At 38.7% G+C, this 72089-nt stretch overlaps 1 protein-coding gene across 8 annotated transcripts; it reads left to right on the top strand.

The window, feature by feature from the left end:
- The first annotated feature begins 48666 nt into the window (after window positions 1-48666).
- On the top strand, window positions 48667-53841 carry LOC107823800 (homeobox protein ATH1). 8 transcript variants are annotated; one of them, XM_075246531.1, is made up of 6 exons: window positions 48667-49471; window positions 49727-49805; window positions 51309-52635; window positions 52752-53107; window positions 53283-53343; window positions 53485-53841. In XM_075246531.1, exons 3-6 carry the CDS (start codon window positions 51526-51528, stop codon window positions 53647-53649), a joined length of 1692 nt encoding a protein of 563 aa, XP_075102632.1. In that variant the 5' UTR covers window positions 48667-49471; window positions 49727-49805; window positions 51309-51525; the 3' UTR covers window positions 53650-53841. The 8 variants fall into 8 exon arrangements, with proteins under 8 accessions (XP_075102632.1, XP_075102633.1, XP_016505998.2 ...); XM_075246532.1 differs by having other exon boundaries at window positions 48678-49471; window positions 49724-49805; XM_075246537.1 differs by having other exon boundaries at window positions 48717-49471; window positions 51369-52635.
- The last annotated feature ends 18248 nt before the right edge of the window (window positions 53842-72089 follow it).

Here is a 72089-nt window from a genome sequence, read left to right as displayed (position 1 = left end):
ATTACAAAGAGATCACGAGATAATATCCTTGCAGCCCAAGGAGATTGGAGTAGGATACCACATTGGTTCCAAACTAATATAAAATTCTTGGTGTCATTTACCTTACTTCTTTCATAATTTATTATAAGTAATTACTTTTTGTTGAGATTAATATTTGATTGAATCGAAGTACTAACAGTATTGTGCAGGCTGTCTTCGTATTACTCTACTAGGTATGAGGAGTCGTCGACTAGAAATTTAAAAAGGCTACAATTCACCCCTCCCCCTCTTGTACTTTCAATTGGTATCAGAGCGGGTCTCACATTTTTAATTTTGCTTAACAACAAGTGAGAAAAGATCATGTCAGCCCACACAATTATCGGGGACTTACTCCAAGAGGGGACTTCTGCATTAAGACCATCATACTTCAATGAACAGTATTACACTCACTAGAAAGTTGGAATGGAAGCTTTTATCAAATCTTATGATATCAAAGTATGGCGAGTCATTAAGAAGGGTGACTTTCCTCTCCTACAGTCCAAATCAGAAAAGAAACCAGATGGATAGGTATCTACTGAAATCCTTGATATTGATGATTATACTGATGAGCATATGGAGATCGTGCAGATAAATTCAAAGGCAAAAACTCTGTTATACAATGCTATAATCGGAGAAGAATTTGAGAAAATATCAAGTTGTGATACAACCAAAGAAATGTGGGATAAACTTGAAGTTACCTATTGTCACGACCCAAAATCTCACTCTTCGTGATGGCGCCTATCTCAATACAAAGGCAAGCCGACAATCTCAATAGACCACCATATCTTTTAAGTTTGAAAACATAATATCTAAATTTAGCGGAAGAAAAACTCACAAATACATATATAAACACTCCCAAAACCCGGTGTCACTGAGTACAAGAGCATCTAATATAGATACAAGTCTGGAAAATACGGTCCATAATAGTCTGAGACCAAATGCAGTAATTAAGGAGATAGGGAAGGAGAGGCAAGGTCTGCAAAACACGGTAGCTATCTCTGAATCTCCGGAATATCAACTGTGCGAAAGAAATCAACACCCGCTATAGCCGGGAACACCTAAATCTGCACACGAAGTACAGGGTATAGTATGAGTACAACCAACTCAGTAATTAACAATAATAAATAAAGAACTGAAGATAGTGATGAGCTACATAGTTATAGTTCACTTTCAGTAATTCCAGCAAAGAATAGACATGCTTTCAAATCCGGCAGTTTAAGTCAAATCAATTTTATATAGTTCAAGTTCATGTAATCCAGATATAAAATCTTTTAGAGAATTTCATCGCAATAACAGATAGCAACTAAGTGCAACAACAAATGAAAAGCAAGTACAGCCTCTCAGGGCAACAATCACTCAACTTGTCACAACAGCTCAACCACTCGGCTCTCAGCCCTCAGCACTCACACTCAATGGGTACCCGCGCTCACTGAGGGTGTACAGACTTCGGAGGGGCTCCTACAGCCCAAGCGCTATAATTCGCACGGACAACTCACGTGCTGCATGGATAACTCACGTGTTATAGTATCAATATCTGGATCCGCACGGACAACTCACGTGCTGCACAGACAACTCACGTGCTATAGTATAATATCTCACAATCAGGCCTTCAGTCTCGCTCAGTCATAAATCTCCCCAGTCTCTCGAGCTCTCAACAATCATAAAAGCAGCCCAAACAACAATGATATGATGCATCAATAATGAACAATAGAGACTGGGATAAAATAATCAAGTAAACTGTGACTGAGTACAAAACAACAATTAAGCAGATAGTTCAACATGTACACGACCTCTGTGGGTCCCAACAATACCAACATATAGCCTAAACATGGTTTCTAACATGACTTACAGTTAAATTTTCACAACACATAGAGAGCACATAGCTAACAACAAGTTATTCAACTTTACAGTTTCCACGGGACGGACCAAGTCACAATCCCTTCGGTGCACGCTCACACGCCCGTCACCAAGCATGTGCATCACCTCCAAAGTAATCACATGATACCAAAATCCGGGGTTTTATACCCTCAAGACCAAATTTATAACTGTTACTTACCTCAAACCGTGGCATTCTTATTCCGCTAAGCCTTTTCCTCATGAATTGGCCTCCAAACGCCTCGAATCTAGCCACAAATAATTTGATTCGGTCAATAAAATTTATTGGAATTAATTCCATAAGAAAATATAAATTTTCCATAAAAATTCGAAATTAAGCTCAAATATCGCTCGTGGGACCCACGTCTCGGAACCCGACAAAAGTTATAAAATTCGAACACCCATTCCGATACGAGTTTAACCATACCAATTTTATCAAATTCCGATAATAACTCGACCTCCAAATCTTAAATTTTTATTTTTGGAAGATTTTGCAAAGATTTTGATTTCTTCTATTTAAATTCGAAATAAATGATGAATATAACCATAGAATCATGAAGTATAATAACTTTTGGATATAGAATACTTACCCCAATCCATATGGTGAAAATCGCCTCAAAAATCGCTTCAATCCGAGCTCCATAGCTCCAAATATGTTAAAAATGACTGAAACCTCGAAATATAGCTACTGCCCAGGTATTTACTCTTCGCGATCGCGAAGCACAAACTTTTTCAGCCCCAAAATTGCTTTTCACTATTGTGGAAAACCAACCGCGATCGCAAAGAACAAACTCTCCAATTCTTCGAGATAGCCTCTAGTATAATAGTCATAAACATTTTGTACAAACCTCCAAATTGTAAATGGTTTAACTTTCTAAAAACTATACACCAAGGACTATAACTTTCATTTGTTGCTCATCTCCCAATTCCTTATAAATTGCTAGATATAAGTTTCGAAAGTCAGCCCTGTGCAACAGAGATTTCCAAACTTTTGCCAGATAGCCTATAGTGTATCTACTATAACTTTTTGTACACAGCTCTAAATGACAAATGATTTACCTTTCTGAAGACTATACATTAAGCGCTACAACTTTTATTTTTGGTTCATCTCCAAATTCCTTATAGATTGCGAGGTATAAGCTTCCAACATCGGGTCAGTACAACAGAGATTTTGCTCTACGCGATCGCGAAAGAGCTTCTGCGATCGCGATTCACAAGGCCCCAAACTGTTGTTTGCTCTTTGCGAAAAAGACCAAATGTTCGCGATCGCGATGCACACCTCTGTAGGCAAAAACCAACAATTTAAAATGGCCTAGAAATGATCCGAAACTCAGCCGAACCCCTCGAGACCTCAACCAAATATACCAATAAGTCCTAAAATATCATACGAACTTAGTCGAAGCCTCGAATCACATCAAACAACGCTAAAACCACGAATCGCACCTCAATTCAAGCCTAATGAACTTTGAACTTTTAAATTCTATATCTTGTGCCGAAATACATCAAATCAATTTGGAATGACTTCAAATTTTGTACACAAGTCATAAATTACATAACGAAGCTATTCCAATTTTCAGAATCGGATTCCGACCTTGATATTAAAAAGTCAACCCCCGGTCAAACTTTTTAAAATTCAACTTTCGGCATTTCAAGCCTAATTCTACTACGGTCCTCCAAATAATTTTTCGGACACGATCCTAAGTCAAAAATCACCATGCGGAGCTATTGGAATTATCAAAATTTAATTCCGAGGTAATTTACAGATAAGTCAATATCTGGTCAACTATTTCAACTTAAGCTTCCAATATGAAAATTCATTCTTCCAAGCTAACTCCGAAATACCTTAAAACCAAATCGACAATTCTTCCAAGTCAAATACCTTGAAAGGAGCGTAAATGCTCAAAACGACCGGTCGGGTCGTTACACCTATGAAGGTACCGATAAAGTAAAAGAGACAAGGATAAACTTTCTGATTCGTGATTATGAGTTATTTCAAATGAAGGATGATGAATCCATTGAAGACATGTTTGGATGATTTAGTAAAATAGTTGGAGATCTAAAATCCTTTGGAAGACCATATTCAAGTGGTGAACAAGTCAGAAAAACTCTAAGAAGTTTACCCACTTTATGAAAACCAAAAGTTGTTACTCTTTAATACGGAGATCTCGACAAACTATCATATGATGAACTTCGTGGAGACCTTATAGCCTTTGAGCAAACCCATCTCAAAACTAATGAACATGTATATAAGAAAACGAGTGTTGCTTCTAAATCATCTATTGCTGAGTCTGAAAGTGAAGATGAAGAAAAGGGAGACAAACATCAAGATAATATTGTATTATTTTCTAGAATTGTCTCTAACACGACGCGAAGAGACAAGAATAATAGAAGAGGCAAATCAAGTTCTAGAAAAGGCAATAAAATAAGTGAGCAGAAAAAAAATAATAATAGAAAATGCTACGAATGCAGAAATTATGGTCACATCCAAGTCAACTGTCCAGAACTAAAAAAGAAACTATCCAAGGGAAATCGGAAGAGAAAATCTTCCAGCATATGGAGTGATGAATATGTGCCAGATAAATATCATAATGGAGCTGCCAATCTTTGTTTCATGGCACGAAGTGAAACAAGTGAGAAAAAAAATCTTTTGGTGCCTAGAGTGATGAAGATATATCAGACAACGATCATGAAGAATCTTCAAACAACTGCTTCATGTCCCCAAGTGAAACAAGTGAGGTAAGATATCCTGACTATAATAAATGTAATAAACTTCAAAATATCGTAGAACATGCTTTAAAAGATATGAGAAAAATATTTGATGAGCTCAAGAAGATTAAATGAGAGAAGAAGAGTTGGGTGACCCAACTTGAAGAATATAATAAGTTAAAAAAGAAAAAGGAAGAGTGGGATATTCTACTTGAAGAATATCAGGTTGAAAATGACTTACTTCAAGAAGAAAATGCTGAACATTGCAAACAAATGAATAGTTTGCACAAATCTTCCCGTCATCAGTTTTATCAACAGAACAAGCTAACTCATTTTCTTAATAACTCAAAGTTGACTGACAAGGAATCTACTAGTAGATGCCCTACTTCAAACAAGTCGAATCATAAAAGCTTCAAGTCGACTAAGGTACCTACTAGTAAATACTCTACTTCTTTTGTTACATGTCACTACTGTGGTAATTTTGGACACAAGAAATTTGCATATAATTATACCAAAAGTCATGTTAGATCAAAATTTATTTGGAGACCTAAACAGTTACATGTATCTCTAATTATACAAGCTACTAACCATGAAGGACCCAAAAAGGTTTGGGTACCAAAAATAAACTAATTTATTTTGCAGGTTTCCTAAGTCCAGCCATAAAAAGGATCAATGATGTTTGCATATTGGTTGGTCGAGGCACATGCTTAAAGATGCTTCAAAGTACATATACATTCAATAGAGGATGAAGGAACTACCACATATGATGATAAAGCTAAAGTGATTGATATCACTAAGATTTATTCAAGTTCTTCTCGCTGCACTAAGTGATGCATATCTAGTTAATTGGTTTTAATTAAGTATAGTCTGGTATTTATATATTAGTCAACTATATATTATTTTATTCGACTAGATGCATCACATTATTATTCTGTTTAATATTATTTTTGACTTAGTTATTTGAATAGCCCGAGTACATGTTTTGCATTAACCATGTTATTTGCATAAGATATTAGGACAAGCAAGCATGTAATTTTATTGATATCGTACAAACTTGATTCATGCTTAAATATGTCTTAGATTATTCTTGGAAGTGAATTATATGTGTGATATTTTCTTTCCTGGTAATAATATTAATTCTTCATTCAAGCCAAGAAAGTTATTCAACCTTGAGGTCACGTCTGCACATAAAAATTTTCGGACAATACCCAAAAGGTTGAAGACAAAAGGGAATGTATGAATGTAGATGAAGAGCTTCTCTGGACAGAAAGAAATAAAGTGGTATTGGTGCATTCATACAAGCTAACTACTAAGTCATTGCACAATGTATGATGCTTTCTAACAATGAAATACTAGATGACCACAAGAGAAAGAAGAATATCTGGGAATATTTTACCAAGTCAAACAAGCTGCAATTATGCATATTCAGCAATGGGCTTGATAGAAATGGTAAGGCTATGAGATGTAAGGGTAAAACTGTAGCCCAAAGTTTCACAACAAGAAGGTTTGCTTCCTCATAAGTTTTTCTGATAAAGTATTATTTTTCATATGTATCATACAGTGCTTTTAAACTGTTTCAAAATATATGGGGGTTTCTTTAAATAATGGATATTTTGTTTTCTCCAAGAGTTGAGAATATTCTAACTTTTGTTTTATGACCAAAGCTTGATAATTTTTCAAAAATATTTTTTAAAAAGGGGCATGATCATGAGTTTATATTTGTAAGGGTTTATATTGATAACATATGATTGTACTAATCAAAATTTATATCAAGATTTGATAGAGTTTTCAAGGTGAGTGAATTTGAGAGTACAAGGGAGAATTAACTTTCCTCTTCAAATCTCAAAATAATGTAAAGCAAGAAATAAAGTTCATTTATATGGCAGAGCATTCAAAAGAAATTGGTATCATAATGATATCCTCGTCTATCCTTTTTTGATAAAAATGATCCATTATCATCTTAAAACCTTTTGTGTTTATCATTTGTATGATTTTAAGTCTATGATAGCATGTCCGCGGTTAGATTTTATTAGAATTATTTTCAATAGATTCAAAATTGCGTCGTACTGCTTTATTAGGAGTTTAATAATTCTCTTTAATTATTTAAAATTATTTTTGGTTGACCTAAAATGAACTACAATTTATCATGCTTCGTGTGGTCAGCCATGATTTGGTTACTCAAAAAAATTTCCAACTGAATCAAACCTTTGGTATTAATTGCTTAGTGTTTATTATACTTGTCATTGATTTTACTTTAAACAGGATGAATTAATGAATTGTACATTTATCCAATTGAGAGATTCTTGGTATATAGATTTTTTGTTTAAATTAATTAAGGGTATGCTTTATTATTGGTTCTATTAAGTTATATCTTATTCCACCCATTTGATGATGACAAAAGAGAGAGAGAGAAAATAATGTGTACAAAGGCTCAAAATATTAGGTAGAAAGCATGTAGACAGGGGGAGCATAACTGAGGAATGCATAAAGTGAGGGGGGTTCACACTTGATGTACTACATGCATATCGAGAAGATGACTTCAGGAAAGTAACCAGTTTATATAGTTTATCCCATTACTGTCTTTAATTAAGTCTTTGATTAAATTTTCTTATTTCGTACTCAATGTTTGCCATCATCAAAAAGGGGGAGATTGTTAACTTCAAGGTTTCACGTATTAATTTTGATGATAACAAACCAACATAATTATTTAAAAAAGAATATTTACTTGTGGTAATCTTATTTTTGCACAGATTTATTCAAGAAAGAAGATGCTAGTAAAGATCCAAGAAAATATGGAAAAGAGAATATCATGTGATGAATTTATCAAGGTAGATTATTTTTAGAGATTTAATCTCCAAGCGTCATAGAAGGAATAATATTTGAAAGTCAAATTTTAAATATTGAATGGCTTACTACAATATCAGAAGAAGAATCTACAAATATTATGGAAGGAAAGCTTTTCAATATCTTAAAAGGAAAGTTGATAAAATTATGGAGAAGATATTATTTTGTGGAAGGAAGATACTATATGGAAGAGATACTACAAGGCCAAGGAAAAATATATTTTTTATGGAAAGAAAATATACTATGGGTATAGTATAATCTATATTATGGAAAGAGATTATTTTTCAAGATCAAAAAAGGAGTCAAAGATATATTGAGATCTATTAAAAAGGAAATACTTTATTGAAAGACGATAGCATGATTAATTTTAAGGAGCAAATCTTTTACACTGGTCAATGAATCAATTAAGGAAGAGATTTGAAAAATCCATTTGTACTTACTCACTAAAGGAAAGAGATTATACATCAAGCTCACTGGAATACTTTGGAAGAAATAAATAAGTTGTCTAGGTTCAAGAAGATTTGGGCACGAAAATGTGGTTTATTCAACCTGTATTTTGGGAAGTACTATTCTTATGGAAATTCAAATATTACCACAAATGGAAAGAAGCATCCATATTCTCCGATGAAAGAGAAGTTAGACGTAGGGAAACATGAGGCAAAGGAATTGAGTTATTGGAATTAATCAAGGATGATTAATTACTACAATCACAGAAAAGTAAATCATGGGGATCTTGATTGAATCATCATGACTATTCTCACGTACATATCCATAAAGATTATATGGTGCACCGAAATGGAAGAGTATTTTATACTCACAATTAGTACAACTAATGTACAATAACTTGAGTTAATGTTTTGCGTTAATATTTGGTGAGCGAATAAAAATAAATCTTTGCGTTAATGTTTGATTGAATCAAAGTACTAATGAAATCGAGTAAAAACCAACCTTTTTCCTGGTGTTATTTACCTTACTGCTTTCATATTTTATTATAAGCAATTAATGTTTGTTGAGAATAGTATTTGATTGAATCGAACTACTAACAGTATTGTGCAGGTTGTCTTCGTATTAGTCGACTAGGTATGAGGAGTAGTTGACTAGAAATTTAAAAATGCTACAATTCCTCCCCTCCCCACTCCCCCCTTGTACTTTTATAAAGGTGGTGGTGGGTCAGGGAAATCGGTAAGTCCACCGTTGGAAGCAATTACCCTATCAGAATAGTGTTAGGGTTTAATTTAGGAGAGAGGAAAGAGGGGAGAGTGAAGGTGATTTACTTCCGGATAATTTGCACCATATTGCTGCAAAATTGTTCTCCCTTTCTTTCTCCTTTGTTCCCGTTCACATAAGATAATTTTAGGATGGTCATAAAATTTTTACTTTATTACATAGAAGTTATTAAATTTTTTCTTATGAGGAAAAAATCACTCAACTTTCCCTAAAAATAGTTTAAGTCAGTGAATAATTTTTTGTAATAAAAAAGTCAGGATAATTTTGTATAAATGTCATCTGAAAAAATTTATATTGACTGTCACTATGACTTTTTTGTTTCCTCCCTTTCTAGAGATTCCCAATGATCAATCCTCGTAGTTCTTTTCCCGAGAATAAGAAATGGTGCATCAATTTTCAATGGAGTTATGTGTTAGTAAAAGAATCTTTACATCGAAACTCCATGTCACGAATCAAAATTTTTCACCTATGGGACGGTGATGGCGCATAACATTTTACTTGTCAGGCAAGCCAACGTTAGAGAATCATTAAACCAATTCCTTATTTCCATTCAGTAAATAACAATAATTAACTAAAATAAAATATAATAAATGCGGAATATCATAAAACTGTATTAATTACTACTACCCGGATCTGGAGTTACAATTCACGAGCATTCTAAAATTTACTGCAAGTAATAGTCTGAAAGTAATACAACTGTCTGAATGAAAGAAAACAGTAGGACATAGAAGATAGACGGGGACTTCAAGGTCTGTGAACGCCGACAGATCTACCTTGAGTCTCCGGACAGCGGACTGGTAGCAAATCTCGATCAGCCTGAGCCGGTATCAAAATCTGCACAGAAAGTGCAGAGTACAGCATCAGTACAACAAACTCCATGTACTGGTAAGTGTCGAGCCTAACCTCGATGAAGTAGTGACGAGGCTAAGGCAAGGCACCTACAAATCAACCTGTACAATTTAATAGTGTATATGCAAATAACAGAAATAAAGAACTAAACAGGAAATGTCGGGAGAGAAAACATACTGAGGGGAATACAAGATAAAGTACTGCAACAAAATGATCACCGGAGCAGTCAATATACCATGAATCAACAAGAATAGTGCATACAGTAAGAAAATGTGCACGTCATCACCCTTCATGCTTTTACTCTCACTCTCACCATAAAATTAATAGAAACAGCACGGCATCACCCTTCGTGCTTTTACTCTCATATCATGGCACGGCATCACCCTTCGTGCATTAATGCTCACAATATGGCACGGCATCACCCTTCGTGCATTAACACTCACAATATGACACGACATCATCCTTCGTGCATTAACACTCACAATATGGCACGGCATCACCCTTCGTGTGTTAACACTCCCCCTTACCATAATGCAATGCATAAATAACAATAGGGAGATAGAATAATCAGTACAAATCTTACTTCAATATTTGGTTTCATAATATCAATCTCAACTTTAAAATAAAAACTCAATTATCACTAGAAAATCCATAAATATGATAAGAACGATAAATTGAACAATACTAGCATAACACATAGCAATTTGACATAGGAAAAGACAATATAAGAAAAACAGAGAAATATGGAAAAACAGATAAATTTGGCGGTGCATAAGTACTCGTCACCTCACATATACACCGCTCACATGGATTTCATTTAGCAAGTAATCTAAGGTTTCTAATTCCCTCAAGTCGGGGTTAGACACAATACTTACCTCGCTCTGAAGGCCACTTAATTTTCAATCACAGCTTTTCCTTTGGAATTCACCTCCAAACCACTCGTATCTATTCAAAAATGACTCAATAATATCAAATATTGCTAAAGAAATTAATTATATTTCATAATTTAAATTTCATAAATTTTTCTCCAAAAAGTCAAAAAATAGACCCCAGGCCCGCTTGGTCAAAACCCGAGGTTCGGACCAAAATCCTTTTACCCATTCATCCCCGAGCCCGAATATATAATTGATTTTGGAATCCGACCCCAAATTGAGGTCTAAATCCCCAAATTTTTGAAATTCCTAGTTTCTACCCTAACCCTTAATTCTACCATGAAACTCTAGATTTTTAGTTAAAAATTCAAGAAATGTAATGGGTAATTGAAAGAAAATGATTTAGAATCACTTACCAACAATTTGGGGAAGAAATGACTCTTGAAAAATCGCCTCTCACCGTTTGGTTTTTGAGAAAAATGAGTTTTTGGCTAAAATCCCATTTTTGGATTCTGTTAAGTGCTAGGCGACAGTGTTCATCGCGTTCGCGAGAGCATTGTCGCATTCGCGAAGGGTACTGGCTGCCAAGCCTTCGCGTTCGCGATGATCACTCCCCCTGGTCTTCGCGTTCGCGAGACATTGCTCGCGTTAGCGATGAAGAAAAGGCTCACTCCCCCTCCCCAGTACCTAACACTACGCGTTCGCGATGGGCTTGTCGCGCTCGTGAAGGGTAACGCCCCCATCGCTTCGGGTTCGCGACCAAGCCTTCGCGTTCGCGAGAGTACCTCCGCGAACGCGAAGAAGGACATGCCAGAACACAAACTCTGCAGAAAAACCAGATTTCCAAAGTCTAAAATATCCTGTGGCCTATCCGAAACTCACTCGAGCCCTCGGGGCTCTAAACCAAACATGCACACAAGTCTAAGAACATCATACGAACTTGATCGCGCGATCAAATCGCCAAAATAACACCTAGAACTTCGAATTTAGCACCAAATCGAATAAAATTCTCAAGAACACTTTAAAGTTTTTATTTTCTCATCTGGACGTCCAAATCACGTCAAACAACCTCCGTTTCTCACCAAATTTTACAGACAAGTCTTAAATATCGTAATGAACCTGTACCGGGCTTCGGAACCAAAATACGGACCCGGTACTAACAATGCAAAACATCAATCAATTCTTAAAAACAATAAATTTGTAGACTTTTAATTTTCATAAATAATTCATAACTTGAGCTAGGGACCTCCGAATTCGATTCCGGGCATACGCCCAGATCCCATAATTTGATACGGACCCACCGGAAGCGTCAAAATATGGATCCGGGCCCGTTTACCAAAAATATTGACTGAAGTCAACTAAAATTAACTTTTAAGGCAAAATTTTTTATTTTCATTAGTTTTCAACATAAAAGCTTTCAGGAAACCTGCCGGACTGCACACGCAAATCGAGGAGGGTAAAAAAGAGATTTTTAAGGCTTAAGAGCGCAGATTTGAGTTCTAAATTATAAGATGACCTTTTGGGTCATCACAATCTCCACCTTTAAAATAACCGTTCGTCCTCGAACGAACATAGAAAAGTACATGGGCTGGTGAAAAGGTGGGGATATCTACTCCGCATATCGGACTCGGACTCCTAAGTAGCTGCCTCAATAGGCTGACCACTCCACTGCACTCGAACTGAAGGGTAACACTTTGACCTCAACTGACGAACCTACCGGTCTAGAATGGCCACTGGCTCTTCCTCATAAGTCAAATCCTTGTCCAACTGGACAGAGCTGAAATCTAACACGTGGGACGGGTCACCATGATATTTTCGGAGCATAGACACATGGAATACCAGATGAACTAAAAATAACCTAGGAGGCAACGCAAGTCTATAAGCTACCTCCCCCACTCTCTAGAGGATCTCAAATGGCCCGATATACCTAGGGCTTAACTTGCCCTTCTTCCCAAATCTCATAACACCCTTCATGGGCGATACCTGAAGCAATATTCTTTCTCCAACCATGAATGCAATATCATGAACTTTACGGTCGGCATAACTCTTTTGCCTGGACTAAGCTGTACGAAGTCGATCCTGTATAATCTTGACCTTGTCCAAGACCTCCTGAACTAAATCTGTACACAATAACCGAGCCTCCCCCGGCTCGAACCACCTAACTGGCGACCTACACCGTCTACCATATAATGCCTCATAGGGAGCCATCTGAATGCTCGACTGGTAGCTGTTATTGTAGGAAAACTCCGCTAACGGCAAAAACTGATCCCAAGAACCTCCAAAGTCAATAACACAGGCGCGGAGCATATCCTCCAAGATATGAATAGTACGCTCGGACTGCCCGTCCGTCTGAGGAAGAAATATTGTGCTCAACTCAACCCGCATACCCAACTCACGTTGAACTGCCTTTCAAAAGTGCGAGGTAAATTGCGTACCTCGATCAGAAATGATAGACACGAGCACACCGTGAAGACGAACGATCTCGAATATAAATCTCTGTCAACCGCTCTGAGGAATAGGCCTACAGGAATGAAATGCGCTGACTTAGTCATCCTGTCCACAATGACCCAAACTGCATCGAACTTCTTCTAAGTCCGTGGGAGTCCAACAACAAAGTCCATAGTGATACGCTCCCACTTCCACATAGGAATATCTAACCTCTGAAGTAAACCACCAGGTCTCTGATGCTCACACTTTACCTGCTGGCAATTTAGGTACCGAGCTACATAGGCAACTATGTCCTTCTTCATTCGCTTCCACCAATAATGCTGCCTCAAGTCCTGATACATCTTGGCGGCGCCCGGATGAATAGAATACCGGGAACTATGGGACTCCTCAAGGATCAACTCACGAAGTCCATCCACATTAGGCACACAAATACAACCCTGCATCCTCAAAACTCCGTCATCTCCAACAGTAGCCTGCTTGGCACCACCGTGCCGCACTGTGTCTCTAAGGACAAGTAAATGAGGATCGTCATCGTACCGATCTCTGATGCGCTCATATAAAGAAGACCGAGTAACTGTACAAGCTAGAACATGGCTGGGCTCAGAAACATCTAACCTCACAAACTGGTTGGCCAAGGCCTGAACATCCAATGCAAGGGGTCTCTCCCCAACTGGAATATATGCAAGTCTACCCATACTGACTGACTTTCTACTCAAAGCATCGGTCACTACATTGGCCTTCCCGGGATGATACAATATGGTGATATCATAGTCTTTCAATAGCTCCAGCCACCTCCTCTGCCTCAAATTGAGTTCCTTCTGTTGAACAAATACTGCAAGCTCCGATGATTAGTAAATACCTCACATGGCATGCCGTAAAGATAGTGCCTGCAAATCTTCAGCGCGTGAACAATGGTTGCCAGCTCTAGATCATAAACAGGGTAATTCTTCTCGTGAACCTTCAGCTGCCACGAAGCATATGCAATAACCTTGCCACCCTGCATCAATACCGCACCCAGACCAATACGAGATGCGTCACAATATACTGTATAAGATCCTGAACCTATGGGTAACATCAATATCGGTGTCGTAGTCAAAGCAGTCTTGAGCTTCTGAAAGCTCACTTCACACTCGTCTGACTACCTGAACGGGGCACCCTTCTGGGTCAATCTGGTCAACGGGGCTGCTATGGATGAAAACCCCTCCACAAATCGATGGTAATAGCCCACCGAACCCAAGAAACTACGGATATCTGCAGTTGATGTAGGTCTAGGCCAGTCCTGAACTACCTTAATCTTCTTAGGATCTACCTGAATATCCTCTGCTAATACAACGTGGCCTAAGAAAGCAATTGAACTCAACCAAAACTCGCATTTTGAGAACTTAGCATATAATTGGCTGTCTTTCAGAGTCTGAAGAATGATCCGAAGGTGCTGCTCATGCTCCTCTCGACTGTGGGAGTAAATCAAGATATCATCAATAAACACAATCATAAAGGAATCCAAGTAGGGTTTGAACACCCGGTTCATCAAATCCATGAATGTTGTTGGGGAATTTGTCAGCCCAAATGACATCACTAGAAACTCATAATGCCCATACCGAGTCCAAAAAGTTATCTTAGGAACATCGAATGCCCTAATCCTCAACTGCTGCTAGCCAGATCTCAAATCAATCTTTGAAAACACCCTGGCACCCTGAAGTTGATCAAATAAATCATCAATCCTCGGGAATGGATATTTGTTCTTGGTGGTGACTTTGTTGAACTGCCGATAATCTATACACATCCTCATCGATCCATCTTTCTTCTTCACAAACAACACAGGTGCACCCTAGGGCGAGACACTAGGTCTAATAAAGCCCTTATCCAGCAAATCTTGCAACTGCTCCTTCAATTCTTTCAACTCTGGCGGGGCCATGCGATATGTTGGAATGGAAATAGGCTGAGTGCCCGGAGCCAAATCAATGCAGAAATCAATATCCCTGTCCGGTGGCATCCCTGGCAAGTCTGCAGGAAATACCTCTGGAAACTCACGAACAATCGGCACCGAATCTATGGAAGGAACCTCCACACTAGAATGACGGGCATAAGCCAAATAAGCTAGACACTCCTTCTCGACCATGTGCCGAGCCTTCACATAAGAGATAACCCTGCTGGCAGAATGGCCAAGATTCCCTTTCCACTCTATTCGAGGCAACCCCTTCAAGGCTAAGGTCACCGTCTTGGCGTGGCAATCTAATATAGCATGATAAGGTGATAGCCAATCCATACCCAGTATGACATCAAAATCAACCATGTAGAGAAGTAGAAGATCTACACGAGTCTCAAGACTCCCAATGGTGACCACACACGAACGATAAACACGATCTACAATAATAGCATCTCCCACTGGTATGGACACATACACAGGAGCACTCAAAGAATCACGGGGCATACCCAAATAGGAAGCAAAATAGGATGACACATAGGAGTAAGTATACCCCGGATTAAATAGAATTGAAGCATCTCTACTGCAAACTGAAATAGTACCTGTGATAACAGCATCAGATGACTCAGCCTCAGGCTAGCTGGGAAAGCATAACACCGGGGCTGGGCCCCACCACCCCGAACTACGTCCCTGGGATGACCACTAGCTGGCTGGTCTCCACCTCTAACGGCCTGACCTCCACCTCTAACTGTCTGGCCCCTACCTCTGGCTGGCTGAGCAGGTGGTACAACAATTGGTGTCGGAACCATGGCACGAGAACTCTGATGCTGTGAGCTGCCCGTTATCCGAGGGCAAAATCTAGCAATGTGCCTCGGATCACCACAAGTATAACATAACCTCGGCTGCTGTGACTGCTGACCCTGAAACTGACCCTGTCGACCTGAATAACCACCCTGATAACTCTGGAGTGGAGGTGCACTAATAGGAGCTGGTGGTGCACTGTAGGCTAGCTGGTCGGAATAATGCATCTGAGGCCCACGACCACCTGAGGCACCATGGGATGCCTAGAGCGCTGAATGAAACGTCCTGGGAGGATGGCCTCTACCAAAAGTACTCCTGCCTCTAGATGAGGCACCGCTGAACTCACCGGAATGACGAGGTCTCTTGTCAGACCCCTGAACTCCCTGAGTAAGAACCAGTTCGACTCGTCTGGCGACATTAGCAGCTATCTGAAAAGAAATTTCACTCCCAGTCTCCTTAGCCATCTGCAATCTGATAGGCTGAGCAAGTCCATCAATAAACCTCCTCACCCTCTCTCTCTCGGTGGGAAGCAGAAGAATAGCATGACGGGCCAAATCCATAAAACGGGTCTCATACTGAGTAACAGTCATACTGCCCTGCTGGAGACGCTCAAACTGATGGCGACGCTCCTCTCTCAATGTGATAGGCAGAAACTTCTCTATGAAGAGCTGAGAGAACTGGTCCCAAGTAAGAGCATGCGACCCAGCTGGTCTGGTCAACAAGAAATCTCTCCACCATTTCTTGGCGGAACCAGTCATCGGAAATGCAGCAAAATCGACCCCATTGGTCTCCACTATACCCATGTTCCGTAGAACCTCGTGTCAGCTGTCAAGATACTCCTGGGGGTCCTCTGAAGGAGCACCACTGAAGTGAACAGGAAAGAGCTTGGTAAACCTGTGCAATCTTCATAAAGCCTCAGAAGACATAGCTGGCCCATTTCCGACCTGTGCCGCAACAACCAACTGAACTAATCCGACTGGCTGAGCTGCTGGAGCCTGATACTGGGGAGCTATCTGTTTCCGAGCGGGAGTGGTAGGAGTCTGGGCTCCTCCTCCAGCCTGAGATACTACTGGTGCCATGGGAAATGCGCTAGTCTGGGCCACACAATCCGTAAGGCCCACCAAACGGACCAAAGCATCTGGAAGTACTGGGGTAGCAATGAACTCCTCCGTAACCTGAGCTGGTCCGGCAGGAACAGTTTGGGCTGGAACCTCCTCGTCAAGCTCTATCTGAGGCTCTACTGCTAGGGCTGCTGCTCGGGCCCCAGGCTGAGCCCTGCCCCTGCCTCGGCCTCTGGTACGGTCTCGACCTCTACCCCACGTAGGAGCTGTCACTGGTGGCTCTGGCTGCTGCTCAGTTGAGGAAGCAGTACATGTTCTTGCCATCTGCGAGAGAATAAGAGTAGAAGAGTTCAATCAGCATTGAGAAAGCAAAATCGCACGACAGAGAAGAAAAGAAGTGAAACTTGTTCCTAAACTTCATAGCCTCTGGAAGATAAGCACAAACGTCTCCATACCGATCCTCCAGACTCTACTAAGCTTGCTCGTGAATTGTGAGACCTAAGCAACCTAGTGCTCTGATACCAACTGACGGGACCGTGATGGCACCTAACATTTCACTTGCTAGGCAAGCCAACATTAGAGAATCATTAAACCAATTCCTTATTTCTATTCAGTAAATAATAATAATTAACTAAAATTAAATATAATTAGTATGGAATATCATAAAACTGTATTAATTACTACCACCCGGATCTGGAGTCATAATTCACGAGCATTCTAGAATTTACTACAAGTAATAGTCTGAAAGAAATACAACTATCTGAATGAAAGAAAATAGTAGGACATAGAAGATAGACGGGGACTTCAAGGTCTGTGAACGCCGACAGATCTACCTTGAGTCTCCGAACAGCGGACTAGTAGCAAATCTCGATCAGCTTGAGCCGGTATCAAAATCTGTACAGAAAGTGCAGAGTGCAACATCAGTACAACCGACCCCATATACTGGTAAGTGTCGAGCCTAACCTCGATGAAATAGTGACGAGGCTAAGGCAAGGCACCTACAAATCAACCTGTACAATTTAACAGTGTATATGCAAATAACATAAATGAAGAAATAAATAGGAAATATCGGGAGGGGAAACAAACTGAGGGGAATACAAGATAAAGTACTACAACAGAATGATTACCGGAGCAGTCAATATACCATGAATCAACAGGAATAGTGAATACAATAAGGAAAAATGCACGGCATCACCCTTCATGCTTTTACTCTCAATCTCACCATAAAATTAATAGAAACGGCATGGCATCACCCTTCGTGCTTTTACTCTCATATCATGGCACAGCATCACCCTTCGTGCATTAACGCTCACAATCTGGCACAACATCACCCTTCGTGCATTAACACTCACAATATGGCACGGCATCACCCTTCGTGCATTAACACTCTCCCATACCATAATGCAATGCACAAATAACAACAGGGAGATAGAATAACAAGTACAAACCTTACTTCAATATTTAGTTCCATAATATCAATCTCAACTTTGAAATAAAAACTCAATTATCACTAAAAAATCCGTAAACATGATAAGAACGATAAATTGAACAATACTAGCATAACACGTAGCAATTTGACATAGGAAAAGACAATATAAGAAAAACAAAGAAACATGGAAAAATAGATAAATTTGGCGGCGCATAAGTACTCGTCACCTCACATATACGCTGCTCACATGGATTTCACTTAGCAAGTAATCTAAGGTTCCTAATTCCCTCAAGTCAGGGTTAGACACAACACTTACCTCGCTCTGAAGGCCACTTAATTCTCAATCACAACTTTTCCTTTGGAATTCACCTCCAAACCACTCGTATCTATTCAAAAATGACTCAATAATATCAAATATTACTAAAGGAATTAATTATATTTCATAATTTAAATTTCACGAATGTTCCTCTAAAAAGTCAAAATCGATCCCGGGCCCGCTTGGTCAAAACCCGAGGTTCAGACCAAAATCCTTTTACCCATTCATCCCCGAGCCCGAATATATAATTGGTTTTGGAATCTGACCCCAAATTGAGGTCTAAATCCCCAAATTTCCGAAATTCCTAGTTTCTACCCTAACCCTTAATTCTACCGTAAAACTCTAGATTTTTGGTTGAAAATTCAAGAAATGTAATGGGTAATTGAAAGAAACTGGTTTAGAATCACTTACCAACAATTTGGGGAAGAAATGACTCTTGAAAAATCGCCTCTCACCGTTTGATTTTTGAGAAAAATGAGTTTTTGGCTAAAATCCCGTTTTTGGATTCTGTTAAGTGTTAGGCGACAGTCTTCATCGCATTTGCGAGAGCACTGTCGCATTCATGAAGGGTACTGGCTGCCAAGCCTTCGTGTTCGCGAGACCCAGATCGCTTTCACGATGATCACTCCTCCTGGCCTTCGCGTTCGCGAGACAATGCTCGCGTTCGCGATGAAGAAAAGGCTGACTCCCCTTCCCCAGTGCCTAACACTACGTGTTCGTGATGGGCTTGTCGCGTTCGCGAAGGGTAACACCCCCATCGCTTCGCGTTCGCGAAGAAGAAATCCTCAGCTGCCCAGTTTACTCTTCGCGTTAGCGAGAGTACCTTCGCGAACGCGAAGAAGGACATGCCAGAATGCAGACTCTGCAGAAAAACTAGATTTCCAAAGTCCAATACATACCGTGGCCTATCCGAAACTCACCCGAGCCCTTGGGGCTCCAAATCAAACATGCACACAAGTCTAAAAACATCATACGAACTTGCTCGCACGATCAAATCGCCAAAATAACACTTAGAACTTCGAATTTAGCACCAAATCGAATAAAAATCTCAAGAAAACTTTAAAATTTCTATTTTCTCAACTGGACGTCCGAATCACGTCACACCAACTCCGTTTCTCACCAAATTTCACAGACAAGTCTTAAATATCGTAATGAACCTGTACCGGACTCCGGAACCAAAATACGGACCCGGTACTAACAATGCCAAACATCAATCAATTCTTAAAAATAATAAATGTTTAGACTTTTAATTTTTATCAAAAATTCATAACTTGAGCTAGGGACCTCCGAATTTGATTCTGGGCATACGCCCAGGTCCCATAACCTGGACCGTCAAAATACGGATCCAGGCCCGTTTACCAAAAATGTTGACCGAAGTCAACTAAAATCAACTTTTAAGGCAAAAATTCTTATTTTTATTAGTTTTCAACATAAAAGCTTTTCGAAAACCTGCCCGGACTGCACACGCAAATCGAGAAGGCTAAAAATGAGATTTTTAAGGCTTAAGAGCGCAGATTCGAGTTCTAAATCATAAGATGACCTTTTGGGTCATCACACTCCAGAAATAAACAAAATAAAGTGGAGGATCTTAATGACTTTATGTGATACTAAAACAAAATTAAATGACTTTTTGTTTATAAAAATTAGTAGTATAGTGACTTTCATAATACTTTGGTATATGGACTGACATTTTCATGTATGAATTAACGTAGATGCTTTTATTTTATTGGACCACTATCAATTCTTTATTCGTCGAACGAGTAGTTTAAACCAATCGATTTTTTATATTATTTATCTACTTTGAAACCATTACTATTATTATAACTATAATATAGAAATCCGTTTTATTTTCAATCTAAATTAAGCTAAGAGTCTCATTAACCAACCATTAGTTTGAATTGACCAAGCCAAAATATCATTCTTTTAGAAAAGTTCAACAACTTTTGTGCAATAAAAATGAAAGTTAAGTGACATCTATGGAATTAACCCGGTTCATATAGGTATGAGTGATTTTCTTAATTATTTTTTCGAAAAAAGCCGAATTGTTTTTCTCGTAATTCTTAACCATATGAAAGCTTTTACAAAAAAAATTAAATTGTTGTTGACATTCTTTATAACATTTTAACCATGCTACTCATGCATTCTGAGGAAATAAAAAGAACCAACTATAACTACGTTTTAGTTCTAAACAAGCAGTGGCAGATCTATTGTCACGGCCCAATTTTTCCTATAGGTCGTGATGGCGCCTAACGTCACCGCTAGGCAAGCCTACGATAAAGTTACTACATGATTTCTTCTTTTAACCAATTTTTAAGTAATTAAATCACATTCGTTTAGAATTTTGAGAAATAGAGATTCAAATGGTTAAAATGAAGACAACTGAATGCAAGTATAAATATGTAAATACCCCAAAATCGTAAAGTCTACTAGAGTGTGTGCCAAGATCTGGTGTCACAAGTATATGAGCACTAGTAGAATATACAAAACTCTAACTATTGTTTGAAATAACATACACAAAAAATAAGTACAAAAGAAAGGCTCTAGGTGTTGCAGAACGACTCAGGATGCAGCTCACCACTAGGCCTCCGGGTAACAGGGGTGTGCGCCGGTATGTCCACCAGATGCACCTGCCTCAGATCCTGCACGGTTAGTGCAGAAGTGTAGCGTGAGTACATAAAAAATATGTGCCCAGTAAGTATCAAGTCTAACCTCAAAGAAGTAGTGACGAGGGGTCGACATCGATAATTACTATGGGCTATAATAAAATATGCGAAAATCATAAATAAGCATGGATTATGTAAGCAATCAATACCACACAGTAACAAGCAGTGAATAATAATTCCCTTCACTAATAATAACTTCGAATCAATTCCTGTCCTTTAAATAATAGTGACCGCTCAAGCCATAAATTAATTCAAATAAAGTTAGGCTCCGAATATTATCACGCACGATTTATGATGAGGTCGTACGGACCGATCCAGAAATATATTGTGCACTACCGAGGGTCGAACGGCACGAACTATAGATGCATCTATTAACCTATCGAGGCGAACGACCCGCTCCCATGAGAGCAGTAGAACTTTATCTCGCTCGCTGAAATACCTTCGACGCGTGTGAATATAAATTTCTCAAAGTTATTATAAAACCCTTCCATTCTTCCCCACACATAAGAAATTTAAATGGGAGACTTTAAAATCTTAAAATCCTTAATCATAGCTCTAATTAAGACAATTAATATGCAGGACTAACATAATAGAGCAAACAAGGCATGGTGTAAGCCTAAGACTATCCGTACATCATATATATATATATATATATATATATATATATATATATATATATATATATCCACTTTTGAAAAGTCAAACCTAGTGTGTACGTAGCTCGCCATACATGTAAATCACGACCACAAATACACCTAAAGGGATGAGTTCCCTTTTACAAGGTTAGACAAGAGATTTAACTCGTCAAAAGCTTACTTTCTGATCCACAGTTGTGCTCTAAACCCTCAACTCGGTGTGCCAAATGACTCGAAACTACTCAGATGTTATGTAAAATAATCCATACGTGCTCAAAAGTTCATATTCTAGCTATTAAAGTGATTACCCAATCCCAATTGAAGAATTCCTAAAATTTATTCGCGGGCTCACGTGCTCGGATTACAAAAATATTTGAAAAAGGTTATTACCCATAACCTCACAAATTCAAATATATGATTTTCACTAAATTCCATAATAATTTTTGTGGTTAGATCTCATTTTTATCAATACCTAGGTTTTTCATCTCAACCCATAATTTTCCAAATTTTTCATGTTAAATCTATCCATAATCTATGTATTTAACTCACATTGTGTAGAAATTACTTACCTCAAAGTGTTAGGTGAAACCCCCTCTCTAAGAGCTCCAAAAATCGCACAAGGATTGAAATAAAATGACCACAAAATGCCTAAATCCCGTCTTAAATGAGGTTCTGCCTTCTGCGATTTTCGCACCTGCGGTGCCCCTGTCACATTTGCGGTACCGCACCTGCGGTGCTATGTCCGCTTCTGCGGAATTCCTCAAGCCCAGCATTCTGCGGACGGGATCTCCGCTTTTGCGGTCCCACTTCTATGGCGAGCGTGGTGCTCCTGCAACTTGAGCCGCTTCTGCGTCCTCCCCAACCGCACCTAAGCGTTCGCAGGTGCGCACGAAAACCTGCATCTGCTGTCCATGGCCAAACATTCCAAAGCCACTTCTGCGACCCAACTCACGCACCTGCGGCCCAAAGCTCACATGTGGGTCACACCAGAACTGGTGCACCATCAGCCCTTTTGAGTCTTAACTCAATCCGTGCATTGTCCGAATGGCATCCGGGGCCCCCGAGGACCTGGCCGAACGTACCAATAAGTTTGAAATCATAAAATGAACTCGCTTGAACCCTCAGAATGCATAAAACAGCATCAAAACTAAGAATCGCACCTCAAACCAAATTGAATCGACTTAGGAACTTCAAGTTCTTCAACTTACTCCGAGCGCGCCGAAACATACTTAAACTACTCGGAATGACATCAAATTTTGCGTGCAAATCTTAAATCACCATACGGATTTATAACCGGGCTTGGAATTCCAAATGGGCCTCGATAACACAAAAACCTACTCCAAAGCAAATTTAAATAATTTTAAAACCTTCAAATAGTCAACTTTCGCTATTAAGAGTTGAAACGCTCCCGGGTCGTCCAAAACCCAATTCAAACATACGCCCAAGTCCAAAATCATCATACGAATCTATTGGAACCGTCAAATCCCGATTTCGAGGTCGTTTACTCAAAACATTGACCAAAGTCAAACTTAGCCATATTTAGCCAACATAAAGGAACCAAGTATTCTGATTTCAACCCGAACCCTTTCAAATCCCAAACTAACCATCCCCGCAAGTCATAAAACAGTAAGAGCACATATGGGGAGTCTTATTTAGGAAAACGGGGTTCTAGAAAGCAAAACGACCAGTTGGGTCGTTACATTCTTCACCTCTTAAACAAACGTTCGTCCTCGAACGGGTCTAGAATCATACCTGAAATGCCGAATAAGTATGGATATCTACTCTGCACTTCCTCCTCAGCCTCCCAAGTCGCCTCCTCGACTGGTTGGCCTCTCCACTGAACTTTTACCGCAGAAATCTTCTTGGACCTCAAATGGCGAACCTGCCTGTCAACAATGGCAACTGGCTCCTCCTCATAACCCACTCTCATCTAACTGAATCGCTGAGATCTAACACATGCGACCTGTCGACATGATACCTCCAGAGCATAGCCACGTAGAAAATCGGGATGAACTCCCGATATACTGGGAGGCAAGGCCAGCTCATAAGCAACCTCCCCAACTCGCCTCAACACCTCAAATGGGCCTATAAACCTTGGACTCAACTTGACCTTCTTCCCGTACCTCATGATCCCCTTCATCAGTGAGACCTTCAAGAGAACTTTCTCGCCCACCATAAATGGTAAATCCCGCGCCTTCTGATCCACATAGCTCTTATGCCTGGCCTGTGCTATGCGAAGTCACTCCTGAATCAAATTTACCTTTTCCAAGGCATCCTTTACCAGATCAGTACCGTATAACTTAACCTCATCGGGCTCAAACTATCCGATGGGTGAACGATATCGCCGACCATATAAAGCCTCAAATGGAGTCATCTCGATGCTGGACTGATAACTGTTGTTGTAAGCAAACTCGGTCAAAGGCAAGAACTGATTCCATTGACCTCCAAAGTCAATCACACATGCTCTGAGCATGTCCTCCAAGATCTGAACTGTTCGCTCCAACTGCCGGTCTGTGGATAAAACGTTGTGCTGAGCTCTACCCGGGTCCCCAACTCACTCTGCACTACTCTCCAGAAATGTGAAGTGAACTGAGGGCCTCTATCTGATATGATGGAAACAGGTACACCATGCAATCGAACTATCTCCTGAATATAAATCTAGGCCAATCTCTCTGAAGTATACGTGGTCACAACCGAAATGAAGTGTGACGACTTGGTCAACCTGTCGACAATGACCCAAACTGCATCAAACTTCTGCAAGGTCTACGAAAACCCAAATACTAAGTCCATAGTAATGTGCTCCTATTTCCATTCAGGTATAGTCATCTGCTGAAGTAGGCCACCTGGCCTCTGATGCTCATACTTGACCTGCTGGCAATTTAGACACCTCGCAACATACTAAACTATGCCCTTCTTCATACGATGCTACCAATAATGCTGCCTCAGGTACCGATACATCTTCGTAGCACCTGGATGAATAGAATATCGAGAACTGTGTGCTTTCTCTAGGATCTTCTCTCTCAAGCCATCAATATTAGGAACACATAGGCGACCCTGAAGTCGCAAAACACCATCCTCACTAATAGTAACCTCCCTAGCACCACCCTGTAGTATTGTTTCTCTGAGAACCAATAAGTACAGATCATCAAACTGGCGAGCCTTGATCTGCTCGAATAGTGAAGACTAGGCGACGACGCACGCAAGAACTCGGCTGGGCTCTGAAATATCCAACCTCACAAGTCTGTTAGCTAAGGACTTAATGTCCAAAGCTAGTGGTCTCTCCTCCGCTGAAATGAATGCCAAACTACCCATACTCTCCGCCTTTCTGCTCAAGGCATCTGCAACTACATTTGCCTTATCTGGGTGATAAAGGATAATGATATCATAATCCTTCAGTAACTTAAGCCACCTGCGCTGCCTCAAATTGAGATCCCTCTGCTTGAACAAATTCTGCAGGCTGCGATGATCGGTGTGAACCTCATAGGACACCCCATAAAGATAATGCCTCCAGATCTTAAGAGCATGAACAATCGCGGCCAACTCCAGATCTTGTACAGGGTAATTCTTCTCGTGGGTCTTCAGCTGACGTGAAGCATATGCAATAACTCGCCTCTCCTGCATCAATACACAACCCAAGCCAACGCGTGAAGCATCGCAATACACAGTATACATCCCTAAACTAGAAGGCAACACTAACACCGGTACTGAAGTCAAGGCGGTCTTGAGCTTCTGTAAGCTTGCCTCACAATCGTCGGACCATCAGAAAAGAGCACCCTTCTGGGTCAATCTCGTAAAAGGTGCTGCAATAGATGAGAAGACCTCCACAAACCGACGATAATAACCTACTAACCCCAGGAAACTCCTGATCTCAGTCGCAGTGGTAGGACGGGGCCAACTCTGAACTGCCTCAATCTTCTTGGATCAACCTTAATACCCTCGCCCGATACAACATGTCCCAAGAATGCCACCGAATCTAGCCAGAACTCATACTTGGAGAACTTAGCATATAGCTTATGTTCCCGCAAGGTCTGGAGTACCACTCTCGGATGTTGTTCGTGCTCCTCCATACTACGTGAGTAGATCAAAATGCCATCAATGAAGACAATGACAAACGAATTAATATACGTACTGAACACCCTGTTCATAAAATCCATAAACACAGTTAGGGTGTTAGTCAAGCCAAAGGACATTACCAAAAACTCGTAATGGCCATATCTAGTCCGGAATGCAGTCTTCGGAACGTCTGAATCCCGAATCTTCAACTGACGGTACCCCGATCTCAAGTCGATCTTAGAGAACATCTTAGCACCCTGCACCTGGTCAAACAAGTCATCAATACATGGAAACAGGTACTTGTTCTTAATGGTAACCTTGTTCAACTGGCGGTAATCAATGCACATCTGTATAGTCCCATCTTGTTTTTTCACAAATAACACTGGTGCACCCCAATACGATACACTTGGTCTGACAAACCCTTTTGCTAGCAACTCCTCAAGCTGCTCCTTCAACTCTTTTGGAGCCATGTGGTATGGTGGAATAGATATAGGTTGGGTACCTGGAGCCAAATCAATATAGAAATCAATATCGCGATCTGGTGGCGTGCCTGGAAAATCAGAAGGAAACACATCGGGGAACTCCCGGACCATGGGCACTGAATCAATCGCCAGAGTCTCTATGGTAGTATCCCGAACATAGGCTAAATAAGCCAAGCACCCCTTCTCAACCATGTGTCGAGTCTTCAAAAAAGAGATAACCCGACTAGGTGTACTAACAAACGAACCCTTCCACTCCAATCTAGGCAACTCTGGCATTGCCAAGGTAGCAGTCTTGGCATGACAATCAAGGCTGGCATGATATGGAAATAACCAATCCATGCCCAGGATGACCTCAAAGTCAGTCATATCAAGCAACAGAAGATCCGCTCGGGTCTCAGAACCACAGAAAGTAACAGTGCAGGACCGGTAGATCCGATCCATAACAAAAGAATTGCCCACTGGAGTGGACACATAAACAGGAGTACCCAAGGACTCCTGAGAAACAACTAGGAAATGAGCAAATAAAGATGAAACATAATAATAGGTAGACCCTGGATCAAATAGTACCGAAGCATCCCTACCGCAGACAAAAATAATACCTGTGATCACGGCATCTGAGGCCACTACATCTGGTCTGGCCGAAAAAGCATAGAATCTAGCTGGAGCGCCACCTGACTGGCCTCCTCCTGTCTGACCTCCACCTCTAGGACGTCCCGTACCCACCTTACCTCCACCTCTAGGATGTCCCCTACCCACCTTCCATCCACCTCTATGCGGCCGGACGGCTGATGAGGCGGCTGGTGCTATAATCATAGGCTGGTGTCCCTGCTGCACTGCCTTGCCCCGAAGTCTGGGACAAAACCTCTTCATGTGGCTAGGATCCCCATATTCATAACAACCTCTTAGAATGGTGGACTGCTGACCGGATGCCTGACACTGATGGCCTAAATACCCACTGAAGGATCCCTGAATATCTGGCAGATGGTAAGAACTCTCTGGCATGACACTGAAATAAGGTCACACTGGAGCACCCCGAGGAGGCGGCGGTGCTGGATATGTAGGCCTGCTAGACTGACCCCTCACGAACTGACCCATGTCCCCAGTCGGGGCACCACTGAACTCTCCAGAATATCAAAATCGCTTATCCCTCGTAGTTTGCTCTCGAGCACGCTGACGTGCGCCCTCAATCCTCCGAGCTATCTCTACAACTAGCTCATAAGAAGTCCCCATCTCAACCTCTCGGGCCATAGTGTCCTAGCTGGTAGAGTGAAATCCTGCAACAAACCTCCGCACTCTCTCTGCATCGGTCCGAAGTATCATAAGTGCATGATGAGACAACTCAGAAAATCTCACCTCATAGTCGGTCATTGACATATGGCCCTACTGGAGCTGCTCGAACTAAAGTCATAACTCTTCCCTCTTAGAGGGTAAAATATATTTGTCCAGGAAGAGGTGTGTGAACTGGTCCCAAGTCATGGGAGGAAAACCTGCTGGTCTGCCAAGAAGATAAGACTGCCACCATCTACGGGCCCTGCTCTCTAGCTGGAAAGTAGTAAAATCCACCCCGTGAGACTCTAATATCCTCATGTTGTGCAGTCAGTCCCTGCACCAGTCAATAAAGTCCAGGGGGTCCTCGTGTCGCTCACCTCCAAAGATAGGAGGCTGTAGTTAGGTCCATCTGTCTAATAGCCTATGCGGATCGCCGACCGCAGATGATATGAGCTCAGGTATGGCTGTTGTAACTGGATAAGCTCCGCCCACGGGCAGTACGCCCGGGGTCAGATATACGGCAGTTGTGTGCCCTGGAGCCTGAGCGGTAAGGGTCTGTGCTCCCACTCCCGCTTAAGATGTGGCAGGTTCTGGTGGAAATAAACCAGCCTGAGTCATAGAATCTATGAACCGTAAAATATGGCCCATGACCTCCTGGAATCCTGGTGCGGACATGAATCCACTGGGGCTTGTCCTGGTGCAGGCACCTCACCCTGCTCCTCAACAATGGGATCCTCTACTGGATCCACTGGTGGTGTAACTGGAGCAACTCTAGGACGCCCTCATCCTCTACCATGAACTGGAGCCCTCCCTCGGCCTCTAGCAACAGAGGGAGAAGCTCCTCCATGGTCTGGTATATCCGTCGTGCGCGTTCTCACCATCTGTGAGAGAATGAGATAAAAATACTTAGTACTACATCAACTGCATGATAGGAGATGAAGAAAGAGTAGTTTCCTAAAACCATATACCCTCTCGAAGATAAGTATGGACGTCTCTGCACCGATCCGCAAGACTCTATTAGGCCTGCTTATAACTTATGAGACCTACATGAACCTAGTGCTTTGATACCATATTATCATGACCCAATTTCTCCTATAGACTGTGATGGCGCCTAACGTCGCCGCTAGGAAAGCCTACGATGAAGTTACTATGTGATTTCTTCTTTTAACCAATTTACAAGTAATTAAATCCCATTCGTTTAGAATTTTGAGAAATATAGATTCAAATGGTTAAAATGAAGACAATTGAATGCAAGTATAAATATGTAAATACCCCAAAACCGTAAAGTCTACTAGAGTGTGTGCCAAGATCTGGTGTCACAAGTGTATAGGCACTAGTACAATATAAAAAAAACTCTAACTACTGTCTGAAATAACATAGATAGAAAATAAGTACAAAAGAAAGGCTTTAGGTGCTGCAAAACAACTCAGGGTGCAGCTCACCACTAGGCATCCGGGTAACAGGGGTGTGCGCCTGTATCTCCACCAGATGCACCTACCTCAGATCCTGCACGGTTAGTGCAGAATTGTAGCGTGAGTACATAAACAACATGTACCCAGTAAGTATCAAGTCTAACCTCGAATAAGTAGTGACGAGGGGTCGACATCGATACTTACTATGGGCTATAATAAAATGCAAAAATCATAAATAAGCATGGATTATGTAAGCAATTAATACCACATAGTAACAAGCAGTGAATAATAATTCCATTCACTAATAATAACATCGAATCAATTCTTGTCCTTTAAATAATAGTGATCACTCAAGCCATAAATTAATATCAAATAAAGTTAGGCTCCGAGTATTATCACACACGATTTATGCCGAGGTCGTACGGCCCGATCCAGAAATATATTGTGCACTGCCGAGGGTCAAATGGAACGAACCATAGATGCTTCTATTAACCTGCCGAGGCAAACGGCCCGCTGCCATGAGAGTAGTGGAAATTTATCTCACTCGCGGAAATACTTGAGACGCGTGTGAATATAGATTTCTCAAAGTTATTATAAAACCCTTCCATTCTTCCCCACACATAAGAAATTTAAATGGGAGACTTTAAAATCTTAAAATCCTTAATCATAGCTCTAATTAAGACAATTAATATGCAGGACTAACATAATAGAGCAAACAAGGCATGGTGTAAGCCTAAGACTATCCGGATATCACATAGTATATATATATATATATATATATATATATATATATATATATATATATATATATATATATATATATATATATATAGAGAGAGAGAGAGAGAGAGAGAGAGAGAGAGAGAGAGAGCGCATGAGGGAGAGAGAATAAGGATAGGGTACGTAGCTCGCCATACATGTAAATCACGACCACAAATACACCTAAAGTGATGAGTTTCCTCTTACAAGGTTAGACAACAGACTTACCTCGTCCAAAGCTTACTTTCCGATCCACAAATGTGCTCTAAACCCTCAACTCGGTGCCAAACGACTCGAAACTAGTTGAATGTTATGTAAAATAATCAATTCGTGCTCAAAGGTTCATATTCTAGCTATTAAAGTGATTACCCAATCCCAATTGAAGAATTTCTAAAATTTATCCCCGGGTCCACGTGCCCGATTTCCGGAAATATTTGAAGAAAGTTGTTACTCATAGCCTCACGAACTCAAATATGTGATTTTCACTAAATTCCATAACCATTTTTGTGGTTAGATCTCATTTCTATCAATACCTAGGTTTTTCATCTCAACCCATAATTTTTCAAATTTCTCATGTTAAATCTACCCATAATCTATGTATTTAACTCATATTGTGTAGAAATTACATACCTCAAAGTATTAGGTGAAAACCCCTCTCTAAGAGCTCCAAAAATCGCCCTAAGGATTGAAATAAATTAGCTCAAAATGCCTAAATCTCGTCTTAAATGAGGTTCTGTCTTCAGCGATTTTCGCACCTGCGGTGTTCCTCCCGCATTTGCGGTACCGTACTTGCAGTGCTATGTCTGCTCTTGCAGAGTTCCGCAAGCCGAACGAGGGCCGCTTCTGCGGACGAGATCTCCGCTTCTGCGGTGAGCGTGCTGCTCCTGCGGCTTGAGTCGTTTCTGCGTCCTCCCCAACTGCACCTGCACGTTCGCAGGTGCGCACGAAAACCCGCATTTACGGTCCATTGCCAAACGTTCCAAAGCCACTTCTGCGACCCAAACCACGCACATGCGGCCTAAAGCTCGTAGGTGCGGTCACACCAGAACTGGTGCACCATCAGCCCTTTTGAGTCTTAACTCAAACCGCGTATCATCCGAATGGCATCTGGGGCCCCCGAGGCCCCGTCCCAATGTACCAACAAGTTTGAAGTCATAAAACGAACTCGCTCGAACCCTCGAAACGCATAAAACAACATTAACACTAAGAATCACACCTCAAACCAAATTAAATCGACATAGGAACTTCAAGTTCTTCAACTTACTCCGAGCGCGCCGAAACATACTTAAACTACTCAAAATGATACCAAATTTTGTGTGCTAGTCTTAAATCACCATACGGAACAATTATCAAGCTCAAAATTCTAAACAGACCTCGATAACATAAAAATCTACTCCAAACAAAATTTAAAGAATTTTAAAACTTTTAAATAGTCAACTTTCACTATTAAGCGTTGAAACGCTCCCGGGTCGTCCAAAACCCGATTCGAACATACGCCCAAGTCCAAAATCATTATACGAACCCATTGGAACCGTCAAATCCCAATTCCGAGGTTGTTCACTCAAAACGTTGACCAAAGTCAAACTTAACCTTATTTAGCCAACATTAAGGAACCAAGTATTCCGATTTCAACCCGAACCCTTCCAAATCCCGAACTAACCATCCCCGTAAGTCATAAAATAGTAAGAGCACATACGGGGAGTCTGATTTAGGGGAACGGGGTTCTAGAAAGTAAAATAACCGGTTGGGTCGTTACATCTACTCTATGAGTTATGGGTGCTTGAGAACCCATTACTTTTAGAGCCAAATACTATATTCTTGTGTTGTCACCACCCGCTTTCGTTTATAGGCCATGATGGCGCCCAACGTCGCCGTTAGACAAGCCAACGGTAAATTAAACCATGTATTTCTCTTTAATAAGTTTTTCAAGTAATTAAATTCTATTTAATAATAAATTAAGGAGTGGGAAATTTAATAACTGAAATGAAGACAACTGAATGGAAATCATAATGATGTAAGTACTCCCAAAAAATATAAAGTCTACTAGTCTGTGTGCCAAGACTTGATGTCACAAGTATATGAGCAACTAGTAGAATATACAAAACTCTAGCTATTGTCCGAAATTGTCACGACCCCAAATTCCCTCCGTAGAATGTCGTGATGGCACCTAGTCTCTAAGACTAGGTAAGCCTATCAATGCGGAATAACAATAAATATCTGAAATAAATAAACTACAATTCAAATAATTTCAACTCCCAAAACCCGGTAGAAATAAATCAAAAGCTTCTAAAAATTTATTCTCAATGTCTCTATATGTCAAGGTCTAAATAAAATATAAGGAAGCAACATAAAATGATAGAAGGGAACTCCGGAGTCTGCGGACGCTGGCAGATATACCTCGAAGTCTCCGTACGCAGGTAACTCACTGACGTCTAGGCTGGTAAAATGTACCTGGATCTACACAAAAAGATGTGCAGAAGCGTAGTATGAGTACACCACAGCGGTACCCAGTAAGTGTCAAGCCTAACCTCGGTAGAGTAGTGACGAGGTCAGGTGAGGCCCTACTGGAATATAATAATGGCATGGTAAAATGTTTATCAATATAGTAAAATAAAATGACATTGGAAATGAATCAAATAGTATGTCACATTTAATGTCACCAAATAATTTCAAATAATATCTCGTGGAATCAAAACAGAATTTTCTTCAACTTTATGAAAATCACAACAATTAATCGAAGGCAACTATGGCCATAAATCAATATCAACAAGGGCACTACCGAGGTACCGCCTCGTAGTCCCAAATTATAAATAATTTTACAATATCTCATTTCCTTATATCACCGCGGGAGCCTTCACGATTTATTTAAAGAAAATATTTTTTTAGCCACCCTTATCACACTGCATGACTTCTAGTAGTCACCCCTACTAGCCACGCGTATCAAGCCACCCTTATCTCACCGCATGCATTTCAATACCCAGAACTTATACCACCACATGCGTATCAATATCACAATATATCACAATTTGCACCTCAAGTGCCCAATATTTTAATTTTTTACAAAAAATCAACAACAATATTTTTAAATAATAAAGAGCTCACGGCTCATGCCAGAATAATCCAAAAAATATCTTACGAAAATATTCAAGAATAAATAATTCATGAAAATAATATTTCAAATTTATAATACGTTGCTTCAATATCAAATTTAAAAATGTCAAATACTTCATATTAATAATATTTAATTTAAAGAAAATCAACCTTCAAATAATGCACAGTATAAAAGAAACCAAGTTTCAATTAAACATGTAAAATAATTAGCAGAAAAAAGGCAAACAAATTTAAAATTTATATCACAGATCAATGATGAAGAATATAACAAGATAAAATAATTTAATAAATGCGCAACAATGATCTACACAATTTAAAAATATAATCTTTCACATTTGGCCCGTGTACACACTCGTCACTATGTGTACATGACTTTTAACACATTTCAATAATCACATTAATATTAATTCTAGGGGAAATTTCTCCCACACAAGGTTAGACAAGTCACTTACCTCGACTTGCTCCAATTTAATCAAGTATTATGCTTTTTCCTCGATTTTCCGAATCCGATTGACTCGTATCTAGTCATAATTAATTCGATAGAGTCAACAAAAATTATAGAAATCAATTTCATAAGAAAATATTACATTCTTTTCAATAAAATCCGAAATTAGCTCAAAATTTGCCCGTGGGGCCCACATCTCGGAATCTGGCAAAAGTTACGAAATATGAACGCCCATTCAACCACGAGTCTAACCATACCAAAATGACTAAATTCCAAAAACGATTCGACCCTCAAATACACAAATCTATCCAAGAGGATTTTCAAATATTTCCAACTTAAATCACCAATTAAATATTAAAAACAGTGATGGATTCGGGTAATCTAACCAAGATTGAGTTAAGAACACTTACCCCAATGTTTTTCCTTGAAGATATATCAAATATCGCCTCTGCTCAAGCTCCAAGTTGTTAAAAAATGGCGAATGGGACGAAGTCCCCCTGATTTTATAACTTACAGATCTGTCCAGGGTGACCTCGATCATGGGGTCCGATCCTGGATCTCGATCATAGGAGTCCGATCATGGGGAGTCCGATTAAGGGGAGTCCGATCATGGGGTCCGATCATGGTCCTCGACCCTGGGGCTCGATCACAGCCATCAATCATGGCTTCGATCTTTATGGCCTTCGATCACTAGCCTTGGTCATAGCCCTCGATCTTGGGCCTTCGATCAGTGGCCTTCGATCACTGGCCTTCGAGCTTGCCTTCGATCAGTGGCCTTCGATCACTGGCCTTCGAGCTTGCCTTCGATCATAGATCTCGAGCCTGCCTTCGATCCTCGGCTCGATTTCTGGGGGCTCGATTTCATAGCAGAAGAAAATTTGCATCAGCTGTTTAAGTCCTATTTTTGATCCGTTAACCATCCGAAACTCACCGGAGGCCCTCGGGACCTCAACCCAATACACCAACAAGTCCTAAAACATCATACGAACTTATTTGAAACCTCAAATCACATCAAACAACTCTAAAATCACGAATCACACATAGATTCAAGCCTAATGAACTTTGAAACTTTCAATTTCTACAAACAACACCGGAACCTATCAAATCAAGTCCGATTGACCTCAACTTTTGTACGCAAGTCATAAATGACATAACGAAGCTATAAAATTTTCAAAATCAGATTTTGACCCCGATATCAAAAAGACAACCCCTCGGTCAAACTTCCCAAAATTCAACTTTCGGCATTTCAAGCCTACTTCCACTACAGACTTCCAAATAAAATTTCGATCATGCTTCTAAGTCCAAAATCACCATACGGAGCTGTTGGAATCATCAAAATTCTATTCCTCGGTCATTTGTACATAATTCGACATACGATCACTATTTGAACTTAAACTTTAAATTTTTTACTTATCAAAATTCCATATCTCGGGCTAGGGACCTCGGAATTTGATTCCCGGCATACGCCCAAGTCCCAATTCACGATACGGACCTACCAGAACTATCAAAATACTGATCCGAGTCTGTTTACTCAAAATGTTGACCAAAGTCAACTCAGTTGTGTTTTAAATATCTAATTCCCATTTTTAATCTATTTTTCACCTGAAAACTTTTCGGAAAATTTTACGGACTGCGCACGCAAGTTGAGGAATGATAAATAGTACTTTTCGAGGTCTTAGAACACATAATTAATTATTAAATTTAAAGATAATATTTTGGGTCATCACATTCTCCATCTCTAAAACAAACGTTCGTCCTCGAACGGAATTAGAAAAAGTACCTGAGCTGGTGAATACGTGTGGATAACGGCTGCGTATATCAAGCTCGGTCTCCCAAGTCGCCTCCTCGACTGGATGACCCCTCCACTGAACCTTCACGGAAGCAATGTTCTTTGACCTCAGCTTTCGAACCTGCCTATCCAAAATAGCCAATGGTTCCCGAACATAAGATAGATCGTTGTCCAACTGAACCGAACTGAAGTCTAACACATGAGATGGATCGCCGTGATATTTCTGAAGCATAGAAACATGGAATACCGGATGAACCGCAGAAAGACTAGGTGGTAGTGCAAGTCTGTAAGCCACCTGTCTAACTGTCTCAAGAATCTCAAAAGGCCCAATATACCTAGGACTTAACTTTCCCTTTTTCCCGAATCTCATCACACCCTTCATAGGCAAAACCCGGAGCAATACCCACTCACCAACCATGAATGCAACATCGCGAACCTTCCGATCCGCATAACTCTTTTGTCTAGATTGGGCTGTACGAAGTCGATCCTGAATTATCTTAACCTTTTCTAGGGCATCCTGAACCAAGTCTAGCCTCGCCTGGTTCGAACCAACCCACTAGAGACTGGCACCGTCTACCATACAAGGCCTCATACGGAACCATCTGAATGCTTGACTGGTAACTATTTTTGTAAGCAAACTCCGCAAGTGGTAAGAACTGATACCAAGCACCCCCAAAATCTATCACACACGCCCGAAGCATATCCTCCAGTATCTGAATAGTGCGTTCGGACTGCCCGTCCGTCTGAGGGTGAAATACTGTACTCAACTCTACTTGAGTACCCAACTCACGCTATACTGCCCTCCAAAACCGTGAGGTAAACTGTGTACCCCGGTCAGAGATGATAGATACTGGTACCCCGTGAAGTCTGACAATCTCGTGAATATATACCTAAGCCAGCTGCTCTGAAGAGTAAGTAGTAATCACAAGAATGAAATGAGATGATTTGGTCAGCCTATCCACAATCACCCAAACTGCATCAAACTTCCGCTGAGTCCGTGGGAGCCCAATAATGAAATTCATAGTGTTCCGCTCCCATTTCCATTATGGAATCTCTAACTTCTGAAGTAATCCACCCAGTCGCTGATGCTCATATTTCACCTGTTGACAATTTAGACACCGAGATACATACCCCACTATGTCTTTCTTCATCCGCCCCCACCAATAGTGTTGTCTCAAGTCCTGATACATCTTTACAACACCCGGATGAATAGAGTACCGCGAACTATGAGCCTCTTGGAGAATCAACTCACGCAAGCCATCCACATTAGGCACATATAGCCTGCCCCACATCCGTAATACATCGTCATCTCCAATAGTGACTTCCGTGGCATCACTGTGCTGAACTGTATCCTTAAGGACAAGCAGATGGGGGTCATCATATTAGCGTTCCCTGATACGATCATAAAGAGAAGACTGAGAAACCACGCAAGCTAAAACTCGACTCGGCTCGGAAACATCCAATCTAACAAACTGGTTGGCCAAGGCCTTAACATCCAAGGCCAAAGGCCTCTCTGCTACCGGTAAATATGCTAAGCTGCCCAAACTCTCCGCCTTACGACTCAAGGCATCGGCCACCACATTGGCCTTCCCAGGATGATAGAGAATGGTAATATCATAATCCTTAAGCAACTCCAACCACCTCCGCTGCCGCAAGTTAAGATCCTTCTGTTTAAACAGATGTTGTAGACTCTGGTGATCGGTGTAGATCTCACAATGGACACCGTACAATTAATGCCGCCAAATTTTTAAGGCATGAACAATAGCTGCTAACTCCAGGTCATGTACAGGATAATTCTTCTCATGCACCTTTAATTGTCTGGATGCATAGGCAATCACCCTACCGTCTTGCATCAACACTGCGCCGAGACCAATACGCGACGCATCACAATACACAGTATAAGATCCTGTACCTGTAGGTAATACCAATACTGGGGCTGTAGTCAAAGTTGTCTTGAGCTTTTGGAAGCTCTCCTCACATTCCTCAGTCCACCTGAACGGAGCACCCTTCTGGGTCAATTTGGTCATAGATGCAGCAATAGAAGAGAAACCCTTTACAAATTGGCGATAATACCCAGCCAAACCAAGGAAACTCCGGATTTTCGTAACTGAGGACGGTCTGGACCAACTCTGCACTGCTTCAATCTTCTTTAGATCTACCTTGATCCCCTCACACGAAACTACATGACCCAAAAATCCCACTGAATCAAGCCAGAATTCACACTTTGAAAATTTTGCATATAACTTCCTTTCTCTCAAAATCTGAAGCACAGTCCTCAGGTGTTGTTCATGATCTTCCCGACTCTGGGTATATACCATAATGTCGTCAATAAACAGAATGATGAAGGAATTAAGATAGGGTTAAAATACACTATTCATTAAGTGCATAAATGTTGTTGGGGCATTGGTCAGCCCAAAAGACATCACAAGGAACTCGCAATGACCGTACCGAGTCCTGAAAGCAGTCTTCGGAATATCTGGCTCCCGAATCTTCAACTGATGATAGCCTGAACGCAAGTCAATTTTAGAGAATACCCTGGCACCCTGAAGCTGATCAAATAAGTCCTCAATAAGTGGCAATGGATACTTGTTCTTCACTGTAACCTTGTTCAACTGGCGATAATCAATACACATCCGCATAGAACCATCCTTCTTCTTTACAAATAAGACAGGAGCACCCCACGGCGATGCACTAGGCCGAATGAAACCCTTATCAAGCAATTCCTGTAATTGTTCTTTTAATTCTTTCAACTCTGCTGGGGCCATACGGTATGGTGGAATAGAAATGGGTTGAGTACCCGGTAATAGATCAATACCAAAATCAATATCCCTTTCGGGTGGCATACCCGGAAGATCTGCTAGAAATACATCGGGAAAATCCCTTACTACAGGAACTGACTCTACAGTAGGAGTATCAATACTAACATCTCTCACATAGGCCAGATACACATCACACCCCTTCTCAACTATTCGTTGAGCTTTAAGAAATGAAACAACCCTGCTAGGAACATGATCAGAGGTACCTCTCCACTCTAGATGCAGTAGACCCAGCATAGCCAATGTCACCGTCTTGGCTTAATAATCAAGAATAGCATGATAGGGCGACAACCAGTCCATGCCCAAAATAATATCGAAATCCACCATACTGAGCAATAATAAATCAGCTCTGGTCTCAAAATCACTGATAACAATTAAACACGACCGATACACACAGTCCACAATAATGGATTCACCCACAGGTGTAGATACATAAACAGAAGAACTCAAGTAATCACGTGATACACCCAAATACGGGGCAAAATAAGATGACACATAAGAATAAGTGGAGCCTGGATCAAATAAAACTAATGCATCTCTATGACAGACCGGAATAATACCTGTGATAACAGAATCGGATGCAACGGCATCTATCCTAGAAGGAAGGGCATAATATCTGGCCTGGCCTCCCCCTCTAGGGCGACCTCTACCTGTCCGACCTCCACCTCTAGCTGGCTGTGCAGGTGGAGTGGCAACTGGTGCAGTAATCATGGCCTAAGAAGCCTGAGGACCCTGTGGAATAGGTGGGGCCTGAGAAATTGTGGAGGTGCACCCCTCATAAATCTGGGGCAATCTCTCATAATATGACGAGTGTCACCACACTCAAAACAAGCTCTCAGAGGACGTGGCTGTTGTGGCTGGCTCGGGCCTGATCGGTTGGACTGACTGCTGATAGCACCCGGTGTAGGAGGTACATAAGATACTGGTGGTGCATAATATGGAACCTAAGGTCTGGGAGTAGTCGGAATACCACTGGAAGCTGGAAGTGCTGAATGAATAGGATGACTCACATAACCTCTACCATGACGGGCTGCAACTGGGGCACGAGAATTATTATATGTTCCAGAACCTCGGGGTCTCTTAGCTTCCCTCTCTTCCCTCTCTCGAGTTCGCATACCTTCCAATCTTCTAGAAATTGACACCACATGTTGGTATGTGATGTCCATATCTAGCTCTTGGGCCATACTGTATCTGATACTAGGGTGAAGACCCTCAATAAATTTGCGAACTCGCTCTCAAACAGTAGCAACTAAGGCTAGTGCATGCCTAGCCAAATCACTGAATCGGACCGTATACTCTGACAAAGTCATAGAACCCTGGTGCAACTGCTCAAACTCTGCGCGCCATGCATCCCTAAGACTCTGAGGAACATACTCCCTTAAGAACATATCCGAAAATTGAGTCCAAGTGAGTGAAGATGCCTCAGCGGGACTATCCAACCCATATGCCCGCCACTACTAATAGGCTGCTCCTTTAAACTGGAATGCAGTGAAAGACACCTCACTGGAATTCACAATACCCATAGTACAAAGGATACAGTGACATCCCTCCAGAAAATCCTAAGCATCCTCTGAAGCTAAACTGTTGAAAGTGGGAGGGTGGTACTTCTTATACCTCTCGAGCCTGAGCTGCTCCCCCTCTGAAACTGCTGTCCTAATATCAGGCCGAACTGGGACAATTGGTTGCACTGGTATAACCTTTGGGGCATGGTCAACTTGGGCATGTGGCTCTGGAGTACTGGCGGCGGGAGTCTGCGCTCCTCCCCCAGCCTGAGATGTGGCAGGAGCAAGTGGAATTAATCCTGCCTGAGCTAAAGTGCCAAATATGCTCAAAAACTGGGCAAGAGTCTCCTGAAGTGCAGGAGTAGTAACAGGCGTCTCAGATACCTGCTCTCCAACTGGAGCTACTGGTGGCTCTGGTGCAGCAGTTCGTGCAGGTGCTCTGGCTGCACCACGTGGTCTTCCTCGGCCTCTGGCTCGGCCTATGCCCTGACCCCGACCTCTTGCGGCTCCAACAGGGGGCGCAGGTATTTGATCATCAGATCCAGTTGTGCGTGTCCTTACCATCTGTGAGAGAATAGAAAAATAATTATTTGAAATTTTGAAGTCAACAAATACACACGATAAGGAATCAAAGAAGTGAATATTTCCTAACAGTTCCATAGCCTCTCGAAGATAAGTACAGACGTCTCCGTACTGATCCGCAAGACTCTACTAAACCTGCTTGTGACTCATAACACCTATGAACCTAGTGCTCTGATACTAACTTGTCACGACCCCAAATTCCCTCCGTAGGATGTCGTGATGGCACCTAGTCTCTAAGACTAGGTAAGCCTATCAATGCAGAATAACAATAAATATCTGAAATAAATAAACTACAATTCAAACAATTTCAACTTCCAAAACCCGGTAGAAATAAATCACAAGCTTCTAAGAATTTATTCTCAATGTCTCTATATGTCAAGGTCTAAATAAAATATAAGGAAGCAACATAAAATGATAGAAGGGGACTCCGGAGTCTGCGGACGCTGGCAGATATACCTCGAAGTCTCCGTGCGCAGGTAACTCACTGACGTCTAGGCTGGTAAAATGTACCTGGATCTGCAAAAAAAGATGTGCAGAAATGTAGTATGAGTACACCACAGCGGTACCCAGTAAGTGCCAAGCCTAATCTCGGTAGAGTAATGACGAGGTCAGGTGAGGCCCTACTGGAATATAATAATGGCATAGTAAAATGTTTATCAATATAGTAAAATAAAATGACATTGAAAATGAATCAAATAGTATGTCACATTTAATGACACCAAATAATTGCAAATAATATCTCGTGGAATCAAAACAGAATTTCCTTCAACTTTATGAAAATCACAACAATTAATCGAAGGCAACTATGGCCATAAATCAATATCAACAAGGGCAATAGCGAGATACCGCCTCGTAGTCCCAAATTATAAATAATTTTACAATATCTCATTTCCTTATATCACTGCGGGAGCCTTCACGATTTATTTAAAGAACATTTTTTTCCGAAATAGCATCCCGCATTTTAGCCACCCTTATCACACCGCATGACTTCAAGTAGTCACCCCTACTAGCCACGCGTATCAAGCCACCCTTATCTCACCGCATGCGTTTCAATACCAAGACCTTATACCACTGCATGCGTATCAATATCATAATATATCACAATTTGCATCTCAAGTACCCAATATTTCAATTTTCCACAAAAAATCAACAACAATATTTTTCAATAATAAAGAGCTCACGGCTCATGCCAGAATAATCCAAAAAAAGAATCTTAAGAAAATATTCAAGAATAAATAATTCAGAAAAATAATATTTCAAATTTTTAATACGTTGCTTCAATATCAAATTTAAAATGTCAAATACTTCATATTAATAATATTTAATTTAAAGAAAATCAACCTTCAAATAATGCACAGTATAAAAGAAACCAAGTTTCAATTAAACAGGTAAAACAATTAGCAGGAAAAAGGAAAACAAATTCAAAATTTATATCATAGATCAATGATGAAGAATATAACAAGATAAAATAATTTAATAAATGCGCAACAATGATCTACACAATTTAAAAATATAATCTTTCACATTTGGCCCGTGTACACACTCGTCACCTTGTGTATACGACTTTTAACACATTTCAATAATTACATTAATATTAATTCTGGGGAAAATTTCCCCCACACAAGGTTAGGCAAGTCACTTATCTCGACTTGCTCCAATTTAATCAAGTATTATGCTTTTCCCTCAATTTTTCGACTCTGATTGACTCGTATCTAGTCATAATTAATTCGATACAGTCAACAAAAATTATAGAAATCAATTTCATAAGAAAATATTATATTTTTTTCAATAAAATCCGAAATTAGCTCAAAATTTGCCCGTGGGGCCCACATCTCGGAATTCAGCGAAAGTTATGAAATATGAATGCCCATTCAACCACGAGTCTAACCATACCAAAATGACTAAATTCCAATAACGATTCGACCCTCAAATCCACAAATATATCCAAGAGGGTTTTCAAATATTTCCAACTTAAATCACCAATTAAATGTTAAAAACAGTGATGGATTCGGGTAATCTAACCAAGATTGAGTTAAGAACACTTACCCCAATATTTTTCCTTGAAGATATATCAAAAATCGCCTCTGCTCAAGCTCCAAGTTGTTAAAAAATGGCGAATTGGACGAAGCCCCCCTGATTTTATAACTTACAGATCTGTCCAGGGTGACCTCGATCATGGGGTCCGATCCTGGACCTCGATCATGGGGAGTCCGATCATGGTCCTCGACCCTGGGGCTCGATCACAGCCATCAATCCTGGCTATCGATCATGGCTTCGATCTTTATGGCCTTCGATCACTGGCCTTGGTCATAGCCCTCGATCCCGGGCCTTCGATCAGTGGCCTTCGATCACTGGCCTTCGAGCTTGCCTTCGATCATAGATCTCGAGCCTGCCTTCGATCCTCGGCTCGATTTCATAGCAGAAGAAAATTTGCAGCAGTTGTTTAAGTCCAATTTTTGATCCGTTAACCATCCGAAACTCACCCGAGGCCCTCGGGACCTCAACCCAATACACCAACAAGTCCTAAAACATCATACGAACTTATTTGAAACCTCAAATCACATCAAACAACGCTAAAATCACGAATCACACATAGATTCAAGCCTAATGAACTTTGAAACTTTTAATTTCTACAAACAACATTGGAACCTATCAAATCAAGTCCGATTGACCTCAAATTTTGTGAGCAAGTCATAAATGACATAACGGAGCTATAAAACTTTTAGAATCGGATTTCGACCCCGATATCAAAAGGTCAACCCCTCGGTCAAACTTTCCAAAAATTTAACTTTCGGCATTTCTAGCCTAATTCCACTACGGACTTCCAAATAAAATTCCGATCACGCTCCTAAGTCAAAAATTACCATACAGAGCTGTTGGAATCAACACAATTCTATTCCGGGGTTATTGTCACATAATTTGACATCCGGTCACTATTTGAACTTAAATTTTTAAAAAAAAAATTATCAAAATTCTATATCTCGGGCTAGGGACCTCGAAATTTGATTCCGGACATACGCCCAAGTCCCAATTCATGATACGGACCTGCCGGAACTGTCAAAACACTAATCCGAGTCATGTTTACTCAAAATGTTGATCAAAGTCAACTCAGTTATGTTTTAAACATCTAATTCCCATTTTTAATCCTTTTTTTACTTGAAAACTTTTCAGAAAATTTTACGGACTGCGCACGCAAGTCGATGAATGATAAATAGTACTTTTTGAGGTCTTAGAATATATAATTAATTATTAAATTTAAAGATAATATTTTGAGTCATCACAGAAATAAAGTAGACATAATATAAATACAAAAGACAGACTCTAGGGGCTGCAAAACGGCTTGGGAAGCAGCTCACTACTAGGCCTTGGGATATTAGGGATGCACACCGGTAGGACCACCAGATGCACCTGCCTCAAATCCTGCACGACTCGTGCAGTAGTGTAGCGTGAGTACATAAACAACATGTACCCAGTAAGTATAAAGTCTAACCTCGAAGAAGTAGTGACGAGAGCTCAACATCGACACTTACTATGGGCTAACAATATAAATACTAAAATGATATATAAGCATCGGTTATGTGAATAATAAATTATAACTCAATAATAAGCAAAAAGTAAATAAACCTTTCACACATGGTAAGTTCCAAATAATTTCCATCTTATAATATTGTGCCTCTCGAGCCAGGGAAGGATATCAAATATATGATTACACATCGAGTGTTATCATGCACGATTATGCCAAGGTTGTACGGCCCGATCCAGAATAATATATACACTACCGAGGGTCGAGCGACATGAACCATAAATGCATTTATCTACTGCCGAGGCGTTCGGCCCACTCCACAAGAAAAAAGGATACTTTATAAGCATTTGACTTAAACGTTATTAAAGGCTAATATACAATGTAATACAAATTCCATTAACGGTCTTTCACAATTCCTCTAACAAGTTCCAATATAATTTAGGCACTTTAATTAATAAATAGGGTGCAAACATCTCAAATAATTCATGATTTGGGTCCTAAGACTACCCGGACATAGGCATAGTTAGTAGCTATGCACGGACTCCCATCACCTCGTACATACGTAGCCCCCACAATTAGAAGCAAACATTAATTTAAATCACCTACGGGGTAAATTCTCTCTTAAAAGGTTAGACAAGAGACTTACCTCGTCTCAAGGCTCACTTTCTGATCACAATTTCGCTCTAAAGCCTCAACTCGATACCGAACAATACGAAACTAGTCAAATGTTATATAAATTAATCAATACATATTCAAAAATTCATATTATAACTATTAGAGTGATTACCCAACTCCAATTGTAGGATTCCTAAAATTCGTTCTCGGGCTCACGTGCCCGGATTCCAGAAATATTTGAAGAAAGTTGTTACCCATAACCTCACGAACTCAAATATATAATTTTTACTTAATTCCCTAACCATTTTTGTGGTTAAATCTAATTTTTATCAAAACCCAGGTTTTTCATCTAAACCCATAATTTTTCACAATTTTACATATTAAAATCTACCCATAATCTATGGATTTAATTCACATTGTATAGGGATTACTTAACTCAAAGTAATAGGTGAAAACCGCTCTCCAAGAGCTCCAAAATTGCCCAAGAAATGAAAGAAAATGAGTCAAAATAGCCTAAGTCCCGCATTAAATAAACCATTCTGTCTCCAGCGATTTTCGCACCTGCGGCTCCTTGGCCGTATCTGCGAAAAGTGCCTCGCAGATGCGGTCCTCCCCTCAGCTGGCTTCCTCGCTTCTACGACCAACAGCTTGCTTCTGCGAGACCTCTTCTGCGGTGAGCTCGTCGCACTTGCACCTCCCCCCGCTTCTGCGATCGTCTTCTTCGCACCTGCGCTTCCACAGGTGCGGTCCTCCTCCCCGCTTTTGCAGTCCCTGGGCAGCCTTTGCTAGGCCGCTTCTGCGATTACTGGCTCGTTTCTGCGAGCTCGCACATGCGGCTGGCCTTCCGCGTATGCGATTAAACCAGAAGCTGGATGCTTCAGCCATTTCCTCTAAGCCCAAACTTGGTCGGCGCCTCGTCCGATTAACACTCGGGGCCCTCGGAGCCCTGTCCAAACATACCAATAAGTTTGAAATCATAAAACGGACTCGCTCACACCCTCGGAACGCATAAAACAACATCAAAAGTAATAATCACACCCCAAACCTAATTGAATCAACTTATGAACTTCAAGTTCTTCCAACTTACTCCGAACGCGGCGAAACATATTTAAACTACTTGGAATGACACTAAATTTTGCGTGCAAGTCTTAAATCACCATACTGAACTATTCCCCGGTTTGGAACGGACCTCGATAGCATCAAAACCTACTCCAGACCAAATTTAAAAAACTTTAAAACCTTCAAGGTGCCAACTATCAATATTAAGCGTCGAAATGCTCTCGGATCATACAAAACTCGATCCTAATATACGCCCAAGTCCAAAATTATCACACGAACCTATTGGAATTGTCAATTCCTGATTCCGAGGTCGTTTACTCAAAATATTAATCAAAGTCAAACTTAGCCTTTTAAAGCCAAATTAAGGAACCAAGTATTCCGATTTCAACCCGAACCCTTCTAAATCCCGAACTAACTATCCCCCCAAGTCATAAAACAGTAAAAGCATATACGGAAAGTCTTATTTAGGGGAACGAGGATCTAGAAAGCAAAATGACCGGTCGGGTCGTTACATGTATAAAACCTAGTAAATTCATATAAATACATTAACCGAGCACTTTGTAGGCGTTTGGACATGAATTCCAATTTTTTTTTTTCAAATTTTGAATTTCACTAAAATTTGGATTGAAGATGAAGTTGTGTTTGGTTATAATATTTTGCAACATATTTGAATGTCTTTTTTTCAAAATCATGAAACATAATTTATACCCCACAATTTATTAAAAAAAAAATAATCAAAACCATCCCAATTTGATTATCCTACTTTAAACAAACAATCAAACATGCTATTGTTTAACTATTATCATATTCTGCTTTACTGCAACACACAAAAGATGCAAAATCAATATCACATGTTCTAATTCTAGTGACACACAGAGAAGGTATAAAAGCAGACATAGCCACAAATTTTTCATAACCATATAATCAAACTTCTAGTAGGCAGAGTTCAAGAATCAACTAAGACTAGTGGGAAAGGCAGCCACACACTTTGTTGAGAAGAAGACATGTTGCTTGCATTTTGGGTTTGTGACTTTATGAAAAGGAAAGTGGGTAATTATTGATTAGCTAGGTTAATAACTGATGGAGCTTTTTTCTAAATTTTAAAAATATAGGGTAAATTTGTAAAACTAAAAAATAACAACCTTCCAATTTTTAATTGAAAAACTGGTTTTCACCAGTTTTTCAAATTTAAAAATGCATTTTCAAGTGAGAATGAAAAAATTATAAGATTTTGATAATCAAACACTATTTTGAAAAAAAAAAAAAAAAATTCTTATTTCCAAACATGCTCTTAGTCTTATTCGCAATTTTCAGATTAAAAATAGTTGCGCACCTACTGTTTGAAAATGATGGATTCGGTACTATAAACAAGTATCAGGTATATGATTCGTCGATTCAGAAAGGAGGATAGTAATGACAATATGATATCTAACATAAAACTTTTCAATTTAGGATGAATCCTTGTAACAAAATCCAACCACCACTATTTTACCATAATCCATCATGAATTTAATACTCTCCCAGTTAAAGTAATTGCATTTGCACCCGTGGGATTGTCCACTTGTGTTGCTTATTTAAATCCGGTAATAAACGAGTGTCGACCGTACAAAGGCCAAAAGGGAAGGTAGATAGAGATGGTAATTGCACCAATAAATTCACCAAAGATCTCCCTATCAGATCTCCTCTGCTAAAAACTCCAATTTTGCTTGCATCATCATCATTTCATTTTTGCCCCAAAAGTAAAAGTACTGTTCCTTTACTAAAGTACACAGCTTGTTCAACAGTAGTACACCCCTTACTGTTTCTTGTTTTTGTATCTTTCCATTCATTATTATTTGCCTTAACCATTTACTTGTTTCATTCAGGTAACAAAAGTATGTCTTTCTCTTGCTTTCTTTACTCTCTTTTCTTATCAACTTTATTTTTAAAATTTTACTGCCCTCAAGTTATGGCTAAAAAGCAGTGGCCTTTTTACGTGTGTTTGAAAATATTTCCTTGCCAAGAAAATACACTGCATGCCTTGTACAGGAGTTTGAACAGAAAGGAATCCAGATATGTTGGTTCTGATTATTATTGCAGTATATGGCAGATAAAGAGAGGAAAAGAAAAGGGGGTGGGGGGTAAGTTTTGAGGGGCCTGTGAAAGGAATGGGGCCTCTGATTTTCAAAAGGCTGCAACAGAAATGAGTGGAACTGCACTGCTACTACCTCAACTAGTAGGAGTGTTGTAGTAAGTAACATTTTCCTTCCAGAGCAGATATTTATTCTCAAGGGTCCTTTAATTCTTTCTAGTGCTAATTATGCAAATAATTATAATATTTCTTTAAGAAAAAAATTATTATAGGGTGAAGGAAGGGGAAATGAAGATGGGATTAGGAGGCGAAAATCGCACTCTCACCGACAAGATGAAAGTTCAGGCAACAATATTTGCATTAAGTTATATGAGAATTATTATATTTGCAATGCGAAGATTAAACTATTAAGGATAAGAGTTTTTTTTTAAAAGTATTTCATGTATAACAGTCACCTAATTATTATCATAGCATAACAATTCCATCATTATTAATCTCCGCATAAATAATGTTTGCGTGATAATATCCGTGTAACTAGTATGTGAATCAAACTCCAAAAGGTAATTTGTCTTTAAATATTTTAATTTAATTATTATTAATATATATTTTATTTCACATACTGTCAAGTATAAAATAAAGTATATAAATTCTCCATAATTTAATACAACTATTATTTAATACCGTCGATAAAACAATACATAAAATTATGCAAACTTTATTCATTCAGTGAACCAGACATCGGGTAAGTTATGTATGGAATATTTTTTTCAATCCCTCTAACTTAACATAGTATTATCATGCAAAATTTTATGTTGGGACTAATATTTAGCGTTCTAATTCTTAGAATTTTACACATATTCTTGTGGTCTAAATAAAAATTTGGGGTTGAGTCGAACCATCTCTTAAACTGTAGATCGGCCACTGCTTGCCTTTTCACACACTCACTAGTCAGTCCTTGTTTATTGATATTCTATTCTATGTTTGCATATATGTCGTTTGTTAGAATTTCTAGAGAAAATAATGCATGCATTAACTTTGTGTATTAGTAATATTTTGTTCGGTATACCTTTTCAATTTATGTATAACTAATATAAGTATTAGTTATACACTCTATTTGGTATTATCCTATGTATAGCTAATGCATAAAAAACTACGACATTAGCAATACAAAGGCTATTAATGCATGCATTAGCATGCTTAAAGATAAAATTATCCTAAAAAGTCCCTTAAGTTAAAGAATATGAAGGGCATTTTTGTAAACAATTAAATTTCTTAAAAATTATGCAATGCATTTTAATTTTTAATACACCACACCAAACATAAGAAATAATCTCTGTATAACTAATGTTTGCATTACTAACTCATACATTACCAACCCCGCATTACATATACACCTTATTTAGCATTATTGTTATACGCCCAGCCAAACGACCCCTAAAAGTGTGCATGAAAATATGAATGATATTTTCCTTTGTTTTACTCATGTGTGGCTCTTCTCTCCCTATCTTTTCATAATGGGTCCATAAATCCATACTCATAATTCATCTCCCTCCCTTCTGCAAAACAAAGAAGCCCATTTTTTGGCTTTTAATACTTCTCTCACTCTCATACACATACACACACAAACTGTGTCTGTCTCTCTCTCTCTCTTTGATTGTTAATGAATATCCATTGGGTCCAAACCTGTGGATAATAACCCAAAAAAGAGACTCTTTTTATGATATAAAAAACAGTTTTTTTTGTGTGTGTGTGTGTGTTAAGATCATGATTCTTCATGGGGTCTGAGGGATTCTGAATTTTCTGAGCTTTTCTTGGGTGTTGAGTTCTGAGTAAAAATCTTGCTTTTCTTCCTCATGCAAGCAAAACATCTTACTTTTTGCATTGTCTTTTTACTCTCTTTTTTTTTTCTTTGTAGTTTTTGAGGGTGGTTGTGGGGTTGATATAGTACACTACTAGTCCTAGTATACTCTTTTTTTTGTTTCATTTTTACCTTGTTCTTTATTGTTAAAGGAAAAAAGAGGTCCTCTTTTAGGACTGTTTGCTGGCCTTTGATTAACATTGTTTGGGGAGAAAGAGGAAAAACCAATGATTTGTTTTGAGTTTTTCTCCACATTTGGTATTTTCTGAGAGAACTTAAATAGTTGAAACTTATAAAGGATCCATCTTTTTAATTTGTATCAGACAGACAATCTTGAAATGCCACTATTAATTTTAATAGGAAATTCCAACAAAACATTTGCATAGAGGAAGCTGCAGTTGTGGAAGTTTGGCACAAGTTCTCAAAGTTGGTTACTTATCTTCTTTCTCTTCTACTGGTAACGTTGCATTCCTATATTTTTCTTGAACCATATATTATTTATATTTTTGATGTTTTAAGCTCAATTATGAGGTGGTGAAACATTTTTTTTCCTTTTCATATCATGTTCATGACTTTTCTATCATAGAGTTCCATGCTATCTGCTTTTCTTTATTTTCAGTTTATTCTTTGCTACTTTTTTTAAGAACATTTTCACCATATATGTGAGGTAAAGGAGAAAATTATTTATAGTGGTTGTTTTTTCCTTCAGCAGCGCTCAACGAACCCCAATCATAATAAAAGAAGAAAAAAAAAGTCATTTCGGTGCACTAAGCTGCTACCTGTGCGTCTAGGTAAGGGCCGGACCACAAGTGTCTATTATACTACTTGAGTGGAGTCTAATTCTAATTCTTTTACGGCTGATGTTGTGGTAGGATATGATTTAGATCTCTTTAACTTTAACCAGAGGTTGCAGGTTGAAGTCTCTAGAAATAGAGAATCTTTCGGCAGGGATGCTTTATCCCCTTAATGCCCTTATTCGGTGCGAATCTTGATTAGTGGGGTTAGTAGGTTTCGGATAACGGATGGTAAAAAAAATAATGTATTATTCGCAGAGACGTATCTAGGGGGTTCCATGGGGCATGTGAACCCATGCTCCCTGCCCTAAATCATGTATAGTAATGTTATATTTTTTCAAAAATATTTAAATATATGTGTGTGCACCCATGTTCAAAGTATTATACGATGTGATGGTTATTGAGTGTACCTCTCTGGGTGAGCTTGTAAGTTCAAATCGTATGTCAATGTCTGATTTTATCTTTTGCGTATTAATTAAATACTTTTTCTTTTTATTTCTTTTTTTGTTTGGTTTATTCTTTCAAAGTTTTCACACATTGAAATTTCTATTCTTCTTTTGTCGCTGTAAAATCTTATATGATTAAACAAAATGTGTATATTAAAACTAGTAGCAGCGTATGATGTAGCATATAGTCAATGGGTTCAACTGATCTCAATATTCAACATGGAAAATAGATATAGATGTAAGAAAATTACTATTTAAAAAATATTGAACTTATAATTCCAAAAGTTCAATGGCTACGTAATCGTAAGAACTAAATGTTGAACCCGTAAAATTTATATTCTGGATCCCCTTTTTTTAATAGTGTACCCATCCTGCCAAAATCCTGGATCCGCCTCTGATTATTCGTCTCATGACTTAAATCATAATCGTGAAATTTGGGATGCTGTATTTATATGAATCTCGTTGCTTGCTGCATGGGCGGAACCAGGTAGAGTGAACGGGGTTCAACCGAACACCCTTTGACGGAAACTGCACAATGTAATAGAGTAAAAATGATCTTTTTTTGTTATATGTGAGCTTTTTTGTAAATAGGTTATTCAGGCACATGAACTGGTCAATGCTTTTGCTGCCTAATTATTCTTATGACATAGGTATAGATCAAATGCCTTCTGCTCCTAACTTACCACCCTGGATGCTTAAGTAAAAGAAGGAAAAAGAGAACAATGTCTTGTCCATCCATGTGTGCCCAATCTCTAGTGTCTCTGAGTTCAAGCATTTTTGTAGCCAACGGTACGAGTTGGATTTAAATGACCGCGTTCCCTCCTTTGATTTCCCCACAAAAAAGGGGGGACAAGGAAAGTAAAAAGGTTAATTTGAACTTTGATGTGCTTGGTGGAAGTAAAAGCTAGGTGAAACAATTTATTGAATGACGTAGAGTTATTTCCTCTACCATCCATCGGTGCTAAGGCATATTGTCATTTCTTGTTTTCCTATAATTTATTATGATAAAATTTGTTGTTTTAGGTATATTTATGTTACTTCATTAACTCTCTAGGTGATATAATGTTGCCGAGTTTCCACAGAATCTGTTGATGTAATCTGCACTTGTTTTCAGCAAAAAGTATAGAGCTGTGAACTGTTGATGATCTATCAAAATTAAATTGTCGTGGAAGAACCTTTAAAGCGTCAGCAGCTATTCTTAGCACGTTCACTTCAGATTGTTGTTCCATAGTAAAAGCTGAAGTAATGTGCAACTGGATTTGCCACTAGAAATGGCGGAACCTCATACTATTATAGACGAAAATTTTCTTCATACAGCCAGTATTCCCATTAGTTTCCCCGATAGAGTTGGTCTGAACAATCAAAACCACGTTATGGACGGACAAAACCACATCATGGATGGACATGAAATTCCTATTCCTTTTATGCTGCAAGGAGAAGCCATAAACAGTTCTCAAGATTTTCTAAGTCTACCAAATTTTCCTCGAGCTGTTGACACCGGAGCAATCCACAGTGTGCTACCAATGAGAAACAGAACAAAGGAGTTTTCGCTGAGTACTTCATATCCAATCAATAACGCTTACACAGAGGATCAGTATATGGAGGGAATACCGATTTCTGCTGTGTCTCTTGCAAATCTTTTGGCTACTAGGAACGCTATGCCCGAGAATCATGAAAATTTAGCGGCATTGGCTTCCTTATCACATCCTGTAGAAGGTCATAAAACTGATGTTCTAGACTATCCTACCATGTTAAATCATTCGTTTGGATCCTATAGAAACTATGAGTTTGATGGTGTCCCGGAAATTGCTGGGACAATTGTAGGACGAACAGGATCCCAACCTTTCCAATTATCTCATGAGAATGTGAATTCAAACACATGGTTCTCATCAGAAACTGCTAGTATGAATTCCGACAGTCCCTCTGGATCCTCCTCCAGATTTAGCAATGAGCTTTCTTTAAGTCTTACATCAACACAATCTGGTGTTGCATGTGGGACTACTATCCGGGACCAATGCTCGGATATAAGCTGCTCCGGTGTCACCAACCATGCTTTCCCTCAAAGACGGTTTGATTCAGAGTTAACGTCTTGCAACAGCAGAAATCTGTCTTTAAACTTTGGCTCATACAAACCAGTCCACCTTTCGCAATTCTTAACCGGATCAAGATATCTTCGTGTGATGCAAGAAATACTTTCTGAAATGGCTCATTTGTCACTTCAAAATCATAACTTGGTAGGCTATAGAGGAAATGGGGCAGAATACGGTGCTAACACTTCTTTTACTTTGAGTTCTGATGATTTGCCTGATGAAGACCGTAGAATCATTGGTCAAATGAACTCTGAAGCAAAGAAAAAACATCTGGTGGCTTTGTTGCAAGTGGTAAGTTAGCACGGTTTTTGACATTATTCCCTAGACTATTCGATGATTATTTTTCTTTGTAGCAAGTGTTTACTCATCATATCGTTATATTATGTTTCGTATTTATGTTAATTTAGGTTGATGATCAATACAACCAATGCTTGGATGAGATTCATATGGTTATATCCGCGTTTCATGCTGTGACCGAGTTGAATCCTAGCATACATGCTCGTTTCGCCCTTCAAACTATTTCCTCTTTGTACAAAAACCTGAGGGAGAGAATAAGCAATTACATACTCGCAATGGGAGAACATTTTAATAGAGGAGGAGAAAGGGGAGTAGAGAAATCATTTGAAACATCGTTCATTCAAAAGCAATGGGCACTTCAGCAACTAAAAAGGAAAGATCATCAGTTATGGAGACCACAGAGAGGCTTGCCGGAAAGATCTGTCTCAGTTTTAAGAGCATGGATGTTTCAAAACTTTCTTCACCCGTAAGTTTTTCCATTTGTTTTAAAAATTTGACTTATATACACCGATTATATAAAGCACTATCAGTGTATTTTAACCTGTTATAGCACGTAACATGTCTTAGTGCTATACTAACTATTTCCGTTTCTGCTTGTATTGTAATAATTTGCATAAACGCTTAACACACGCCCGTTTCAGATATCCAAAGGATGCAGAGAAGCAATTGCTAGCAGTAAAAAGTGGATTGACTAGGAGCCAGGTACAGTTGCATTGCATAAGAAGTTTTGAATATATTCTTTATCAAGATATCGATATTGAATTGTTTAGAGCAGAATATTGATCATTTTCTCTTGTTTAATTCATTGAAATCCTAATTTACACCAACATTTGTTTTGATCAGGTATCTAATTGGTTTATAAATGCTCGAGTTCGTCTCTGGAAACCAATGATAGAGGAAATGTATGCTGAGATGAATAGAAGGAAAATTCGTACCGGAAATCATGAAGATGAAACCAACAATCGAAGAAATCACAAAATTGACAATCGTTTATTTACTATGAAGTGACATTATTAATAAATATATATATATATAAATTAATATATACTAGTACTAGTTTAGTAGAAGATCTTCATCATCTAATAGTAGAGAAGATAATTTGCACAAAAATTGCGCAATTGTACATCTGCTGTATCTAAGACTAGATTTTGTATGCTATGCTAAATATGGTTTATATTTATATTATTCATATCTCTTTTCTGTGTGTTGTTGTAACGACCCAAACGGTCGTTTTGTGCATTTGAGCCTTGTTTTCTGTCCTGATGCTTCACACATGTGTATTTGTGGTTTTATGACTTATGGGGTTGATTAGTTTTGTTCTTAAAAGTTTTTGGGTTGATTTGGACCATTTGGTTCTTGGTTTAGAAGTTTAAGATAGAAATGTTGACCAAAGTTTGACTTTGTGAAAACAACCCTCGAACGGTGTTTTGATGGCTCCAACAGGTCCGTATCGTAATTTTAGACTTGGACATATACTTGGAATTGAATTTGGAGATCCCTAGGTTGATTTGGCTTGTTTTACCGAAAGTTGGCAATTTGAGGTTTAGAAGTTTCCCTGAGTATTATGGAGGTGAGCAGAGCCGCCTTTACTATATTTTAGCTGTCAGGAGCAACGTATATGTGGTGGCAGGCTTATGAGGAGGGCAGGTAGCTGATGCAGCCCTACTCACTTGAGCTTAGTTTTCAGAGATATTTTTTCGGGAGTTTATTCCCCAGAAGGATGCATGGCGCATAGAGTTTGAGCATCTATGTCACGGGACTACGTCAGTGTCAGAGTATACCATCAGATTCGGTGAGTTATTGGAGACGGATACTCTATTTCAGCAGGTTGTAGAAATCGCTCGGAGGATGGAGGATATGCGGGGCTGAGAGAGGGAGGACAGGGAGGCTAAGAAGCCTCGAGATTCTGGAGGATATAGTGGTGCCCGCGCTCCGGTTGCAGCTCGTCATGGTAGAGGCTATGTGGCACTTCCAGCTACTCGCAGTGCTCCGGCTATTTCGAGGTCTCAAGTTTCCTATTAGGCACAGTCACTTTCCAATGCACCTCCTGCATGGGATGCCTTCAGTGGTCAGTCTAGCCGACCAGGCCAAAGTCAGTTTCAACAGTCATGCCCACCGAGAGCTTGTTTCGAGTATGGTGATACCAGACATATGGTGAGGGATTACCCCAGACTGAGGAGGGGTGCACCTCCATAGACTACATAGGCTCCATGAATTTCGCAGGATTCACATGTTATACACTACAACAAAATGGGTCTTTAGCGACAATAAAAACGGCGTTTAGTGGCGATAGAAATTGGTCGTTGTTCATGGGGTCGCTAAAGCTTTTAGCGGCCATTCACAAAAGTGTTGGTAAAGGTAGATTTTAATAGCCACTAAAAGTCACAAAATTTAACAGCAATTGTTTAGTGGCAATAATAATAGCCGCTAAATCCATTTCTGAAATTGCTTTATTTTCTCCTATTTTTACTGCCAACATATCCAATTAAATTGTCGCTAAAATCACAAGCATTTAGAACAACTGTTTTAGCAACAATTGTAATGGCTGCTAAATTCTTCTCCAAAATGACTTAGTTTATACATTTAACGTCCATTTTTATTTTCAGTAAATCCAATTAAATTATCGGTGAAAAATAAACCTTTTAGTGGCAAATAAAAGGTACAATTTAACAATCTTTTTATTGCCGTTAGAACTTTAAATAAATTGGCAAATAATAATAAAATATACTATTAATTCACAATAACATAATATATTTCATTAAATCTAGATAAACAAAATCAAGTACTAATTCATAATATTAATGTATCAACAACATAAAAAATATTACATTATTTGAATTAAATAACTAATGACATTATAACTAATCCTATCGAAGATCCAAAGCTAGCGTTTGGCAATACATTCCCAAATTTATTTTGAAAAATCTGATTTGGGTGAAGTTTGGTTTGAAGATGAAAATGTGGTTGGACATGATTTTTCAAAACATATTTCACTTTTTATTTGAAAAAACATGAAATATGACTTATACCTACAAGTTCTAAAAACTATCACAAACACCCAATAGTACCAAACAAACAAACTTGCTATCTTGTATATACAGAACCTGTTGAAATTGTCAAAAGTCCCACATCGGTGGATGACAATTTTGAATGGGAATTTCACCCTATAAAAGGAGGCCTAATGTTTAGGATTTAAATACACCTCTCATTTGCCCTTTTATCTTCTTAAGGCAACACCTCTCATTTGCCCTTTTATCTTCTTAAGGCAACACCTCTCATTTGCCCTTTTATCTTCTTAAGGCATTTGTATCTTCTCTCTTTAGTATTATTTCACTTGTAATTTTGGAGTGGAATAAAATATTGATTATGTCCGAGGAAGTAGGCAAAATTAGCCGAACCTCGTAAATTCTGGTGTTCTTTTATTGTTGTCTTATTGTCTTGTTTATTATTTAGTGGTTGTCATAATTTTTGGTATAGTAGTTGTGACTCATTCACACTATATACATTTGGCTTACGCAACAATTGGTATCAGAGCCAAGGTACTGTCTAAGTATGCTCTGTGGTTGCAGCATAGTCTGATCTTCCACATCAGAAAAGTTCTATCTTGGTATCAGAGCCAAGGTACTGTCTAAGTATGCTCTGTGGTTGCAGCATAGTCTGATCTTCCACATCAGAAAAGTTCTATCTTGGTAACTGAGTCAAGGTTCTGTCTGAGTATGCTCTGTGGTTGCAGCTTAGTCTGATCTTCCACATCAGAAAGAAAATAATCTTGATTTGTGTCGTCAGCTACTAAATAATATTTGTGTCAAAATGGTAGACAATAAACAAGAAGAATCTACATCAAGTGTCAATAATACGTCATCGTTGGCATCTTCGCTTATGACAAGAATTGTGTCGAATGCGAAATTTGCGGTAGAAATTTTTGACGGGTCAGGACATTTTGGGATGTGGCAAGGCGAGGTTCTAGATGTTCTTTTTCAACAAGGGCTAGATCTTGCCATTGAAGAAAAGAAGCCAGATGTTATTGGAGAAGAAGATTGAAAAATTATCAATCGTGTTGCTTGCGGTACCATTCGATCCTACCTTGCTAGAGAGCAGAAATATCCATACACAAAGGAAACTTCTGCAAGTAAATTATGGAAAGCACTGGAGGATAAATTTTTGAAGAAAAACAGTCAAAATAAATTATACATGAAGAAGAGACTGTTTTGCTTCACCTATGTTCCCGGTACCACAATGAATGAACATATCACCAGTTTCAATAAGTTGGTCACAGATTTGCAAAATATGGATGCAACTTTTGATGATGGTGACTTGGCCTTGATGTTGTTGGGGTCACTTCCTAATGAGTACGAGCACCTTGAAACTATTCTACTCCATGGAAATGACGAAATTTCTCTCAGAGAAGTTTGTTCGGCTTTGTACAGCTATGAACAAAGAAAGGGAGAAAAACAGAAGGGCGGACAAGGAGAAGCACTAATTATGAAGGGTCGTCCTCAAAATCAAACGAGGACTAAGAAGGGAAGATCCAAGTCGAGATCTAGACCCAGCAAAGATGAATGTGCCTTTTGTCGAGAAAAGGGGCACTGGAAGAAAGAGTGTCCGAAGTTGAAGAATAAGGCCAGATATAACAATGGAAAGGCCATTATGGATTCAAATGTTGCTGATTGTGATGATTCAGACTTCTCGTTAGTTACAACAGAGTTATCAACATCATCAGACATATGGTTGATGGACTCGACTTGTAGCTATCATATGTGTCCCAACAAGGACTGGTTCGTGAATTTTCAAGAAGGAGAATATGGAGTCATCCACACAGCGGATAACAGCCCTCTTACCTCATATGGCATTGGTTCAATAAGATTAAGAAGCCATGATGGAATGATCAGAACATTAACAGATGTTCGATATGTACCGGGTTTGAAGAAGAATCTCATCTCTGTGGGAGCCCTAGAATCAAAAGGGTTCAAAATCATTGCAGAAAATGGAGTGATGAGAATATGCTCCGGTGCACTAGTGGTAATGAAGGCCAATCGGAAGAACAATAACATGTACCGCTATCGTGGTAGTACAGTTATTGGGACAGCAACAGTGACATCCAGTGATGACAAAGAGGCAGAAGCAACCAGGCTATGGCACATGCGCTTGGGACATGCTGGAGGGAAATCCTTGAAAGCTCTATCTAATCAAGGATTGTTAAAAGGCGTAAAGACTTTCAACTTGGAGTTTTGCGAGCATTGTGTCAAAGGAAAACATACAAGGGTTAAATTTGGTACAGCGATCCATAATACTAAAGGCATTTTGGATTATGTACACTCTGATGTTTGGGGTTCTTCCAAAACACCTTCATTGGGTGGGAAGCACTATTTTGTAACCTTTGTTGATGATTTTTCCCGAAGAGTGTGGGTGTATAAAATGAAGAGGAAAGATGAAGTGTTGGGAATTTTTTCTCAAATGGAAGACGATGGTGGAGAATCAAACAGGCAGGAGGATCAAGTGTATTCGCACAGACAATGGAGGTGAATACAAAAATGATCATTTCATTAAGGTCTGTGAAAATGATGGCATCGTCCGACACTTCACTGTCAGACATACACCACAACAGAATGGAGTGGCAGAACGTATGAACCAGACTTTACTGGAGAAGGTACGGTGTATGTTGTCCAATGCTGGCTTGGACAAAGAATTTTGGGCTGAGGCAATTACATATGCATGCCACCTCATTAATCGTCTACCATCTGCTGCTATTGATGGCAAGACACTATTTGAAAAATGGTATGGAAAATCTGCTGTAGATTATGATTCTTTGCACGTGTTTGGCTCAATTGCATACTATCATGTGAAAGAGTCAAAATTGGATCCGAGGGCAAAGAAGGCTATATTTATGGGGATTACTTCTGGAGTCAAAGGATACCGCTTATGGTGTCCAGAGACAAGGAATATTATATTCAGCAGAGATGTTACCTTTGATGAATCTGCCATAACAGATAAGGTGACAGTTGAAGATGTCAAACAAACTGGTGGTGCATCAAAGCAGGTGGAGTTTGAGGAAAAATTTATTTTTCCTACACAAGAAGCAGAGGAGGAAACTCATGAAGATTACCCTCTGGAAGAAGAGCCAGTAGAGAGGGAGATTCCAACTCAGGAACCTCGACAACAACTTGAATCAATAGCAACCAGCAGGCCAAAAAGGACAATAACGAAACCTGTTCGTCTCATAGAGACGGTTGCTTGCGCAACCTCAATTGTAGCTGATGGTGTTCCTACCACTTATAAAGACGCAATCCAAAGTTCAGAAGAAGATAAGTGGAGGATTGCCATGAATGAAGAAATGCAGTCCCTTCATCAGAATCATACATGGAAATTGGCCAATCTCCCAAAGGGAAAGAAAAAAATTGGGTGCAAATGGGTATTTGCAAAGAAAGAAGGATTTCCTAACCAAGAAGATGTTCGCTACAAAGCAAGATTTGTGGCCAAAGGATATGCTCAGAAGGAGGGAATTGATTACAATGAAGTATTTTCTCCAGTTGTAAAATATTCCTCCATTAGAATTATGTTGGCTTTGGTAGCACAGTTGGATTTGAAACTAGTTCAGATGGATGTAAAAACTGCGTTTTTACATGGAAACTTGGAGGAGGAAATCTACATGAATCAGCCAGAAGGATTCAAAGTTGCTGGAAAAGAAAATATGGTATGCAAACTTGAAAAATCTTTGTACGGATTGAAACAATCTTCTAGACAATGGTACAAGCGATTTGACAAGTTTATGTTGCGGCAAGGGTACAAGAGAAGCAAATACGATCATTGTGTGTATTTGCGCAAACTTAATGATGGTTCCTTTGTATATCTTCTCCTATATGTTGATGATATGTTGATAACTTCCAAGAATTCGGAAGAAATTGATAAGTTGAAGATTCAACTGAAGGAGGAGTTCGAGATGAAGGATCTGGGTGAGGCAAAGAAAATTCTTGGCATGGAGATAATAAGAGATAGACGTTTAAAGAAACTCTGTTTATCTCAGAAAGAATATTTGAAGAGAGTACTACAGCGTTTTGGCATAGATAAGAAGACTAAGCCAATTAGTACGCCACTTGCTCCCCATTTTAAGCTAAGTACTACTATGTCGCCAAAGGATGAAACTGAACAGGAGTATATGTCAAGGGTACCATATGCAAATGCTGTTGGTAGCTTGATGTATGCAATGGTTTGTACGAGACCTGACATTTCACAAGCCGTTGGAGTTATTAGCAGATATATGCATAATCCAGGAAAGGAGCATTGGCAAGCTGTGAAATGGATTCTACGGTATATTCATAGTACTGTAGATGCTGGGTTAGTTTTTGAGCAGGAAGGCAATCGGTCTGTAGTTGGATATTGTGACTCAGATTTTGCGGGTGATCTGGACAAACGAAGGTCAACTACTGGTTATGTGTTTACTTTTGCAAAGGCACCAGTTAGTCGGAAGTCTATTTTGCAGTCAACAGTTGCTTTGTCTACAACAGAGGCAGAGTACATGGCTATTATAGAGGCTGTGAAGGAGGCAATTTGGCTTCAGGGGTTGCTAAAGGAGCTTGGTATTGAACAAAAAAATATTACAATTTTTTGTGATAGTCAAAGTGCTATTCAATTAGCGAAGAACCAAGTTTATCATGCAAGGACGAAGCACATTGATGTTCGGTATCATTTTGTACGAGAAATCATAGAAGAAGGTGGAGTCACGGTAAAGAAAATTCATACTACGGAGAACCCTGCTGATATGCTGACAAAAGTGGTGACTGCGGTCAAGATTCAACATTGTTTGGATTTGATCAACATTGTTGAACACTAAAGATTGAAGATGAAGACACAACCAAAATTTGTTATTGAGAGAAAATTAAAGATGTGGAATTTTGCCAAGGTGGAGATTTGTTGAAATTGTCAAAAGTCCCACATCGGTGGATGACAATTTTGAATGGGAATTTCACCCTATAAAAGGAGGCCTAATGTTTAGGATTTAAATACACCTCTCATTTGCCCTTTTATCTTCTTAAGGCAACACCTTTCATTTGCCCTTTTATCTTCTTAAGGCAACATCTCTCATTTGCCCTTTTATCTTCTTAAGGCATTTGTATCTTCTCTCTTTAGTATTATTTCACTTGTAATTTTGGAGTGGAATAAAATATTGATTGTGTCCGAGGAAGTAGGCAAAATTGGCCGAACCTCGTAAATTCTGGTGTTCTTTTATTGTTGTCTTATTGTCTTGTTTATTATTTAGTGGTTGTCATAATTTTTGGTATAGTAGTTGTGACTCATTCACACTATATACATTTGGCTTCCGCAACAGAACCTTCATTGCTCAGATTACACATAGGAAGTCATTACTCAGATTACAGTCATGCCTACACCACAACGTACAACTAAAATAATTAGCATTAGCGTTTCACGTATTAGAGTACAACATAACAAAATAAAAATAACAGTTAGCTCAATTTTTCTTTAAGTCGTTAAACCATTCGACTTGATTTTTTTCGGTCATATGAACGAATATCTTGCGAAAGCTGGAGTTAAGCAAGAAAGGCACTGCTGGTGAAAATTTTTCGTCAGCTAAACCATATTTTTGCAAGACAAATTGCAAGTGGGTAGTCACAGCTTCCTCAGAGTAGATATCAATCTCAGTTTCTTACGAGAGTAGATACAAAGAAAGAAGCAGGAACAAGAGCAGAAATTGAGGTGATTATTTAAATGTGGACTCTTTTACAAACTATAAAAGTTTGGGTTAATATCTAAAAATTTAAATAATGTAACGGTCATGTTTTGGCCCAAAATTAGCAATTGAGGTGATTTTGGGATTTGGAATTTAAAATTTTGCCAAAATATGGGCAAAATCTATGGCCAAACTAAGGGTGACATATGGGCTGGTTAGGACCGGGCCCGGCCTAGGACCGCAAGCCCAAATGGGCAGTGGACCTAAACGGTCCTAACCGGATAGGACCGGGACCGTAGGGAGGTGGGCTGGGTAGTGGGCCGGTCCCATAGGCGATGCCCGCGAGACCGAGACCGGCTGGGAAGTGGGCCGATTCAAGCGGTCCTAAACGGGCCTATCCGGGCCCAACTGCTAATTTTTTTTAAAAAAATCTGCCACATTATATCCGTTATGATATTTAAAATATGGCCATTTTACCTGCCAAAATAGCCATTGGCTATTTATAAAATAGCCATTTAACCCTCCCCTCCCCTCCCCTCCCCAATTTTGTTTTAACCCCAAACTTTTTATAACTATATATACATGTTAAGATATACTATAATAGCTTATATACTATACACTTAGTATATATATATATATATATATATATATATATATATATATATATATATATATAAATCCAAAAAGTTTATATATCTTAAGATGTATATATATAGTAAATCGAATATAGCTTATATATCTTAAGATGTATATATATAGTAAATCGAATATAGCTTATATATCTTAAGATGTATATATAGTAGTATAGTATAGTATATATATATATATATATATATATATATATATATATATATATATATCGAATATAGCTTATATATCTTAAACTGTATATATAGTATAATATAGTATATACTATATTGTATTATACTATATATATATATACTATATTATACTATATATACATCTTTATATATATATATAGTAAATCGAATATAGCTTATATATTTTAAGATATATATAGAGTAAATCGAATATAGCTTATATATCTTAAGATGTATATATAGTATATAAATCGAATATAGCTTATATATCTTAAGATGTATATATAGTATAGTATAGTATATATATAAGCTTATATATATATATGTATATCGAGTATATCGATATATATATATATATCTTAAGATGTATATATAGTATATAAATCGAATATATATAAAAGTTTATATATATATATATATATATATATATATATATATATATATATATATATATATATATATATATATATATATATATATATATATATATTATAACGCATTGCTTTGAATATCTCTTTATAATATTTTTGTCTTTAAATTTGAATTAAAAAATTTAGGTGACAATTCTATAATATAATTTACAAGGAATTGCCTTAGATATTTTTATTACCATTTTTTTTCTCTAACTTCTATAAAATAAATTAAAAAAACAGAAAGTATCTGTTGGACCCACTTAGGCCAGCTTGGGCCCACTTAGACCCGGGACCGGCCCACTTAACCCGAGACCGTTAGTTCGTGGTCCCGGTCCCGGTCCGGTTCCAACAAGAAGTCCGGGACCGCTCAGGACCGGCCCGCATAGGACCGGCTCACTTAAGACCGGGCCTGCGAAGCCCACTTATGACCGGGCCCGGGCCACATGCCACCCTTAGGCCAAACATGTATTTGCTAAATAAATCCCAAATTTATTTTGGCAAAACTCATGGCCAAACGGGTCGTAATAACAAAATACTTGATGCATAGTCCTCAAACAATTTCTGCAAATCTTCACTGTATCAAAATCTTCCATATGCTAAATTTGCGAGCATCATTATAGTACAACCTGAAATAATAAAAATAAGTGTGTCAAAAGATAAAAGATGAAATCTAATATAAAGAGAATGCTCATTTAACAAAATTCACAATTGCTCAACCTTTAATTCACAATTAAGAGAACGACAGAGAATGCTCATTTGACTAAGTTTACTAATCCGCACTTTGTACTACTCAGGCCAAAAAAGAAGCGGGTTCCTCAAGTTAGTCTAGAAATTTCTCTAGAAACTTCATCTTTTAAATTCTCTAGAGACACCTAATTTGGCTAACACAAATTAAGATGCAAAACAAAACACCATGGCAAGATCACATTTGACACTTCATGTTGTAACAAATCTAATTATTCTAGGCAGTAATCAAGATATCCAGCATTGCTCTCAATCAAGTTCAAATAGTTTGGAGCCATATCCAACAGAACAAGAGTTGCAAATTAACTGGCAATTAGTGTGTTGAACATGATAATGGTAACTAGTAATATTTGTACTTCAACTTGGTGATTTAATAGCTTCAATTTCTCCTAGAAATATTTTTCATATAGAAAATCCTTTACCTACAGGGACAATAATCCGATTAGCAAAGTGACAAACCATAACAGATCAAGTGTTTGTTTTTTTAACCCTTTCTATCTATTCTCGTAGGAATTTTCTTTTAAGAATACTTAATAAAGACAAATAAAGTGTAAATTCTTAGAAGCATATGGCAGATCATAACGTCTTTTATCACGTAATACATACATAAAAGCTATTCCAAACATTTCCATAGGGAGGAATCTATAACACAAGAAGAATCATGAGTCAAATAGATAGTCAATTTCAGTTATAAATTCCTATACAGAGTTACGAAGCATATAATAAACATTACCTATTTGAGCTACGTGCGCACGATGTGACGAGATTCCGTATGTAGCTAAAATTATGCTTATGTATTTCTTGTATTATTTGTGCCCAACTTTAGTTTAATTCCTTAAATTATATTTGAAGATTGGATGAAGGATTTGTGAATACTGAGCTTCACTACTTTGAGTTTTGGCTGGTTACTTGACTGTTGGTTGAAATTATATCTTCTTTGAGTATTATTCGTATGTAGTAGCCGTTAATCAGAGTTCGTCGAGTATTCTCTCTTCCTGTGGATCGGGCCGAACGCCTCAGCATTATAATAGATACATCTATGGTTCTCGCCGGTCGACCATCGACAGTGTACACACTATTCTGGATCGGACCGTACGACCTCCGCATAAATCGTGCATGATATTGTACTAATTTTTTCCTGAAGTCCAAAAATTGGTGTAGAAAAATAAAAAGATCAGGGAAACACAACTACAAACTTAATTCCAAAATTTCAACAAAGCTCTACCGTGGCATGACTCAACAAAGATAATAAACTATTCAAGAAAAATTTAGAAACACTTTCAGTTGTGCTAACAGGTCTTTAAAAATTTGATAAGACACTTAAAGATAATGGCTATAGATGGTCTCATATCAAGGAGAGGGTAGAGTCTCATTCCATCAAAAGGTATCCGCTAAACTATGTGTTATTATTCTGTATTGCTGTAATAAACAATTTAACTTTTAAAAAAAATAAAACAGAAAGTTAGTAATACTTGTTTAACGAAATAGATTCTGAAAAATAAAAACAGTATAGGAATAAATCGAGCCCACTGAATACACAGTGTGTCCTTAAGGAAATTATTCCCCTCAAGTACCCGAGGTGCTGGAATATATCCTCCCAGAATAGAACGATTTAACTCACCAGTGTATTGGTACCAAAAACTCTGATGAACTGCGAACCATTCAATGGTCGTAAAACACACTGAAAAATATTGTGCAGAAGAAGAAGAAGAAGAAGAAGAAGAAGAAGCTCAAAAAATTTCGTAAGGAAAGATTCTGGGATTCAAACTCTATTTATAGAGTTGCTGGCATTATTTCTGAAAAGGTTTGCAACCTTTCAGAAACAGCCATGGCTGTTGGAAAAGGGGTGTTTGAAATATTGCGGGAAAAATATATTTAAAATAATCCGAAAAAGAAAACGGGCCTGACCGAACCGGATCGCGGGTCATGGGTTATTCCGGATTGAATTTTTTGTTAATTATTTAATTAATTAATTGAAAGGAATCCGAAGCCGAAGCCGAGCGACGACGACGACGGCGCGAGACTTGCCTTTTTCTTAACTCTTTAAGAGCTTCTTAACTCTTTAAGAGCTAGAAGAAGAGCAATTATATATATACTCATCAAAAGCCTTTTCTTCCTCCGATATGGGATAATGTCCCTTTCCCAAGGAAAACTCAAATATTTTATTTCCCCTCCATTTCTCATTCACCCTCTTTAAGCTACACAAGCTTAAAATCCCAACACTATGATAGGAGAGGAAGAGATGAGTAAGATGATAATGGCTGTGATTATAGTATTGCAATAACAACAACAACCCAGTATAATCTCACTAGTGGGATCTGGGGAGGGTAGTGTGTACACAGACCTTACCCTTACCCTGGGGTAGAGAGACTGTTTCCGATAGACCCTCGGGCTCCCTCCCTCCAAGAACTCCCCACCTTGCTCTTGGGGTGACTCGAACTCACAACCTCTTGGTTGGAAGTGGAGGGTGCTCACCACTACAGCAACTCACTCTTGTGATTATAGTATTGCAAGTTGATGAAACTATGAAAATTATTTCTAACCTATATTCACATAGACATCGAGATTAACCCCCCTCAATGTGATCTGATGTATTATTCTTATGTATGCATCATCACAAAAATAAAATTAATGCATGTTGTAGTAAATTAGAGTCGAGTATTGTAACGATCCGACCAGTCATTTTGCTTTCTAGATTCTCGTTTCCCTAATTAAGACTCCTTGTATGTACTTTTACTGTTTTATGACTTACGTGGATAGTTAGTTCAGGTTTAGAAGGGTTCGGGTTGAAATCGGAACACTTAGTTCCTTAATATTGGCTTAAAATGGTTAAGTTTGACTTGAGTCAACGTTTTGAGTAAACGACCTTGGAACTGGGATTTGACGGTCCCAATAGGTTCGTATGATGATTTTGGACTTGGGCGTATATTCGGATCGGGTTTCGAATGACCCGGGATGCTTAATATTGAAAGTTGGCGCATTGAAGGTTTTTCAAATTCTTTAAGTTTGGTTTGGAGTAGGTTTTAGTGTTGTCGAGGTCTGTTTAGGATTTTGAACCTGGGAATAGTTCCGTATGGTGATTTATGACTTGCATGCTAAATTTAGCGTCATTCCGAGTTAATTTGATAGGAATCGGACGCGCATAAGTGTTTCTAGAAGTTTTTAAGTTTCATAATTCGATTCATGCGTTTTGGCATCGGATTCATATTTCTAGATGTTATTTTGGTGTTTCGATCGCGCGAGCGGGTACGTATTATGTTGCTGGACGTGTGAGTGTAATTGGACAGGGTCCTGGATGCAAAACGGATTGGAATCGGACTCGGAATTTGGACTTGGGGGAGCTGCTGGTGCTCCAGCTCTGGTGCGTTCGCACCTGTGAGGTTTTGGCCGCAGGTGGGACCTCGCAGAAGCGGCCAATCGACCGCAGAAACGGCCTCGAGCAGGCTGTCCAGTGGTCACAGAAAGCGGAGAGCTTACCGCACCTGTAAACTCGCAGGTGCAAGGAAGATGGTCGCAGGTGCGAGCTAGGCCAAGGAAGCCTGGGTTCGCAGGAGCGGGCGACTATCCGCAGGAGCGTGTGCGCAGATGCGGACCATCTCCGCAAAAGCAGATGCGCAGGCGCGCATGATTTGCCACAAAAGCGGACTTGGTCAATCTGGGCGAGGACCGCACCTGCGATGGATTTTCCGCAGGTGCAGCGTCGCAGGTGCGACCTAAGGTCCGCAGAAGCGAAAATCGTCGGGGCAGTGAGGTCCATTTAATGTCGGTACTTAGGCTTTTTGGCTCATTTCATTCACTTGTTGGGCGATTTTAGAGCTCTTTGAAGAGGGGTTTTCGCCTAGCACTTTGAAGTAAGTAATTTCTAAACAATATGAGTTTAATACATGTATTTTTGGGTAGATTCTTAACATATAAATTGGAGAAATTATGGGTTTAGTTGAAAAACCTAGGTTTTGATAAAAATAAGATTTAACCATGAAAATGATCATGGAATTGGGTAGAAATAATATATTTGAGTTCGTGAGGTTATGGGTAACATTTATCTACGAATATTTCTGGAATCCGGCACGTGGGCCCAGGGGTGAATTTTAGGAATCTTTCAATTTTGGGTTGGGTAATTACTCTTATAGCTAAATTATGAACTTGTGAGCGTATATTGATTAATTTATATAACATTTGGCTAGCTTTGGATTGTTCGGCATCAAGTTAAGACTTTAGAGTGAATTCGTGGGCCGGAAAGTGAGCTTTGAGACGAGGTAAGTCTCTTGCCTAACCTTGTAAGAGGAAATTTACCCCATAGGTATTTTAAATTACTATTTGCTTCTAATTGTGGGGGCTACGTACGCACGAGGTGACGAGAGTCCGTGTGTAACTACTAATCATGCTTAAGTCCGGGTAGTTTTAGGATCCAAATCATGAAATACTTGTATTGTTTGCACTCTACTTGTTAATTTAAGTGCCTAAATTATATTAAAACTTGATAAAAGATTCGTAAAGGCCGAATTTCACTTACTTTGAGTTTTGGCGGGTTATTTGACCGTTAATAGAAATTGTGCTTCTTTATGTATTAGTCTTCTGATAACTTTTAAATCGGATGTTCGTAGAGTATAATATCTTCTTGTGGAGCGGACCGAACGTCTCGGCACTATAATAGATGCATCTATGGTTCGTATCGCTCGACCCTCGGCAATGTACACATTATTCTGGATCGGGTCGTACGACCTCAGCATAAATCATGCGTGTTAATGCTTGGAGCCCGAATACACTTGATATTATTTTCATGGATTGAGAGGTTATAATTTATTTATTGGCCCGAAATTGATTTGGAGCTAGTATGTGTTAGTTGGAGATTTTTGAAATTTATTATCAGTTAAAGAATCATTTATTCGTTGCTTGCTATTATGTTATTATTATTATTCACATATTCTATGCCTATTTAGAATTTTTATATTTTATTATTGGCCCATAGTAAGTATCGATGTCGACCCCTCGTCACTACTTATTCGAGGTTAGACTGGATACTTACTAGGTACATATTGTTTATGTACTCACGCTACACTTCTGCACTAATCGTGCAGGATCTGAGGCAGGTGCATCTGGCGTTTATTCAGGCGCTCACCCCCGTCATCCTGAGGTATAGTGGTGAGCTGCTCTCTGAGTCCTTCTGCAGCACCCGCAACATCTCTTTTATATTTACTTTCTGTCTATCTTATTCCAGACAGTAGCATAGGTATTTTGTATATTATACTAGTTGTTCATACACTTGTGACACTGGGTCTTGGAAACGTGCTAGTAAACACTTGATGGCTTTTGAGTATTTATTTCACTATACTTCTCTTTTATTAGTTTGCGCTTTACTTTATCAAATTTTCCACTTCTCATTTACTTAATAAATAAAAATCAACTACTTTGAAATTGTAAAAAAAAATTAAAAAAAATACATGGTTAGTTCACCGTTGGCTTGCCTATCGGCAACGTTGGGCGTCATCACAGCCTATAGGAGAAATTAGGTCGTGTGACAAGTATTACGAGGCGCAAGAAATCACCATGCTTTTGGTTCTCAACTTCAATAGCTTTGTCTGATATGCCCTCTAATGTAGCACCGCATAACAAGTTTTTAGCTTTTCAGGTGGCATGTTAAGTCTATGATGTTTAAATATCTAATACAAGAGTGATAGAGTATATGTTCTTCATGTTCGCTTGAAAACCTCCATAGCCAAACTTTCCCAACCACATAATATCTCTAAAATGTGATGTTGCTTGCTAGCTTTTGCTTTAACAGATTAGAAGAAAAATTGAGTTAGGCTTAAAAATTATGTAGAAAAATGAGGGATTATTTACGGTGTCGATGACTTACCTTTACAATAAAAAGAAAAATCTTTCTTAGCTATGCAACTTGAAAGTCTTCCTCTTCACTTCAAAAAAATTATTAAAGAAAAATAGACCACCATAAGAATGAGATTAAGCAACAAAGTATGTAATTCTCATAAGATAAAAAGGCAAAACGACAAATATTTGAAATTTGAGCGCTTATTTTAAAATTGCACATAAAAATGTGTATCATTGAGAAAGAGCGAGACAAGTTGCTTTGGAAAAGAAAAATGAGCCACAAAATTTCTTATCACTCTACAGAACGGAAGCCAAAGGCCTTCTAAGTTGAGAAAGTCACCAGAAAATAGCAGGAAGTAATTAAATGTACTGTAACCACCGGACACCACCTGTGATTAAAAAATAAATAATGTAGCGGGAAAGAATCCATATGCATTGCGGATTTCAAAAATAAATAATGAAGTATTTTGCAGAGCAACAGTCAAGAAAAAACTTAACGTATGAACAAAAGTTGCAGTTTCCTGATTTTAGCTTCTATAAACTAATGCCTTTTCATACTAAATCTTGGGGCTAATGCTTTCAAACCTCTATTGTTTACGACATCTAAAAAGAATTCACGCTTGAAAATCAAAATTAATTGTACTTACCGTAGAATCTTACAATTCAATAAACCCATTATTTAAAAAGAATATCTCTAAATTACTTTTTAGTTTGATTCCTTCTTTCTACTTTAACGAAAAACCTCTTGAAACACCCTTCTTGACTCCAAATTTATTACCCTATTCTGAAGAATGTGGAACCCATCAAGCCACAATAATTAGATCTTTCAAAAACTAAAATTTTCAGAAAAATAAAATATCACATTAACACATTGCAAAGACCTAGTTTTATATATACTCAACCAGGTCACCGCCTCCTTCCTCCACTACACTAATATTAGGTTTCAAATGATTAACCTATAACTTTTTCCACATCTAATCAACCCAGAATTCCTTTAAACTTATTCTAATTCCCTTCTACAAGTTTTTTCACATACTCCATCAAATCTTATCTAATCAAACTAGGGGTGGCATGTGGGCCGGGGCCCGGTCCTAAGTGGGCTTCGCGGGCCCGGTCCTATGTGGTCCGGTCCTAAGTGGGCCGGTCCTAAGCGGTCCCGGGCTTCGCGGGCTTCTCGTTGGAACCGGTCCAAGACCGGGACCACGAACTAGCGGTCCCGTGTTAAGTGGGCCGATCCCGGTCCTAAGCGGGCCCAAACGGTCCTAAGCGGGCTCAAGTGGGCCCAGCAAAAATTTTCTATTTTTTAAATTATTTTTATACAAGTTAGAATGGTAATAAAAATATCTAAGGCAATTCCTAGTAAATTATATTATAGAATTGTCACTTAAACTTTTTAATTCAAATTTAAAGACAAAAATATTGTAAAGAGATATTCAAAGTAATGCGTTATAATATATATACTATACTATATATACATCTTAAGATATATAAGCTATATTCGATTTACTTTATATACATCTTAAGATTTATACATTAATATTCGATTTATATACTATATATACATCTTAAGATATATATATATATATATATATATATATATATATATATATACTATATATACATCTTACTATATTAAGATGTATATATAGTATATCGTAAGATGTATACTATCGAATATGGCTTATATACTATGTATATAGTAAGATGTATATATAGTAAGATGTATATATATTATAGTATAGTATACATTATATATATAAGATGTATATATAGTATAGTATATATATATATATATATATATATATATACATCTTACTATATTAAGATGTATATATAGTATATCGTAAGATGTATACTATCATATTCGATAGTATACATCTTACGATATACTATATATACATCTTAATATAGTAAGATGTATATTTAGTATATATATATATATATATATATATATATATATATATATATATATGATAGATATCTTAAGCCATATTCGATAGTATATAAATATATATATATCGAATATAGTTATATATATATATATATATATATATATATATATATATATATATATATATATATATATATATATACATATACATACTATACTATATATATACTATACTATACTATATATACATCTTATATATATATATATATATATATATATATATATATATATATATATACATACTTACACTATACTATGCACTAAGTATTAGTGCATTAGCTAATATTATATCGAATATAGCTTATATATATATATATATATATATATATATATATATATATATATATAGAGAGAGAGAGAGAGAGAGAGAGAGAGAGTATAGTATATACTATATTATACTATATGTATAGCTTAAGGTATATAAAAAGACAAAAATATTGTAAAGAGATATTCAAAGCAATGCGTTATATTTTTATTATAGCATTAAAAAATCATGGCAATATCTTTCTTAGTCTTCCTCCCCCTATGGAATGAGCACAACAAGGTGCTAATACCACCATTGAGAAGAAAAAGAAACTAATCAAGATGTGCCAAAATACAAGTTACATATTAATTTACATGGTATCTCTTACAAATTTCATAAATCCTTCAAGGTCCGGAGGAATTTCCGTTGGTGGTGGCGGAAATGAAGCTTGGTCATCACCGCTTCCAGGCGAAGCATCATCCTCCGCAAGTTCAGCTAGCATTTCTTCATAAGCTTCGCCTACCTCTGGTTGTGATTCAGCAAGTCCAAAGTTTCTTCTTTCCGAACGGATCCAATCTCTGAAAAGTACTGATTTTTCCAAGCTCTCCCTCATAGACGCTCTATAATCACCGAGTTGAAGTCTTGCTTGACTGAAAGCACTCTCTGATGCCACTGTTGAAGCTTGAATAGTTAAAATGTCTCGGGCCATCCTTGAAAGAATCGGAAAGTGTTTTTCTTTATCCTTCCACCATTCCAAAATATT

Source organism: Nicotiana tabacum, chromosome 23, assembly GCF_000715075.1.
Source record: "Nicotiana tabacum cultivar K326 chromosome 23, ASM71507v2, whole genome shotgun sequence".
Lineage (NCBI taxonomy): Eukaryota > Viridiplantae > Streptophyta > Magnoliopsida > Solanales > Solanaceae > Nicotiana > Nicotiana tabacum.
Note: the sequence above shows the minus strand (reverse complement) of the source record. Positions and strands in the feature narration are given on the sequence as shown.

Excerpts from the sequence above, each read along its gene's own strand:
- LOC107823800 (XM_075246531.1), top strand. The coding sequence starts at position 51,526 with ATGGCGGAACCTCATACTATTATAGACGAAAATTTTCTTCATACAGCC. Across the intron at positions 52,636-52,751 it reads TGGTGGCTTTGTTGCAAGTG|GTTGATGATCAATACAACCA; the intron begins GTAAGTTAGCAC and ends ATGTTAATTTAG. Across the intron at positions 53,108-53,282 it reads TTTCAAAACTTTCTTCACCC|ATATCCAAAGGATGCAGAGA; the intron begins GTAAGTTTTTCC and ends CGCCCGTTTCAG.